The sequence below is a fragment of the Nicotiana tabacum genome, chromosome 1 (assembly GCF_000715075.1).
Source record: "Nicotiana tabacum cultivar K326 chromosome 1, ASM71507v2, whole genome shotgun sequence".
In the NCBI taxonomy this organism is placed as follows: Eukaryota; Viridiplantae; Streptophyta; class Magnoliopsida; order Solanales; family Solanaceae; genus Nicotiana; species Nicotiana tabacum.
In genome coordinates this window covers 116069318-116141406 of record NC_134080.1, presented here as the reverse complement: position 1 = coordinate 116141406, position 72089 = coordinate 116069318, and positions in this window count along the sequence as shown.

Here is a 72089-nt window from a genome sequence, read left to right as displayed (position 1 = left end):
GAAGCAGTTTTATTCCAGTATATTGAGAGTTACATGGAGATATTTATATGGAATTAAATCTCTATGTGTCTAGTTTCCAAAGCTGCAAACCGTTTGTAAATAGATATTTGAGTAGAGAGATACAACTATCCGAAGTGGCACCGCTCAAGCTGCCAAGCAGGCAGCTTACCCACCTACTTGGAGAATTGAGGTGGTGGGCTTATAAGTTGTCTTTATCCATTATATTTCGTCAATATCCAGAAATCAATTACTGTAAAACACTCTCAAATTCTCCAAGAACTTGTCCAAGATTCCAAGAACTAAAATCAAGAGAAATCAACTCAAATCCTCGTCAAAGGTGTTAAAGATTACAAGAGAATACTTCTACGATGTTGCGGTGTGATTGAGGGCTATTGTGAGATAAGTTGAGATGGGGTTTCTAGTTTTCGCTATTGTCCAAGGTATGTATGACATCTTCTTGATTGTGCCTAAGGTTAATCGTGTGTTGGTTATGTTGTTTGAGTGAAAAACCATAAGATGCACTTGAAGGAACATGGGATACAGTTGTCTTTTTGGTTGGACTGTTTTGTGGTTAAAATTATGGTTTGTGGTGGCAAAATATTGTGAGAAATAATTTAATAATGTTTTTGTCTTCTGTTGTTAAGCTTTCCTAGGTGTTAATTAAGTTGATTGAAGAAGAAAAGATGAAAAACAAGTGATTGACGATAAAAATTAAGGTGCTAGATGTATGGGGCTGTTTTGGAAAGCATTTTATGGAGGTTTTAAACTAGAAATAATATGGTACATATAAATATGATGCTCTAAATGTTGTAGACTTATTTATGGAATAAGATTTGGATTCAATTTATATCTTGTTATGAGTAAAAGAAACGAGCTTGCCGCTCAATATGATTGTTATGATAATCGGAGAAACTCATTGAATTATATTGTTGTTATTGCTAGTGTTGGTTATAGTTGTTGTTGTTGGGTTTTTGATGACCCTTAGTGGTCTTTAGGATGTATTAAAAATAGGGGAGTTGCTGCCCGATTTTCCTTAAGTCATGCGACCAACCAAATCTGATGGTACGATATTATATGTTAACGACAATATTATTTCACTTGTTGTAGATGTAAGAAGTTGTGTTGAGCTAGGTTGAGTAATAAGGAAGATGTCATACAGGTATGTTAAGGATATCTCTTCTTTCCTTTTGGCATGATCCATACGATACAAACAAAATGAATAAATGCACAACTTCCATAAATGACTATATTCATAGAAGTATTAGTGGTGCCTATATTCTTGAATCACCATATTTCTTATTATTCTATTGCCTGTTTATGGGTCTCAGAAAATACGTAAATTGATAAAGTTGTTTCATGATATTAATCAGAGGTATAATGGTCTTATGACGTTCCGAGAGATTTTGTTGACGTACTTCTCATGCATCGCATTCATTTATACATATACATTGACCCATGACCAGATGACGTTATATATGCGTATATATGTATATATATGTGTATGGGATATGGGAAAATGTTACGGAATTATATATGCACCGCCACTTCATCAGCTGGTATACGTTAATGATTTGCCAACAGTGGCCGAGATGATATGATGGGATGCCTTCAGAGGCTTGATGATGTTATGAACACATGTACCTATGCACGATATGACATTTATACGCATATTCATGAAACTATAAGTATTTCATTATTTACAGAGTTATCCAGACTTACAGGTCGAGTCATTTACTCTATATTTCTTCCATGTCTGTTATGTACTTATTTATGTGCCTTACATACTCGGTACATTATTCGTACTGATGTCCCTTTTTCCTGGAGACGTTGCGGTTCATGCCCGCAGGTCCTGATAGATAGGTCGAGAGCCCTCTAAGCAAGCTATCAACTTAGTAGAAAATGTTGGTGCGCTCCGTTTGCTTCAGAGTTTCTTGTTTGGTTAGTATGATTTAGACGTGTATTGTTAGGTATGGTGATACTCTATCCCGACCTTTATGAAAATTATGTATTCTTAGAGGCTTGTAGACAGATGTCATGTACGTAAAAGATTGTATGGCCTTGTCGGCCTATGTTCAGTACACGAGTGATTATTTTAGTCTTACAGGCCCGTACTTCATATGTATAAGTTTGTATTCCCTCATGCTTTACTCCGGTTCATTTACCTATGATAGAATAATATGAAAGATACGCTACATTAGTACTTAGTTGAGTAAGGTACGGGGTGCCCGTTGCGGCCCATCAGTTTGGGTCGTGGCAAAAGTGCTATCAGAGCAGTTCTGTCCTAGGGAGTCTCCAAGCCGTGTCTAGTAGAGTCTTGTTTATGGGTGTGTTGTGCACCATACTTATAAGACAGAGGCTACAGGGCATTTAGGACTGTCACTCTTTCTTCTCACTCTAGATCGTGTGGTAGAGCTCAGTTGTAAGAACTCAATTTCCTAAGCTCTATCTTATTCATAATACAACGATGCCTACATTTAGAAAGATAGTTGGTAAGGGATTGCACATAGTTGTGGAAGAGTTCAGTCGGAGGAACTTGAATATGCATGATGCTTATAATGAGTAAATGTAAGGTCTTCAGCAGATCATTCCGGTTTAGGGATGTATACGGTATATTGCGACGCTTTGAGCATTGGATTGGGGTGTGTATTGATGTAGGAGGGACGAGTTATTGCCTATGCTTCATGCCAGCTGAAGGTTCATGAGAAGAATTATCATGTGCATGATCTAGAGTTGGCCGCAATTGTTCAAGCTCTTAAGATATGAAGGCATTATCTGTATGGGGTGCCATGTGAGGTTTATACTGATCATTGCAGCTTACAGCATTTGTTCAAACAGAGGGATCTTAATTTGAGGCAGTGCAGGTGGCTTGAGTTACTGAAGGATTAGACATCACCATTCTTTATCATCCGGGCAAGGCAAATGTGGTTGTGGATGCCTTAAGCAGAAAGGTAGAGAGTATGGGTAGCTTGGCATTCATTCCAGCAGAGGAAAGACCACTAGCTTTGGACATTCAGTCCTTAGCTAACAGAATTGTGAGGTTAGATATTTCGGAGCCTAGCCGAGTTCTTGCGTGTGTTGTTACTTAGTCTTCATTATTGGGGCAGATCAAGGCCCGGCAGTTCGATGATCCACATTTGGCAGTTCTCAGAGATATGGTGATTCAGGGAGGTGCCAAGAAGGTTTCTATTGGCGAGGATGGTGTTTTGCGACTCCAGAGTCGTCTATGTGTTCCTCATGTTGATGGTCTGAGGTAGAGGATTCTAGAGAAGGCACACAGTTTGCGGTATTTCATTCATCCGGGAGCTACGAACGTGTATCGTGACTTGAGGCAGCATTATTGGTGGTTGAGGATGAAGAAAGACATAGTGGAGTATGTGGCTAGGTTTTTGAATTGCCAATAGGTCAAGTATGAACACTAGAGGTCGGGTGGCCTACTTCAGCAAATGCCTATACCAGATTGGAAGTGGGAGCGCATTACCATGGATTTCGTAGTTGGGTTGCCGCGGACTTTGCGGAAGTTTGATTCAGTGTGGGCCATTGTTGATAGATTGACCAAGTCGGCCCACTTTATTCCAGTAGCGACTACTTATACAGCAGAGAGGTATGCTTAGATCTACATTTGGGAGATAGTCTGATTGCACGGTGTGCCTGTTTCCATCATATCGGACAGAGGCCGTCAGTTCACTTGCCATTTTTGGAGAGCTGTTCAGAGTGAGTTGGGGACCCGTGTAGAGCTTAGCACAACATTCCATCCTCAGACCGACGGGCAGTCCGAGCGGACAGTTCAGATTTTGGAGGACATGAAAGGGCATGTGTTATTGACTTTGGAGGGCAGTGGAATCAGTTCATGCCCTTGGCGGAGTTTGCGTACAACAACAACTATCAGTCCAGGATAGAGATGGCTCCATACGAGGCTTTATATGGTCAATATTGTCGTTCTTCTATCGGGTGGTTTGAGCCTGGTGAGGCTAAGTTATACGGTACAGATTTGGTACAGGATGCCTTGGACAAGGTAAAGTTGATCTAGGAGAGACTTCGCACAGCTCAATGTAGATAGAAGAGTTACGTAGATCAGAAAGCGCGTAATGTATCATTTATGGTTGGCGAAAAGGTCCTCTTGAAAGTCTCACCAATGAAGGGTATAATGAGATTCGGGAAGAAGGGAAAACTGAGCCTAAGGTTTATTGGCCCATTTGTGGTGTTGAGGCGAGTTGGGAAGGTTGCTTACGAGCTTGCTTTGCCCCCCAATTTATCGGGAGTTCATCTGGTTTTTCATGTATCGATGCTTCGGAAGTATCATGCCGACCCGTCCCATATGTTAGACTTTAGTACTATTCAGCTGGCTGAGAGTTCGGGTTATAAGGAGGAGCCAGTTACCATTATTGATATACAGGATCGCCAGTTGAGGTCCAAGAGAATTTCTACGGTGAGGGTTCCGAAGAGGGGCCAACCAGTCGAGAACGCGACCTGGGAGTCCGAGGAGGACATGCGGAGAAGATATCCACATTTATTCAGCAGCTCAGGTACTTTTTTATGTCTGTTCAAGGACGAATGTTTGTTTAAGAGGTGGAGAATGTAACGATCAGGCTGGTCGTTTTGCCTTTTAGAACCCCGTTCCCTTAAATAAAACTTCCCGTGCTTGCTTTAACTAATTTACGACTTGCGGGGATGGTTGGTTCGGGATTTGGAAGAGTTTGGAGTGAAATATTCCCATTTGGTTCCCTAGGATTTTCTTAAAAGGATAAGTTTGACTTTGGTCAACATTTTAAGCAAACGGACCCGTATTCGTGATTTGATGGTCCTGGAGGGTCCGTAGGAAAAAATGGGACTTGGGAGTATGTCTGGAATCGAATTTCGAGGTCCCGAGCCCGAGTAATGAATTTTTATTAGAAATTGTTAATCTAAGGTTTTAAAGATTTAAAGAAACTAATTAATGATTGATTCCATAGGTATCGGGCTCACATGTTGGTTCCGGAGCCCGGTACAGGTTCGATATAACATTTAAAACATGCCCGCAAAATTTGGTGTCAATCCGAGTAGTTTAAAGGCGTTTCGGCTCGTTAGAGGAAAATTAAGAACTTGAAGTTCATAAGTTTGATTCAATTGGTTTTAAGAGGTGATTCTTAGATTTAGCGTTGTTTCAGGCATTCCGAAGGTTTGAGTAGGTCCGTTTCATGATTTCAGACTTGTCGGTATGTTCGGGCGGGGCCCGGGAGCCCCGAGCGTCAATCAGACGAGGCTCGAGTGAAGTTGGAATTTTTGAGAAGTGCTGAAGCATTTGCTTCTGTCATAATCGCACCTGCGGTTGGTTGACCGCAGGTGCAAGACCGCATAAGTTGTCCTCTTATCGCAGATGCGGCCAAGGCAGGCCTGGCCAGGAACCGCAAAAGCGGTTTCAAGACTACAGAAGTGGTCCCAGCCCGCTTGGCCCATTTTTGCAGAGGCGGTCTCTTCCTCGCAGAAGCGGGACCGCAGATTCGGTCCCCTAACCGCAGATGCGGAAATCGCTGAAGAAATGAGCTTCATTTAATACGGGTTCTAAGTCATTTTTACCACTTTTCACTCCTACATTGGCGATTTTGGGAGATTTTGAGAGAAGACTTCCACCTAGCATCTTGAGGTAAGTTTATCCCACTAATTCTTAGTTTAATACTTGTGTCTTAGGTAGATTAAACACTAGAATTTAGGTAAAATCAAGGGGTTCGAGCAAAACCTAGGGTTTTAATAAAAGTTAGATTTAACAACGAAATTTGTAATGAAATGAATTAGAAATCATATATTATTGATCCTTAGGTTATAGAGAACAACTTCCTTCGAAATATTTTGGAATTCGGGCACGTGGGCCCGGGGTCGGATTTTAGGAAACTCGTGTTGAGGATTGGGAAATTTCTTAAATAGCTAGAATACGATCTTGTGAGCTTATGTTGACTAGTTCCTACTTCATTTAACTAGTTTTGGATCGTTCGGCTCCAAATTGAGAGTTTGGGCTCGTTCTTGGCATTTGGAAGTATACTTGGAGCGAGGTGAGTCTCTTTTCTAACCTTGTAAGAGGGAATTGTCCCCATAGGTGAAATAATTGAATTAATTGCTACTATATGCGGGGGCTACGTATGCACTAGGTGACGCGAGTCCGTGCGTAGTTACTATTATGCTATGTCCGGGTAGTCTAGGAACCAAAAGCATGCTCTGTGTGATATTCTTATAACTTCATGATAAATTCGGGTTCGTATAAATCATGTTGATTAAGGTAAATGAAACCAGTAAGAGGAACCTTATCTTCCTTGGTGTTTTAGAAGAGAAATTTGAATATTCCTGTGAATAACTACTTTTTAGATATACATTATTGTCTGCTTGTTGATGAGTTTATTTATATTTGACCGCATCGCACTTGTGATTTGCGAGTGGGGTAATAGATGCATCTATGGTTCATGCCGTTCAACCCTCGGTAGTGCACAATTTACTTTTATGTTGGATCAGGCCGTACGTCCCTCGGTGTTACTTGTGCATGCTTTGCTTAGTACTTTTCTGTGGACTGAACTTCGTATATGCCTTGAAACGTAAATGGATACCCATGATATTATCTGGAAAAAGAACTGTTATTCCTTGCCATAAATTGTTAATTAATTGTGCTATCCATGCTTAGTATAAATTCTTTCTCATATTATTTGAGCCTAGTAAGTATTAAGTCGACCTCTCGTTTCTACTTCTTCGAGATTAGACGAGATACTTATTGGGTACATATTGTTTATGTACTCATACTACACTTCTGTACTTAATTGTACAGGATCTGAGGGAGGTGTCTCTGGCTATCAGTCTAATGTGCATCCCTGAGCGGATCTCGAGACTTCTACGTTGAGCTGCTTTCCTCCCCATGCCGTTCAGCAGCCTGAAGGAGTCTCTCTTATGTATTTTTGATGTCTATTCTATTTCGGACAGTAGGATAGTGTGATTCTTTTGTATATTCTACTAGTTGCCCACACCTTGTGACACCAGGTTTTGGCACACACATTAGTAGACTATTATTTTGGGATAGTATGATTATTTTTTTGTTTTACTGATCATTTCTGATTTTTATTTCAACCTAAGGAATCATTGCAACTATTTTGGGTAATAGAAAATGAGAACTTATTTAGTATTCTTCCGCGTTGGCTTTCCCAACAATGGTGTTGGGTGCCATCATGACCTATTATGGAAATGGGTCGTGACAGCATCCCCTCAATCTGGCCCGAGAAATATCGAATCAAATTGACGTCGCGTCAGAAAGATGGGTAGATTTGGCCAAGCGTCACTGATATTGGTGGCATAAATCAAGAATGATTGGATCTATGGGACCCAATGATAGATCTACGAGACCCAACGTGAAAGGGTAGGTATACACGCTTAAGTACCCTACCTTATGGGTGGTGATGTCCTTTTCGGGGGAAAAAATCACGGCATCCTTAAATCCCCAATTACAATCCTCTTTCACCTGCTCAAGTTCCTCTTCAGTTATCAGGTAGATGCATCGAGACATGGGCTCACATCGGCCTGGAACCGATGCATGCTTATCGATTTTGAAATCGGAAGATAGCTCGCATGGCCCGGGAATACATTCCTTAATATGAGGTGGCACCGTCGTTTTACCTCTGGTAGGTCGTGATGATGAGGAGGCTTTTTCTTTTCAAGGAACGGTTTTTGATATTTTAGCCATTGTTGTTGAGAAATTCAAAGGAAGAGAAGGAGTTGATGTTGTAGCAAGAACTAATTGAGGAAAGGGTGAACTCAGAGAAGATGAAGAAGCTAGTAAGATTTTGAGAATGATTTGAGAAGTAAAGATTGTAAAAATTGTGAAGTTGACCTATTTATAGAGGCCGCTTCAACGGTTTGGGGAAGCCATCGGCAGACCATCAGTCGCCTTCAATTAATGGCCTTAGGAACTATGCAGAAGCGACCTCTCAATCACTTCAGTCGCCGACGTCACTAGATTGACATCATGATTAAGGTATCGAAGGATCGAGGATCAAATCGTTTCTTATCATCCTACTCTAAGAAATGCGGGGACTAGCTGTATACGGTCGAAATCAGGTATGCCAGATTTTATGGTCTCGAAGAGTCACTTCAAGCCCGAAGTTCAGGATGAATGGAGTTCAAGATGGATCGAGTTACAGCCCGATGACAGAGTACAAGGCTCGAGGATCAAAGTATGCGACGAGCACCGAAGCCGAGTATGACCAACCCTGAGATGATGTCGTCATGGGTTTGTTACAGAAGAGCAAGATTCTCGCCACGTTCCCAAGATCATGGCGTAAACTCCGGAATAGATTTGTACGAGTTAGTACGAATCCGTATTAGGCGGTTAGACAGTTGTTCCAATAAAATTCCTTGCTGTAAATAGAAATGTGCCTTATTTAGGGTTCCCCTACTATATAAAGGGGACTCCAATCATTTGTAACCATCATCAATCATTGGCAAAAAATATACTCTCTTACTTTCTTCTTCATATTTCATCAAAATTGTCTCTTAAATTTACCATCTTTATTTTATTGTTCTTGTTGACCAACCTCGATGCCATCATAGCTCGAGGTCGAGACTTGTTTAAACACTGGTTTGATTCAACTTACTTCTTTCATTTATATGTTAGATTTCTTAGTTATTAATTAGTATTGAACCAAATCACATATCTTTAAAATCACAAACAAGTTTAATTGTTACTCGTATTTTCGAGGTAAACAATCTTTTAAATATTAAATTTTAAAAGCTTGATCTTTGTATTCAAACAAGTCATTATTTTTGATATACTACAACGTTTACATATTAGTTAAACATTCTTACCTACAAAATGGTGTAGTGATTTATAGTAAAGAAATGGTAGATAGTATTGCAAAAGAACAAGAAGAAGAAAAAAAAGTATTTTTTTTTTTTACTTTCTTCTTCTTTGAGAAATTATAAAAGTTACTCTACTGTTTCTTTTTTTTTTTTAAATACTGTAACTTTTTCTCGTAACACCAAAAGGCAAGATGGGTTACCTTTTCTCCTGCTCAGTTGTGTACTTTCGTTTTTTCCCGCTCAGTGTTTTACTTTAAGAAGTGACTAAACAAAAATTGATCTTAAAAAATTGTTTGTGTGTTATTTATTAATTTCCTTTTAAGTGAAGGAAGCCCCTCTTTCAAATACCAACATGGGTTACGAAGGAGTGGTAAGTACTCTTTTATCTTTAACTAGAGGCCTCGATTTTGAGTTCCTAGGTATAAACTTACCTTTGTTAGGGAGCACTTTACCCCTCAATGTGGGATTACCGCAAATCCGAATTTAATCGGGCCCGAATATGAGTACTTGACACCGGGTGGAAAACCCAAAAAAAAAAAACATTGATCGATCGAAGATGGGAAAAAGGAACTAATTTGCATTTGAGAGAGTAATAATTACAAGACATAATGTTGAAGACTTTTTTTATTTTTTAAAGTAAATTTTATATTGGTCAAAATTGTCATTTGATTATTTTTTTTATTTGTAAAACTTTAAAATGAATTAATATTTTACTTATTAAAACTTTTATTTGAAGTATGTAGGAAATTCTAATATTTTGGATTTGAAAATCAAAATTAAAAGTTTACAGTATATGAATCTTCTCAATTATTTTGATAATATGAAGTAGGTAAAGTAACTATTATTCTCTCCTTGTTACTTTTTCAAATGTTTCGCACCTGAAAAGCAATTAAAGTTTTGCTTAGAAATTTTTTATAAGTAAACTATGTCGTGAACCCTAATATATAAGACTTTAAATTTAATTAAAATTTATTTTATATAGGTCATTTTATTCTATGAACAAATTATTTATTCTGTTTTAAAACGTATCGTCAATTTCCTAACAACAAGATCGCTGGCGTTTGGGGCTTGAGGGTCAGCTTAGGAGGTGCAGCTGTGCCGGTCACTTTGTTTTCGTCCATGTTTCCCTTTGATAGTCCTAGTTCATTGATCGACAGGGGGAAAGGCAGAGCAGGCAGAATAACTCTTTAGGAGCTACTAATAATTATTATGAGTTTATGACCTACTCTTGTATCCTGATCTTTTTTTGAGCAAACAGAAAACATAAATATTAAAATTACGTAATATTTGTTACATCATGGCCTAGTTGTGTGCCGCTTATGACACATTGATTTCCTAAGCTTGCTAAACTGTTGTAAGAATTCATAGATAGGTAGTTAACAAAACAACGTTCATTGTCTTCTGTCATACTTAACAAAATTAAAAACAACATTGGGAGGGGATACAAAAACTTTTTTCTTCCTTCCTGGAGTCCTTCCAAGCTTGGGTGTGAGCGACAGTGTCGCTTTCCCTAAATGTGTGCTGGAGGAGGGTCACCTTCCCTTGGTGCATTAACGACCTGCAAACATTGACAACATTTTCAAAAAATTTATTACCACATTGTATCGTTTGTATTGCCTCCGCACAATCTGTCTCTATTTCTAGTGGGAATAAATCCCACTTATGGGCAGTTTTGAGTCCTTCCTTTATTGCATTTTGTTCTCCCTCCATAGAGCCCCTAGCTTTTATGGACTTTGTGAATCCAACAATCCAGTGACCATTTGCGTTGCAGAATACTCCCCCCAGTCCACTTTGGCAGTTGTTATTACTAACATCAATATTTAATTTGTACCATCCTTTTGGGGGCTTTTGCCACTTGATTTGTAATTGAATCCTTTCAATGGGCAGTGGGTTATTTTCCGTAAGAAGCTTGCATTCCACAACTTTTTGAATAATATTGTTTATGTTAATAGCGTGTCTCAAGTTGTTTCGATTATTAGCATTTTTTGTTAATCCAAGTTTCCCATAGGGAGAAAGGGAGGATATAATTCCATTTGAGTAGGTTATGTCTTATAGAGAAAATTTGATTTTTTAATTGAGCAAGTCAGTGCCCCTTATGCGATCATAAAAGTTTACCCCACCCAAATTATCCCAAAATATTTTGTTCACTTTGTAGTTGAGAAAACTATGAGTGATAGATTCTTCTTCCTTCATATCACATATAGGCAAAGAGGGTCAATATTGATTCCAATCCGGGCTAGGTATTTCCTACAAGATAGTCTGTTATGGAGACATTGCCATAAATTTTTTTATCTTGTCGCACCCCCTTTTTTTCTCTGCTGAGAAAGTGCGGGTTCGGATATTCATGGGGGTAATAACTCATTTCCTTTTTGAGAATTGGGTGTTTGAAGAGTCGCCACCTAATCGATTATGGTGCGGTAGGGCGCCCAGAGCGGTTAACTCTTGGATTGGTTTGCATTACTAGAGATTTAGGGTAAGGGCTCTAAATAACCTTGAGGGGAAGGTGTTAGGCACCCCTCTCGGTCCATAATGATGGGTCCCGACCGAAATTATACTTATGAATTAGTCCTTGAACAAATAAGTAGTTGAAACAAATAATTGCAAATAAAGCATGTTGGACATTGTATGACTCAGATAATAAGACAAAGGATTTGAACAAGTTGTGTACATATAAAAAATAAAGTTTTAAGCAAAAGAAATTTGAGAAAGGAGGGGGTCCTAGGTTGGTTAGCCTACAGGATCACCCCACGTAATGCCCGGTAAACACTCCTCAATAAGGGGCTACACGTGACGTTAGCGAATAGTCATCATATCCTTACTACCCAATTCCCTCCCCTTGGTCATAGCCTAAGGCGTTCTAATAACCTTGACAATGTCCTATGCGTGCACTACCCGTCCCTTCCTTGTGGCCCTGGAGGTATTTTAGGATCTCTAAATCTGGGTAGTTCTAGACGACCCTTAAGGTGTTTTAAAATGAGAAAATTCTAAGCGACAGGTAAGAACACATAGGACTTAACAGATAAATGCAGAAAGAAGCACTTAAGAGGCCCAGGTTTATCTCCACAAGTAATGCACATAAGTAGCACATATCAAACACAAACAAGATCCGTTTTTTTAGAGAAAGGACTTAAACAGGATATCTAAGTGGATGTCAATGCACAAAAATATGCAACTATGTTTTTTATAAACTTGATAGTAAGGTCCTGATCAGTTTGCCTACTGATTTTAAATCTGTTAAATTCTGAACAGCTTTAATTAGCAAAAATACAGTTTCAGAGTTGCAAAATTTAAAATCACCCTATAGGCTTGCCTAAACGCAGAACAATGATATCCAAAGAACATGATAACTACGTTGATATAGTAAAACAGTGAACAGTTTTCAAAACGGACTCTTGATTTCCTATAGGCATGCTTTCTAGCAGTAGTGAATGAAGGCAATGTTTGAAAGATCGATTAAAGAAGTGGACAATTGATTAAGCCAATTACAAATGAAATAACACAAATTAGACTGACTTGTGTAACTAAATTGATTTTAATTCTATAGGCAGAATTCCTGATTTTATTCCCTATAAGCATGATATCTAGTTGTTAAGAGCTGATGTTAGAAACTTATAGGCATGATTTCTAGTAGAAACAAATGTAAATGCCCATTGTAACAGAAACTGAACCTGATCGCATTCTAAGGCATGATATCTAATTATAAAGCCATTTAGGTCCTATATGCATGATTTCTATTATTGGAACCATTTAAACCCTATAGACATTGTGACGACTCCAACCCCGGTCGTGATTACGCCCAACACACTGCTAGGAAAGCCTGACCAATTAACAACCTCAACCCATTTCTTATATAGTTCATTATTAGCTAACATCTACCCGTATTACCCCACAAATATATAACTACCCACCCTTTTTCACTAATCACCCCAATATTCGTTTACAAATAACTATTACAGACCAGCTGAATAAATTACCTAAATAGATAAAAATAAAAGAAGAAGTTACACTATAGGGAGTCTGAAGCAGGCCCAAATGATTTTCTCAAGCCTCCAATAGCCTCAAATGCCAAATTCCATAGATAATATCATTGTCTAGGTGCATCAGAGTTCACTAAGGATCTCAAGGATCTCGGGCAGTTCTCACACCTAGACTTTATAACCAGAACTGAGTAAGTGCAATGTGGAAGAGCAAGCTCCAGTGCATTAGAGTTCAGAGGAATCTCATAGGGATCCCAAGGCAGTCACACACTAGAGGGGCAGAACTTAAGGACCTAAGAGTGGAGTGAGAGTGCTTGACATGGTTTTGAAAAGGTTTTAATAGGAAAGCAGTATTTGAAAAGACTCAGTAATTTTATAAATAGGAGAGTTGTTCAGTAAACAGTTTTAACAAGAGTTGTGTAATCACACAAACATATCAAACATAGAGCCAAAACAGGTTCAACAACACTCAAATACCAAACCACATGGGTAATTGGGACTGGGAACACACAATATAAGTAAACAGAATTCTTAGCAATTAAAAGGGGGTAGTTAATGGTGCAAACAATAAGACATGGATTCAGGGGTGCTAGTTAGAACATAGGGACATAATCAGATATGCTTTGGGGGTTCATGGGATTAGGGATATCAAATGATACAACACAATAGGAACTCCAGAACCAGCATAGAATCAAACAACTTAGAGTAACAAGATTGCTTTGAAAAGAACGGTTCATGCTAGAGACTAACTACCAAGTAAACCAGTATTCAAAGACAAGGTAGAGTCAAGTTTAAATAAACTACTAGTTCATAAGACATGCTGATTCTAGAAATCAGAAGACATAACTAGGTGAAGTAATAGGTCCATTACATGTTGAACAGCAAAACAAAAAGATAGAAACAGATTAAGAATATGATGAACTGAAGCAGTATGAAACACATTGGTTTGAGAACTTTAATTTAAAATCAGAACATACCAGTAAAGAGAATAAACGAAAGGTAAAGAACAGGAGATTACAATAATTAGCCTTGGTTTGCAGCCGGCTAATTTAGTAACAATAGTAAGCAACAAAGAAAGCAGAAGAACTTTTGAGTGTATGAGAGATGTGAATTAAATGTGTCTCTGCGTATGTAAGACTGTAGAAGAGAGCAATATATATAGTAGTTTGAAAGCTAGGTAAAATAAGGTAAGAATCACAAAACTCAATAATTATAGAACTCAGAATAAAATCAATTCGAGTCCTCCCTTAATTAAGGGAATTAATTCAAACGTTAAAGGGAAGATGACAAGTAAGGAAAGAAATTATACATAGCTGGAGCATAACAAATAAGGAAAGAATTTCGAACAGTTCAAGTAAAGAACAGGTAATTAGGGCTAGGTTCAAAAAATTCTAATTATGGAGATAGTTGGTAAGAATCAAGTAACAATGCAGACAAGGTAAGAGAAAGTTAGTTTAGGCAAATAAATCAATCACACTGAGTAGAAAGGTAAGAATCGAAGGTTTAAAGGAAAGTTTTCAAATCAAACCAAGAAACAGGGAATTCAGAATCAATCAAAGAGAAAGTCATGAAAGGAGTTAGCGTTTAGCATACAAATAAAGTAGGACATTGATAGTCAATAGTCGACATACAACTCTAGCAAACATGAAAGTTAAACAATACTGATTCAATGAGAAAGAGACAAGTCTTGAACAGTCTAGATGAATACAAGCACATAGAATTAGTGTAAGTTTAGGCCAAGAAACTCAGTAGAAACATATTAAGGAAAAATAATCACAAGAAATCACAGAAACTCAAAATGAGAACCAGTCAGTCATGCTAATACACAGAACAAAATGAAGAACCCTAAAAAATTAGGGCTTTCAGCATAGACGAGTTAAGATGTAGTAGACTCATAGAATCGGTCAAAATATGTAAGAAATAGAAGTTTAAACACAAAGAATCAGTTAGACAAGGTTTTTAAAAAAGAAGTTTCGAAAACCCTGGTTTTAGAAGAAGATGAAAAATACTTGAAATCACACGATTCTTGTAAAGAACCTCAAGGATAGTGTAAAACATTCAAGAACCAAACTCAAATCGTCCTAGATCTGTACAATCTAGGAGGTGTAGAAAAGAAATTAGGGTTTTGAAAGAAACCCTTATAGAGATGAAGAAACTTGTCTAGAAACTGAAGGATTGTAGAAAATATAGAATGATTTTTCTTGGAATCACACTGGAATAGCTAGGAATAGGTAGAAGATGAACCCTAGATGCATATCAGCATGACCCTGGGCCCTTGAGGACCTTAGAGAAGGCAAGAATGGCATGAGAGAAGCCATTGAAGGCTTAAGAAATGATGAGAGGTCATTTGAAGATTAGGGTTAGGTTGAGAGTGTTTTGAGAGCAGACAGGATCTTAGGGCGGCGGGTGCATAGAGATGATTAGGGTTGGGGGTCGTTTGGAATTAAAAAAGGTAAGTTTTAACGAGGGTCGTTGATCTTTTAGATCAACAGCCAAGATCTGATGGGGTCTTGGGTCTGGTTGGTGTATTAAGGGCCTGGGTCAGGTAATTTGATCAGAAATTGGGCTGGTGTATTGGGTTTAATTGAGGCTGAAATTGAAATACAATTTGGCTAAGTTTTAAATAGCCAATCCAACCCTATACAATTTATAATAAATAATAAATGATTTCTAAAAAAATAATTTCATGTACTAAAATGATTTAAAATAGCTATTTAACATTTTTAAAATATAGAAGATCATTTTATGCATAAAAATATAATTATGCATTAATAGGGCTAGTATCGCAAATATATGCAAATTAGCTTAAAAAATGCAATTGCAATTTTAAAAATGCACTAAAAATATTTTAACATAAATACAGAATTTATATGGCTAAATCACCACAAAAATAATTTGAATGATAATTATTGGAGATTTTATGAGTAAAAAGGGAGGCAATAACTCAATTTGAAGCCTTTAAAATTATGGAAAAAATTATAAAAAGTCTTATGCATACTTATACATGCATATATGCTATTTTGAAAGTATTTTTATGTATTAAAAATATATAGGGAAAAATTGGGTATAGAAATGATGCCCAATTTTGACCGGGCGGGATGCTTTAAAAAACAGAGGCTAGACTCCAGTCTTCGAGTTGACTACATATCCCTGGTTTTACAGGAACCAGGCCATGTGTAGTTCTGGATTCATCGGCGGAATATACCGATGAAATCATTGAAAGAACGGACATGAGAAGCGGAAGCGGCTATGGTGGGCGGTTAAGGTTCGGGACAGTTAAGGGAACTGGAGCGAGATCTCTCCTACTAGAATAGTGGTTGCTTACTGGTTACCTGTAGATAAAAAGATGCTACAAACATGAATTTGCGAAAATTTAAACATGATGCAGATTCCCTTTGGACTATGAAGGTTGTCTTTGGACGATTAAAGATGACCTCCTTGGACCATGACGTCCTGTGCCATGAATTGCTTAGTGAGAGATTTGCAGGCCATAAAATAATGTTCTCGGGCCATGAAGATGGTGTCTCCGAACCATGGGGCCTTTGAATAATGATATGCAAATTTGAGGGATCCTCAGGCCATGGCATGGTGTCTTCCGGCTATGAGGATGATGCCTTTTAGACTATGACGCCTTTGGATAGATTGGCGATATTTCAGCCCATGATATGCAATAATATGATGTTAACAAGACAAGGCTTAGTCTTGTGAAATGGAGGGCAGAGCTTAGCCCGATTGAAAAGCAAATAAATTGTACTAGAAATAGAGCAATATTCGTACAAAGAGGGACAATGCTTAGTTCCATGCGGATAGGGAGGCAAGGATTAGCCTCATGCAATTATGGAGGCAAGTATTAGCCTCATGCAAATATGGAGGCAAGGATTAGCCTCATGCAGGTAGGGAGGCAAGGATTAGCCTCAAGCAAGTAGGGAGGCAAGGGCTAGCCTCAAGCAAGTAGGGAGGCAAGGATTACACTCATACAAGTATGGAGGCAAGGATTAGCCTCATGGAAGTGTGGAGGAAAGGATTAGCCTCATGCAAGTATGGAGGAAGGGATTAGACCCATGCAAGTGTGGAGGCAGGCATTAGCCTCATGCAAATATGGAGGCAAGGATTAGCTTTATGCAATTATGGAGGCAAGGATTATCCTCATGCAAGTGTGGAGGTAGGGATTAGCCTCATGCAAGTGTGGAGGAAGGGATTAGACTCATGCAAGTGTGGAGGCAGGGATTAGCCTCATGCAAGTATGGAGGCAAGGATTAGCTTTATGCAATTATGGAGGCAAGGATTAGCCTCATGCAAATAGGGAGGCAAGGATTAGCCTCATATAGGTAGGGAGGCAAGGATTAGCCTCGTGCAAGTATGAAGGCAGGGATTAGCCTCATGAAAATAGGGAGGGAAGGATTAGGCTCGTGCAGGTAGGGAGGCAGGGATTAGCCTCATGCAAGTATGGAGGTAGGGATTAGCCTCATGAAAGTGTAGAGGCAAGGATTAGCCTCATGCAAGTGTGGAGGCAGTGATTAGCCTCATGTAGGTGTGGAGGCATGGATTAGCCTCATGCAGACGTGGAGGCAGGGATTAGCCTCATGCAAATATGGGGACAGGGATTAATCCCATGCAAAGAGCGAGTAGCAAAAAAGAGTAGTGTATGTCTTAGATGGAGATATATTCAGTGTCTGATGACCGGATGGATAGTGAAATTGCTTTGTGTATATATGTTTGCGAGTGCTATCGTTACGTCAAATGTGCCTGCGTTCAAAGAAAAATTGTAAGTTTGTGGGGGAGGTTGGTTCATGCTTCTATCCGCTGGCCTTGCTTTGCTCCATCCTAAAAGCCCCTCGAGTTCCCTAGGTGACACCTGAATGTTATGGAAATAGATTTTTTCGAAAAATATGCAATTGTTGATAAAAATAAAGTTATTTCAAAAATATATTGATACATTTAGATGAACTAGTGATTGTAAAACGTCTCAAAGGCATTGCAGCTCTCTTATGTCAGAATTTTGAGGGCCCTCCTCAAATTTCTGCCCCAGTTTAGTAGATGATCCTTCGACTGTTTACAGATAATGGATCTTGCTAAACCTTCTTCGGAATTTTGAGAATTCTTCTCAAAATTCTGCCCCAGTTTCTTAACTGATTATTGACCGTCTGACACATATTGGCGTTGGCTAGACTTGCTCCGGAATTTTGAGGGTCCTCCTCAAAATTCTGCCCCAGTTTCTGATCTTGGGGGAAATGGAAATTTTATTATGATATGACCGAACCCATAAGGCTACATACGTATCCCCTCTTAAATGGGAATCAGGTCAAGCGTAGTTCAATAACATCAGATGAGGAAACGTAAATAATCTAAGTATAGTATCTCTTGACTGCGTCTGAATTGATTGGTTTTGGCCAGATTTCTCCATCCATTTCTGCAAGTATGAGTGCTCCTCCTGTCAGCACCATGTGAACCATGTATGGACCTTGCCAATTGGGAGAGAATTTCCCTTCATCTTGATGCGGGAAGATCTTCTTCAGCACCAACTGACCTAGTGCAAACTGCCTCGGTTTGACCCTTTTGTTGAAAGCTCTGGACATTTTGTTCTGATAAAGTTGGTTGTGACACACTGCGTTCATCCTCTTTCCATAGATGAGGGCCAATTGTTCATCGCGACTCCTTATCCACTCTGTATCGCTGAGTTCAGCTTCCTATATGACTCTCAAAGAAGGAATCTCTACTTCGGCTGGGATGACAGCCTCGGTACCATAAACCAACATGTAGGGGTTTGCCCCGGTTGATGTGCGAACTGTAGTGCGGTATTCCAATAAAGCAAAAGGTAGCTTCTCATGCCATTATTTGTGGTTCTCTAACATTTCCCTTAGTATCTTCTTAATGTTTTGTTGGTGGCTTCTACAGCTCCATTCATTTGAGGTTTGTAGGCTGTGGAATTCTTGTGCTTAATTTTGAAAGTTTCGCACATAGCTTTCATTAGATCACTGTTGATATTGGCAGCATTATCAATAACAATGGATTTGGTAACACCGAATCGGCAAACAATTCGATCCTTGACGAAATCTGCTATGACTTTCTTGGTTACAGTTTTGTAGGACGCAACCTCTACCCATTTTGTGATGCAATCAATGGCTACTAGAATAAACCTGTGTCCGTTTGAAGCAGTGGGCTCAATCGGACCAATAACATCCATTCCCCAAGTGGCGACTGGCCAAGGTAAGCTTGTTGCATTGAGCTCGTTTGGCGGCACCTTTATCATGTTGGCATGCACCTGGCATTGAAAGCATATGCGGACATACTGGATGCAATCTGTCTCCATGGTCATCCAAAAGTAACTGGTCCTAAGTATCTTCTTAGCCAAGACAAAACCATTCATGTGCGGGCCACAAGTCCCGGTTGGTACATTCTCAAGTAGCTTAGAAGCTTCCTTTGCTTCGACACATCTTAGAAAACCCAAATCAGGAGTTCTCTTGTACAAGTTTCCTCCTCTGTGGAAGAAGTGATTGGACAATCTCCGGAGTATGTGCTTCTGAGTGTGGTTTGCATGCTCCAGATATTCTCCCTTTGATAAATATTCCCTGATGTCATGGAACTAAGGCTTTCCATCTGTTTCTTCTTCAACATGAGCACAATATGCTGGCTGATTATGGATCCTCACCAGATTGGGATCAATATAATTCTTATCAGGATGTTGTAACATAGATGACAAAGTGGCCAATGCATCGGCAAACTCATTCTGAATTCTGGGCACATGTCGGAATTCTATCTTCGTGAACCTCTTTCTCAATTCCTGCACATGGTGCAGATATGGCAATATCTTAGAATTCTTAGTGGCCCACTCTTCTTGTACCTGGTACACGAGCAAATCTGAATCACCAATCACTAGTAGCTCTTGGATGTTCATGTCGATTGTCATGTTGAGCCCTAGTATGCAAGCTTCATACTCCGCCATGTTGTTGGTGCAGGGAAATCTGAGTTTAGCAGATACCAGATAATGTTGGCCTATTTCTGATACCAAGACTACTCCAATACCCACTCCTTTGAAATTTGCAGCTCCATCAAAGAACATCCTCCAACCGTCGTATGTTTTGGTAAAGTCTTCTCCAATAAATGATACTTTTTCATCAGGAAAATACGTCTTCAAAGGTTCGCATGCTCCTCTCACCGGATTTTTAGCGAGGTGATCTGCCAATGCTTGCCCTTTGACCGCCTTTTGAGTTACGTAGATGATATCAAACTCACTTAACAGTATCTGCCACTTGGCCAACTTTCCTATCGGCATGGGTTTCCGGAATATGTACTTTAGAGGGTCCATCTTGGATATGAGGTATGTAGTGTAGGCACATAAGTAGTGCCTCAATTTCTGAGTTGTCCAGGTCAAAGTACAGCAAGTGCATTCAAGCAGAGAATACCGTGCTTCATAAGGTGTGAACTTCTTACTCAAGTAATATATGGCTTGCTCCTTTCTTCCTGTCTCGTCATGTTGTCCCAAAACACATCCGAAGGCTCCATCTAATACAGATAGATAGAGTAACAAATGTCTTCCTGGTTCTGGCGGGACCAGAACAGGTGGTGTGGACAGGTACTCCTTGATCTTGTCAAATGCTTTTTGACAATCCTCTATCCAGCTTGTTTCAGCATCATTCCTCAGCAACTTGAAGATGGGTTCACATATGACTGTGGACTATGCTATAAAGCGACTGATATAGTTGAGACGTCCTAGGAAACTCATCACGTCCTTTTTGCTCTTAAGTGGTGGTAACTCCTGAATAGCCTTGACTTTAGATGGATCCAGCTCGATCCCTCGACGACTGATGATGAATCCCAATAATTTTCCTACGGGAACCCCGAATCCACACTTGGCGGGATTCAGTTTCAAATTGTACCTCCTTAGCCTGTCAAAGAACTTTCTCAGGTCCGCTATGTGATTTGTGGCCCTCTTGGATTTGATAATGACGTCGTCCACATACACCTCTATTTCCTTGTGTATCATATTATGGAAGATGGTTGTCATGGTTCTCATGTAAGTGGCCCCAGCATTCTTCAGACCGAATGGCATTATCTTGTAACAGTATACACCCCAAGGCATAATAAAAGCTGTCTTCTCTGCATCTTCTTCATACATCCAAGTCTGGTGATAGCCCACGAAGCAATCCACAAAGGATTGAAGTTCATTCTTGGCGCAATTATCGATCAGAATGTGTATATTTGTCAGTGGGAAGTCATCCTTGGGACTTGCTCTTTTTAAATCCCGATAGTCAACACATACTCTGAGCTTCCCATCCTTCTTCGGAATAGGCACAAAATTTGCTAACCAGGTTGGGTACTCAACCACCCTGAGAACTTTGGCTTTGATCTGCTTGGTAACTTCCTCCTTGATTTTCAGGCTTATGTCTGGTTTGAACTTTCTGATTTTCTATTTTACTAGCGGACACATAGGATTGGTAGACTATCATGCCCCAAAACCGAGGAGTGCGACCGGCGCTCAACCGAGTAAACCCGACTGAGCATGCCTGTTAGATTTCATTCTACCCAAAGTCATCCTTGAATAAAGGGGAGATATACTCCATTATTCAAACTCTGAAAATATCTCATTAACAACTTTCACTTTGGTTCCATTAGCAGTTTCAACCACAATATCCAAAATATTACAAATCTATAGTTTCTTTAACAACACATGATTTCCAAATACCAACATTTCTACTTAAATACCCAACATCAAACACCACCCATAATCTGTGTACGGAGCCTCTAAGTAAAACTGAAGATTAATATGGAAATGTCGGCAACAAGGCTCCGGTTATACCTCAAAATACAATGTACATGATAAACAGATGAAACAGGACCCCGAAACGGAGTGGGGCTCACCAAGTCAGCTGAAAGGATGATGCAACACTAGCTGCGACCAACACTGCCTGCTATAGAAACACCTACATCCATTTAAAGACATAGCGCCCCCAGCAAAAGGGATGTTAGTGCCATCTATTAGCACTAGTATGTATAACTAAACACCATCTCGTTAGAAATAACTTTCATACAAGAATAAAGAGGAAATCATAAAGAAAACAAAGTTTCAAATAACCACCATGTCAACAATATAAGGTTGTTCACATGATTTTCACATAGTTTCTGAAATTTTAGATTGGAGCATCCCACACTGTTGCATCATTATTCACTTTGCCACCGCTTCTTTGAGCGGAGTCCGATCACAGCCCGATCAGCTAAGCCGTCTCCCGGAGACGTTACCATTATTTCATTCACACTTTCCAGTTTCAGTCATCAATACATTAGCACCATGTGTATATATCATGGCGTCCAATCACAACCCGATCGGCTAAGCCGCCTCCCCGAGACGTTACCATTTTCCGTTATTCATCTCATTTCACATATATCAGTTCATAGGCACTTGGGGCCACAATTATCACATCATACTTGGCACTAGGCCACATTTCATTGTTCAAACTATTTTCCTCCACATCTCACATCAATATCAATTTCAACATCAAGCTATTTAACCCAAGATGTCAAGTACACATGAGAGGAATCATTAATCATGGGCATATATAATATTTCAGAAATCATACACCTCAAGTTTATTAGCAATGGAACTTTAAACACAACGGATTCTTCCAAAAGGGAGGGGACACATCAAACCACAATAGAAACACACATCAAAGGCCTAAACAAGCAATTATACCAATTATTCTTAGAATTATTCTTTTCCAAACATGACAATATATAATTTCAACATCGAAGTATGTAACCACTTGGATCATATTGAATGTACTTATAAGGCAAAGCATTATCTCGAACAACCGCTTATGGGCATAAATTGTATACCAATCCTTTAGGGCAATTTATTATTGAAATCATTTATGGAAACCAGAGACAAGGCTCATTTCATAATATGTTTCATGTTTTCTCATGGCATAGGCATCACCAGGCACAATTATAACTCAAGCTCTTGGCACGTTGACCACACGCTATTTCCCAAATTCATTTGATTTATTTCAAATATCTTTATACATTAACAACAACTAGACACAATTAATCAAATATATTTAGTACACATAAGAACAATTAGGAGGATCAACCATAACGAGTTTTCTCATACAATTTAGCATAACAATCTAAGTTTAAACTTGACTTGAAGTCTAAGCATTTCAACACATGGTTCACATTCTTCTCACATCCTTAAATTTCCAAGGATAGCATAACGAACACATTAAGACACACCTTTCACGTATATATTTTGCAACACTAATTCACATGAAGTAAGAATAAATACATCAATCAAACTTCGATCTTAACAACATTTGCATGGACACCAAAAGAGCTCAATTTCTAAGAAGAGGGGTTTTTAGCCATACATACCTGAAATTTACCCCTTAATGATACTACAATGATCCAATACACTTAAGCAACTTCAATCTACAATACAACATTCAATAGAGCCAATATTAGTAATAAATGCCATAAGTTATGCCATTTAGACATATTATCAAACACCTTGTAGGTATAGATATTTACATCTCATAACTGTAGTATTAGTTCATCCAACTATCACCATTAACCAACAATTTATTCCACCATCATTCCTAACAAATTTTATAACTTCCAACAACATATGTATGACCACCCATTCACACCCAACCAATAAATCCTATCAAATAATAACCTTTTAATCACTGCAATAATTATGTATTTATATTGGGAACTTATGGCTTCCAATCACCACACAAGAGTTACAATACATAATTCATACTCATATTCCCATAATATATCCATATATGTAAGTCTAAGGGTAAAAGATTACCTCTTGTAGACCAAATCTTGAAAGACAATTTTGGGGTGTTCTTGAGATTTTCAAGAAATCCTATGAAATCCAATAAAAATCATGTTGTAACTAGTGATTGAGAAGTGAAATCACCATGAAAACACACTTAAAAACTCACCTTAGGTGTGCAATTGGATGCCTTGGTCGGATTGGGGATGGAGAGGATACCCTAGTCTTGAAAAATGACTTAAATCCTCTCATTTCCCGTCCTTAGGTGTATTTAGAGGTGTGCTACTAGAGCGCCCGCGCTAATGGCCGTGAGAGGCAGAATACTTCCCAATATGCGCGGCCTTGCTTCCGCCGCGCACCTGGGCGCGCATATGACACATGCCCAGTAAAATGGTCGTAACTTTCTGTATACACCTCCAAATGATGAACGGTTTGATGTGTCGGAAACTAGACTCAAAGAAATTTAATTTGATAGGTTGTGCATCACACAACACCTTATCTAACTGGAGATATGGTTGTCCAAAGTGAGGTCTTGTGCGTACTCATTTACAACTTTAGTCTATTATGAAAATTTTCCAACTTGGCTTAGACTTAGGCCTCTACTTAGACTCCAAATCACTTATAATATGACTTATACACTTTTTAACATATCCAATTGATATCCATTATATCATGAATCCTCACTTTCACATAAAATAAAATAATTAGCCTACTTTGGCACCACAAAATCTTAAATTACTTAGCAAAATTTTCTGGGGCTTTACATTCTCCCCCTCTTAGGATCATTCGTCCTCGAATGATAATTGGAGTCAATCTGCAAATACTTAGTATAACTTATCTCCTCTCTCACACATCTTTAACACCCAAATTTTGACTAACTCCCAAATTTTTCAGAAGTTTCGGCAGAGTTTCCCTTGTAACTGGGCCTATCCACCTGTTAGAGAATCTCAGAAACATACCTCAACAAGATATATGTGATCAAATGACGCAACAAAACATAAAACAACACCAATCGTAGTCCCATAATGAACATATAATTGGAAAGGAATGCTCTTACATTAGCTGAACAAGTGATAAAAATTTATGTGAAACAACGCCATAGAACTATTTCATTGCTATTCAAACAAACAGGGGTACTTCTTTTTCATTTCTTCCCGAGTGGCTTCCTCAATTTGTTGGTTTTGCCATAACACTTTCACAAAGGCAATTTCTTTATTTCTCAACTTTCGACTTGACTATCAAGGATGGAAACTGGAATTTCTTCGTACAATAATTCTTCATTAAGATCAATAGACTCAACTGGCACAATAGTGGATGGATCTCCCACTACCTTCTTCAACATAGACACATGGAAGACTGGGTGTACCATTGACATCTCGAATGCTAGTAACTCGAGCTTGTATGCCACCTGACCGATCCTTTGAATGATTCTATATGGACCCACATACCTCGGACTCAATTTTCCTTCCTTTCCAAACCGCATAAAACCTTTCATGGGGGAAACTTTTAGGAATACCCAATCATCTTCTTTGAACTCTAATCTTTGCGCGAACATCTGAATAAGACTTTTGGCGACTCTAATCAGTTTTCAACCGCTCCTTAATAACCTTAACCTTTTTCATAGCCTGATGCACATGGTCTGGCCCTATCAATTCAGCTTCTCCAACCTCGAACTACCTAATGGGAGATCTACATCTCCTACCATATAATGCTCAAAATAGTGCCATCTGAATACTAGTATGAAAGTTTTTGTTATAAGCAAACTCTGTGAGGGGTAAATGATCATCCCAGCTACCTTTGAAATCAAGAGTACAAGCATGTAACATGTCCTCAAGCGTCTGAATAGTCTGCTCTGCCTGCCCATTAGTTTGTGGATAAAAGGCTATACTAAGATTTACTTGAGTACCCAAACCTTGCTGAAATTTCATCCAAAAGTTTGTCGTGAATTGAGACCCTCGATCTGAAATGATTGAGACTGGAGTGCCCTGCAACTTGACTATTTCTCTGATATACAATTGAGCATACTGCTCCGCCATAATCGACGATTCATCCCTATTTTGCACAATTTCCATACCTTCACTAGACTTTGCAAGACAAACTTTCAAAGTAGCCACTGGTGAACCTCCATGGCTAACGACCTTTGACATATCTCCAAGTGAGCTAAACTGCCCTTCATACATATTCAATTCAGAAAGTGCCACTGGCCCGAACAATATGCTGGTACCATCTTTTCTTTCTAACTGGAATATTCATTCCCATTCTATTTTTCTCATAGTGCATAATTGATAGCCTTATCTTGCCACACACTTGTCTACCTCCCGTGAACTTGTAATATCATTGTGCCTTGTTTAATGAGTTTATTATACCACAACTTCACCACCAGTAGTCTCACTTTCCATTATATGTAGACATGAACTATCTCTAGATCTTTTAGTTACCATTTAGTGTCACCCAAGTCGGTAGCATTACGGTTAGTCCTTTATACCTTCTATTAACACTTGTGCTCCAGGCGAGTCCACCATTCTGATATGAACTATTTTGTGATAACCTTGGACATCTCAATTTATAGATTTTCTTCCCCTTTCTTCTCGCCTCATTATTCCTAGCTAATGAATAGCCACGTACTCTTCCACATGTTACGTGGTCTTTTTCCTTAATTTTTTTTCATCCCGCTCACCTCTTAACTCTTGTTAGGATATTCATGGAAAAGTGTATTCATCGTCATATCACTTAACACTTCTTTGCTTGTAAAATTCTTTAGAGGCTCTCCATCAAGCCCAAATACCCTCTTGGGTTATTATAGCATCACATTTATTTCTCCCACTCGTTCCACCTTTGTTAACGCCTTTGTACTTTGGTTAAATCATAGATCTATGATTAACCCATTCTAAAAACTCGCAACCTTCCACATTCGACCTATAGTTCTTCCTTAGGTTCCATTGTTCCTGACCCTCTAACAAGTAAAAAATCCTTTTACAAACATACTCTTAGTTTCTAGGATCGTTGACCCTACAATTCACATTGCCCTATATGAAGAATTTACCTTCTTTAACCTTCCACCCTTTGGGGGTTTGGGGGTACTAGTGGTCTATCATTAGCATATCCTTTCAGATAATCACGTTATCCATTATCACTTTTCTAGACTACGCATGTCTTCAACAAAATATTCAAACATCATAGCTATATGGTCTTACTCTTGTTTCGTTGTATTTAAGTGGCCTTACTATGGCCCTTCCTCCCCCACTTAGGGCGAATGTCCCAGATTTTGACACAATTTTTGAATTTAGCAACTTCATGGACATATGTTTCATTTCTCTATCTCTCACATATATGTTCGATTATTAGGGAGATTGAAGTCACAATGGTATTAACCTTATAAGTTCTCTGCTCTTATTCAGCCACACGGGCTTGGGATTTCAATTCCTCGTATCAATATCCTTTAGGAGTGTAACATAACTTCATACACTTATGGGATTCTTATAACATTCATAGCACAAGGGTCTTCTCAGTATGGGTTTAATTGACTCTCATTTTATGACTTCTTGTCTCCCATGAGAGACCTACATGTTTGTCATTACTCTCCTGGTCATGCCTTACATATATCACATGCTTATACAACAAATTTTCTTTTATACCTTAGGATCATTTACATACTTCTCACACTACCCATAGGTGTTATTCAATCTTACATATCACTTATCAATCCAATGTTTCTTTGGAGGTCACAATCATTTTTAACACTTTTCTCGAATAAATTATTCTCATGGTACAATGTAGTTATCCTATATACCCATACCATTCGTTCAACAAGATACATGTGCCATCTCCTTAATATTCACACCTTGGCCAATTGGTCATGTCATATGACAACATTACTTGAAATAGACGAAAGAGCGTTTAAAAATACCTTGAAGCTCAAAGCACGAGTTAGAAGACAATCTTATAGTCACGCTTTATCGCACGATCTGGAGTGTTGAAGAAGGGTAACATTCCTAAATGTCCATGTAGCCTCCAACTTATAGATGTGGTCGACAACACACCGATAAGAAGGACTCTACTAGACACGGCTCCGAGACATCCTAGGACACTTTAAAACCTTACGCTCTGATACCAAGTTTGTCAAGCCCCAAAACCGAGGAGCGCGAACGGTGCTCAACCGAGTAAACCAGACTGAGCAAGCCTGTTAGATTTCATTCTACCCTAAGTCATCCTTGAATAAAAAGGAGATATATTCCATTATTCAAACTCTGAAAATATCTCATTAACAACTTTCACTTTGGTTCCATTAGCAGTTTCAACCACAATATCCAAAATATTATAAATCTATAGTTTCTTTAACAACACATGATTTCCAAATACCAACATTTCTACTTAAATCCCCAACATCAAACACCACCCACAATCTGTCTACGGAGCCTCTAAGTAAAACTGAAGATTAATATGGAAATGCCGGTAACAAGGCTCCGGCTATACCTCAAAATACAATGTACATGATAAACAGATGAAACAGGACCCCGAAACGGTGTGGGGCACATCAAGTCAGCTGAAAGGATGATGCGGCACTAGCTGCGACCAACACTGCCTTGCTATAGAAACACCTACATCCATTTAAAGACATAGCGCCCCTCGCAAAAGAGACGTTAGTGGCATAGAATAGCACTAGTATGTATAACTATACACCATCTCGTTAGAAAGAACTTTCATACAAGAATAAAGAGGAAAGCATCAAGACAACAAAGGTTCAAATAAGCACCATGTCAAGAATATAAGGAGGTTCACATGATATTCACATAGTTTCTGAAATTTTAGATTGGAGCATCCCACAGTGTTGCATCATTATTCACATTGCCACCGCTTCTTTGAGCGCAGTTCGATCACGGCCCGATCGACTAAGCCGTCTCCCGGAGATGATACCATTATTTCATTAACACTTTCCAATTTCAATAATCAATACATTACCACCATGTGTATATATCATGGCGTCCAATCACGGCTCGATCGGCTAAGCTGCCTCCCCGAGACGTTACCATTTTCCGTTATTTATCTCATTTCACATATATCAGTTCATAGGCACTTGGGGCCACAATTATCACATCATACTTGGCACTACGCCACATTTCATAGTTCAAACTCTTATCCTCCACATCTCACATCAATATTAATTTCAACATCAAGCCATTCAACCCAAGATGTCAAGTACACATGAGAGGAATCAAGAATCATGGGCATATACTATATTTCGGAAATCATACACCTCAAATTTATTAGCAATGGAACTTTAAACACAACGGAGTCTTCCAAAAGGGAGGGGACACACCAAACCACAATAGAAACACACATCAAAGGCCTAAACAAGCAATTACACCAATTATTCTTGAATTATTCTTTTCCAACCATGACAATATATAATTTCAACATCAAAGTATGTAACCACTTGGATCATATTGAATGTACTTATACGGCAAAACGTTATCTCGAACAGCCGCTTATGGGCATAAATTGTGTACAAAGCCTTTAGGGCACTTTATCATTGAAGTCATTTATGGAAATCAGAATCAAGGCTCATTTCATAATTTGTTTCATGTTTTCTCATGGCATAGGCATCACCAGGCACAATTATAACTCATGCTCTTAGCACGTTGGCCACACGCTATTTCCCAAATTCATTTGATTTATTTCAAACATCTTTATACATTAACAACAACTAGACACAATTAATCAAATACATTTAACACATAAGAACAATTAGGAGGATCAACCATAACGACTTTTCTCACACAATTTGGCATAACGATCTAAGTTTAAACTTGACTTAAAGTCTAAGCATTTAAACACCATGGTTCGCATTCTTCTCACATCCTTAAATTTCCAAGGACAGCATATCGAACACATCGAGACACACCTTTCACATATATATTTTGCAACACTAATTCACATGAAGTAACAATCAATACATCAATCAAAGTTTGATATTAACAACATTTGCATGGACACCAAAAGAGCTCAATTTCTAAGTAGAGGGGGTTTTAGCCATACATACCTGAAATTTGCCCCTTAATAATACTAGAATGATCCAATACACTTAAGCAACTTCAATCTACAATACAACATTCAATAGGTCCAATATTAGTAATAAATTCCATAACTTATGTCATTTAGGCATATTATTAAATACCTTGTAGGCATAGATCTTTACATCTCATAACCGTAGTATTAGTTCATCCAACTATCACCATTAACCAACAATTTATTCCACCATCATTCCTAACCAATTTTATAAATTCCAACAATATATGTATGACCACCCATTAACACCGAACCAACAAATACTATCAAATAATCACCTTTTAATCTCTGCAATAACTATGTATTTATATTGGGAACTTATGGCTTCCAATCACCACACCAAGAGTTCCAATACATAATTCATACTCATATTCCCATAATATATCCATATATGTAAGTCTAAGGGTAAAAGGTTACCTCTTGTAGACCAAATCTTGAAAGATAACTTTGGGGTGTTCTTGAGATTTTGAATAAATCGTATGAAATCCAATCAAAATCATGTTTTAACTAGTGGTTGAGAAGTGAAATCACCATGAAAACACACTTAAAAACTCACCTTAGGTGTGCAATTGGATGCCTTGGTCGGATTGGGGATGGAGAGGATGCCCTAGTCTTGAAAAATGACTTAAATCCTCTCATTTCTCGTTCATAGGTGTATTTAGAGGTGTGCTACTAGCGCACCCGCGCTAATGTCCACGCTTAGAGGTAGAATACTTCCCAATATGCGTGGCCGCGCTTCCGTCGCGCACTTGGGCGCGCATATGACACATGCCCAGTATAATGGTCGTAACTTTCTGTATACACCTCCAAATGATGAACGGTTTGATGTGTCGGAAACTAGAATCAAAGATCTTTAATTTGATAGGTTGTTCATCACAAAACACAATATATAACTGGAGATATGATTTTTCAAAGTGAGGTTTTGTGCGTACTCATTTACAACTTTAGTCTATTATGAAAGTTTTCCAACTTGGCTTAGAAATAGGCCTCTACTTAGACCCCAAATCACTTATAATATGACTTATACGCTTATTAACATATCCAATTGATATCCATTATATCATGAATCCTTACTTGCACACAAAATAAAATAATTAGCCTACCTTGGCACCACGAAATCTTAAATTACTTAGCAAAATTTTCTGGGGCTTTACAGAGACGCACTTTCTAGTTTGAGTCATTGTCCTCGAATGATAATTGGAGTCAATCCGCAAATACTTAGTATAACTTATCTCCTCTCTCACACATCTTTAACTCCCAAATTTTGACTAACTCCCAAATTTTTCAGAAGTTTCGGCAGAGTTTCCTTTGTAACTGGGCCTATCCACCTGTTAGAGAATCCCAGAAACATACCTCAACAAGATATATGTGATCAAATGACGCAATAAAACATAAAATAACACCAATCATAGTCCCATAATGAACATATAATTAGAAAGGAATGCTCTTACATTGGCTAAACAAGCGATAAAAAGTTATGTGAAACAACGCCATAGAACTATTTCATTGCTATTCAAACAAACGGGGGTACTTCTTTTTCATTTCTTCCTCAGCTTCCCGAGTGGCTTCCTCAATTTGTTGGTTTTGCCATAACACTTTCACGGAGGCAATTTTTTTATTTCTCAACTTTCGGACTTGCCTATCAAGGATGAAAACTGGAATTTCTTCGTACAATAATTCTTCGTTAACCTCAAAAGACTCAACTGGCACAATAGTGGACGCATCTCCCACTACCTTCTTCAACATAGACACATGGAAGACTGGGTGTACCATTGACATCTCAAATGCTAGTAACTCGAGCTTGTATGCCACCTGACCGATCCTTTGAATGATTCTATATGGACCCACATACCTCAGACTCAATTTCCCTTCCTTTCCAAACCGCATAAAACCTTTCATGGGGGAAACTTTTAGGAATACCCAATCATCTTCTTTGAACTTTAATCTTTGCGACGAACATCTGAATAAGACTTTTGGCGACTCTAAGAAGTTTTAAACCGCTCCTTAATAACCTTAACCTTTTTCATAGCCTGATGCACATGGTCTGACCCTATCAATTCAGCTTCTCCAACCTCGAACTACCTAATGGGAGATCTACATCTCCTACCATATAATGCTCAAAATAGTGCTATCTGAATATTAGCATGAAAGTTGTTGTTATAAGCAAACTCTATGAGGGGTAAATGATCATCCCAGCTACCTTTGAAATCAAGAGTACAAGAACGTAACATGTCCTCAAGCGTCTAAATGGTCCGCTCTACCTGCCCATCAGTTTGTGGATAAAAGGCTATACTAAGATTTACTTGAATACCCAAACCTTGCTGAAATTTCATCAAAAAGTTTGTCATGAATTGAGCCCCTCGATCTGAAATGATTGAGACTGGAGTGCCATGCAACTTGACTATTTCTTTGATATACAGTTGAGCATACTGCTCCGCCACAATCAACGATTCATCCCTATTTTTCACAATTTCCATACCTTCACTAGACTTTGCAAGACAAACTTTCAAAGTAGCCACTGGTGAACCTCCATGGCTAACGACCTTTGACATATCTCCAAGTGAGCTAAACTGCCCTTCATACATATTCAATTCAGAAAGTGCCACTGGCCCGAACAATATGCTGGTACCATCTTTTCTTTCTAACTGGAATATTCATTCCCATTCTATTTTTCTCATAGTGCATAATTGATAGCCTTATTTTGCCACACACTTGTCTACCTCCCGTGAACTTGTAATATCATTGTGCCTGGTTTAATGAGTTTATCATACCACAACTTCACCACCAGTAGTCTCACTTTCCATTATATGTAGACATGAACTATCTCTAGATCCACCTTTCTATGTAGACAACTTCCACCTTTCTTAACGCCTTGGTACTTTGGTTAAATCACAGATCTATGATTAACCCATTCTAAAAACTCGCAACCTTCCACATTTGACCTATAGTTCTTCCTTAGGTTCCAATGTTCCTGACACTCTAACAAGTAAAAAATCCCTTTACAAACATACTCTTAGTTTCTAGGATCGTTGACCCTATAATTCACATTGCCCTGTATGAAGAATTTACCTTCTTTAACCTTCCACCCTTTGGGGGGGGGGGGGTACTAGTGGTTTATCATTAGCATATCTTAGATAATCATGTTATCCATTATCACTTTTCTGGACTACGCATGTCTTCAACAAAATATTCAAATATCATAGCTACATGGTCTTACTCTTGTTTCGTTGTATTTAAGTGGCCTTACTATGGCCCTTCCTCCCCCACTTAGGGCGAATGTCCCGAATATTGAACAAGTCTTGAATTTAGCAACTTCATGGACATATGTTTCATTTCTCTATCCCTCACATATATGTTCGACTATTAGGGAGATTGAAGTCACAATTGTATTAACCGTACAAGTTCTCTGCTCTTATTCAGCCACACGGGCTTGGGATTCCAATTCCTCATATCAATATCATTTAGGAGTGTAAAATAACTTCATACACTTATGGGATTCTTATAACATTCATAGCACAAGGGTCTTCTTAGTATGGGTTCAATTGACTCTCATTTTATGACTTCTTGTCTCCCGTGAGAGACCTACATGTTTGTCATTACTCTCCTGGTCACGCCTTACATATATCACATGCTTATACAACAAATTTTCTTTTACACCTTACATACCACTTATCAATCTAATGTTTCTTTGGAGGTCACAATCATTTTTAACACTTTTCTCGGATAAATTATGCTCATGGTACAATGTAGTTATCTTATATGCCCATACCATTCGTTCAACAAGATACATGTGCCATCTCCTTAATATTCATGCTTTTGCCAATTGGTCATGCCATATAACAACATTACTTGAAATAGACGAAAGAGCATTTAAACATACCTTGAATCTCAAAGCACGAGTTAGAAGACAATCTTATAGTCATGCTTTATCGCACGATCTGGAGTGTTGAAGAAGGGTAACATTCCTAAATGTCCATGTAGCCTCCAACTTATAGATGTGGTCGACAACACACCGATAAGAAGGACTCTACTAGACACGGCTCCGAGACATCCTAGGACACTTTAATACCTTAGGCTCTGATACCAAATTTGTCAAGCCCCAAAACCGAGGAGCGCGAACGGTGCTCAACCGAGTAAACCAGACTGAGCAAGCCTGTTAGATTTCATTCTACCCTAAGTCATCCTTGAATAAAAAGGAGATATATTCCATTATTCAAACTCTGAAAATATCTCATTAACAACTTTCACTTTGGTTCCATTAGCAGTTTCAACCACAATATCCAAAATATTACAAATCTATAGTTTCTTTAACAACACATGATTTCCAAATACCAACATTTCTACTTAAATCCCCAAAATCAAACACCACCCACAATCTGTCTACGGAGACTCTAAGTAAAACTAAAGATTAATATGGAAATGCCGGCAACAAGGCTGCGGCTATACCTCAAAATACAATGTACATGATAAACAGATGAAACAGGACCCCGAAACGGAGTGGGGCTCACCAAGTCAGCTGAAAAGTGGGGCTCACCAAGTCAGCTGAAAGGATGATGCGGCACTAGTTGCGACCAACACTTCCTGCTATAGAAACACCTACATCCATTTAATGACGTTAGTGCCATCGAATAGCACTAGTATGTAAAACTAAACACCATCTAGTTAGAAAGAACTTTCATACAAGAATAAAGAGTAAATCATAAAGACAACAAAGTTTCAAATAAGCACCATGTCAACAATATAAGGAGGTTCACATGATATTCACATAGTTTCTGAAATTTTAGATTGGAGCATCCCACACTGTTGCATCATTATTCACATTGGCACCGCTTCTTTGAGCGGAGTCCGATCACGGCCCGATCGGCTAAGCCGTCTCCCAGAGACGTTACCATTATTTCATTCACACTTTCCAGTTTCAGTCATCAATACATTAGCACCATGTGTATATATCATGGCGTCCAATCACAACCCGATCGGCTAAGCCGCCTCCCCGAGACGTTACCATTTTCCGTTATTTATCTAATTTCACACATATCAGTTCATAGGAACTTGGTGCCACAATTATCACATCATACTTGGCACTAAGACACATTTCATAGTTCAATCTCTTTTCCTCCACATCTCACATCAATATCAATTTCAACATCAAGCCATTCAACCCAAGATGTCAAGTACACATTAGAGGAATCAAGAATCATGAGCATATACAATATTTCGGAAATCATACGCCTCAAGTTTATTAGCAATGGAACTATAAACACAACAGATTCTTCCAAAAGGGAGGGGACACACCAAACCACAATAGAAACACACATCAAGGGCCTAAACAAGCAATTACACCAATTATTCTTGAATTATTCTTTTCCAATCATGACAATATATAATTTCAACATTTAAGTATGTAACCACTTGTATCATATTGAATGTACTTATAAGGCAAAACATTATCTCGAACAGCCGCTTATGGGCATAAATTGTGTACAAAGCCTTTAGGGCACTTTATCATTGAAGTCATTTATGGAAATCAGAGTCAAGGCTCATTTCATAATCTGCTTCATGTTTTCTCATGTCATAGGCATCACCAGGTACAGTTATAACTCATGCTCTTGACACGTTGGCCACACACTATTTCCCAAATTCATTTGATTTATTTCAAACACCTTTATACATTACCAAAAACTAGACACAATTAATCAAATACATTTAGTAAACATAAGAACAATTAGAAGGATCAACCATAACGAGTTTTCTCACACAATTTGGCATAACGATCTAAGTTTAAACTTGACTTGAAGTCTAAGCATTTCAACACATGGTTCTCATTCTTCTCACATCCTTAAATTTCCAAGGACAACATATTGAACACATTGAGACACACCTTTCACATATATATTTTGCAACACTAATTCACATGAAGTATCAATCAATACATCAATCAAAGTTTGATCTTAACAACATTAGCATGGACACCAAAAGAGCTCAATTTCTAAGAAGAGGGGGTTTTAGCATGGATAATACAATGATCCAATACACTCAATCTACAATACAACATTCAATAGGGCCAATATTAGTATAAATTCCATAACTTATGCCATTTAGGCATATTATCAAACACCTTATAGGTATAGATTTTTACATCTCATAACCGTAGTATTAGTTCAGCCAACTATCACCATTAACCAACAATTTATTCCACCATCATTCCTAACCAATTTTATAACTTCCAACAATATATGTATGACCACCCATTAACACCCAACCAACAAATCCTATCAAATAATCACCTTCTAATATCTACAATAATTATGTATTTATATTGGGAACTTATGGCTTCCAATCACCACACCAAGAGTTCCAATACATAATTCATACTCATATTCCCATAATATATCCATATATGTAATTCTAAGGGTAAAAGATTACCTCTTGTAGACTAAATCTTGAAAGACAACTTTGGGGTGTTCTTGAGACTTTGAAGAAATCCTATGAAATCATATTAAAATCATGTTGTAACTAGTGATTGAGAAGTGAAATCACCATGAAAACACGCTTAAAAACTCACCTTAGGTGTGCAATTGGATGCCTTGGTCGGATTGGGGATGGAGAGGATGCCCTAGTCTTGAAAAATGACTTAAATCCTCTCATTTCCCGTCCTTAGGTGTATTAAGAGGTCTGCCACTAGCACGCCCGCGCTAAGGCCGCGCTATGGCCGCGCACCTCGGCGCGCATATGACACATGCCCAGTAAAATGGTCGTAACCTTCTGTATATACCTCCACATGACGAACGGTTTGATACGTCAAAAACTAGACTCAAAGAGCTTTAATTTAATAGGTTGTGTGTAGCCCAACATCTTATCTTACTGGAGATATGATTGTCCAAAGTGAGGTCTTGTGCATACTCATTTACAACTTTAGTCTATTATGAAATTTTTCCAACTTGGCTTAGACTTAGGCCTCTACTTAGACTTCAAATCATTTATAATATGACTTATACACTTTTTAACATATCCAATTGATATTCATTATATCATGAATCCTCACTTGCACACATAATAAAATAATTAGCCTACCTTGGCACCACGAAATCTTAAATTACTTAGCAAAATTTTCTGGGGCTTTACATAGACAGCTTGTGAGCCACTATGGATGTGCTCAAACCGGTAATGTCATCATACGACCATGAGAAAATATCCTCATACTATTTTAGGAAGCAAATGTACTCTTCCTTCTCTGTTGGTGATGAGTGAATACTGATGCGAGTCTCCTTGACGGTCTCGACATCTCCCAAATTTACTGCTTCGATCTCGTCCAGAATGGACTTAGGCTTATTCTCAATGTTTTCAACCTCCCTGACAATTTCCTCATGTATCTTATCTTCTTCGTCTGAATCACTATCCTGATGTTGTGTTGCCTCATTACATGTCAACAATCACAGATTCGGTCACGACCCAAACCGATGAGTCGCGACGGGCACCCAGTGCCTTACTCAACCGAGTACCAACGTAACGTATCTTTCTTATTACATCATCATATGCATGTGACATACGGGCCTAATAGGCCAACATAATCATTTATAAACTCAAATATAGGCCGACAAGGCCGTACAATCTTCATGTACACGACATATGTCTACAAGCCTCTAAGAAATCATAAATATCATAAAGGTCGAGCAGAGTCCCGCCATACCAAACAATATATGTCTAACTCATACTAACCAAACAAGCAACTCCGAAGCAAATGGAGCGCACCAACACCTTCCGCTGAGCTGATAGCCTACATGGAGGGCTCTCGACCTGTCTATCGAGACCTGCAGGCATGAAGCACAGTGTCCCTAGGCAAAAGGGACGTTAGTACGAATAATATACCGAGTATGTGACGCACATAAATAATTACATAAAAGGCATGGAAGAAATATAGTTTACATGACTCAACCTGTATGTCTGAATAACTCTGTAAATTATAAATTACTTTTAGCATCATGCATATGCGTATGAATGTCATGTCGTGTATAGGTACATGTTTTATGACATCATCAGCCTCTGAGGACATCCCATCATATCATATCGGCCACTGTGGGCAAAATCATCAACGTATACTAGCTGATCAGGTGGTAGTGCGTATATAACGACGTAACCTTATACATACATACATACATACATATATATATATATATATATATATATATATATATATATATATATATATATATATATATATATATATATATATATATATATATATATATATATACACACACACACACACACACACACCATGGCACTGTGGGCAACATCATCATCATATACCAGCTGATCAAGTGGTGGTGCGGCCACTATGGGCAAAATCATTATCGTATACCAGCTGATCAAGTGGTGGTATGTATATAACGCCATAACCTTTCTCATATCCCATATACATATATATATACATACATATATACGCGTATATAACACCGTTTGAATCATATTTCAGCCACTGTGGGCAACATCATCATCATATACCAGCTGATCAGCTGGTGGTGCATATATAATGCCGTAACCTTTTCTCATATACCATGTACTTATATTTACATATATACGCGTATATAACGCCATCTGGTCATGGGTGCACATGTATAAATGAGTGAAATGCATGAAAAATACATAATAATCTCAATATTCCTTCCGGATAAACTTTTCCAACTGCGTATTCTTCTGAAACCCATGAACAGAAGATAATAATAATTCTCATGGGGAATCGAGAATATAGGCGCCCCTACTATTTCTATGAATAGAGTAATTTATAGAAACTGTGTATTTGCTTGTTTCTTCAGTATAATTTTGACCATGCCAAAAGAAAGAAGGGAGGGCCTTAACATACCTGAACCGATTCTCTTCTACAACAATACGTAACGGAGGATCGAAATAGGGAAGAAGCCGTATACGTAACATCATCTTGCGCATATACGAGAGACTAGTAAGGTTCAATCCACGCTACAGCAGGGGCACGTGCCCAACATTGAAGAATTTGGAACGGCTATAATTCCTTTTATGGTGGTCTGGAGCAGCTATTTGGTGATATTAATAGAACAATAAGTAATAACTATGAGTGATTGAGTTATGAGGATTTGAATATCATTTGACATGTTGAATAGCCAAGGAGCCTCTTAGAGGCAAATAAGAGCAGCGACATTTCAGAAGCTCATATTCATACCACTTTGTTTGGGAGAGCTCCAAACCCTTAAATCTTGTATAATATCTCTATGTTGCTGTATTAGTATTCCAGTATTTTATAAATCTATACCTTTCAAATATTTTCTCAAATGAGAATATAACCTTTCCAAGTGGCCCCATAAATTTGATGACTAGTCCATAAGATTCTTCCAAATGTGACACCTTATAGTCATGACTAGTGAGTCATTAATTACAATAGGGGGGCTTCCACGTTGATGTTTTTATAAGGCTAATCCAAAAAAAATATCCACTTATTAGTTAACTGGGTAATGCCATCTTACCCGATAATCAATCAATTACCCGCAAAATTTAGAATTATTCCCACTTACTTGAAATATTACTCACTTTTCACATACCTTATATGCCTTACTATTATGGTTGCGGTACCTTGTATGGTACTAGTCCATAAATAACGAATATTTTAGCTTAAGACGTATTTTCTTCTAAAATACCAAATTTCAACGAAATTCATTTTCTTCGACTTGATTTCCCTCTCACCTTCACGAATTTATTCATCACTTACAATCCTTATAATCTCCAAATAATCTTTTCCTTAGACAAATGTCAATTACCTTACGACAAATTCAATGTAAAATACTGCAGGGTTCAATATCGTCGTAACTTATTACTGCAAAGCGTAACATCACCGTAATGTAATACTGCTGGGTACAACACTGTCGTAACTTATTACTGCGAGACGTAATATTGACATAATAGGTGTAACATCATTCCCCCTTTGGAACATTCATCCTCGAATGTTGACTAATCTTTTTATCATTTTCTTAATTTATATCTTCCAAATACTTTAGAACATCCCTTGCCATCTAGGCGACTGTTCTATGAATAAGTCCAAAGTCTAGGGTATTCTCCCTTTTTTATCTTTTTGCTCATATCATGACCTGTGGTCGAAATCTTCCTAATCTTGCAACTTCTGTTACCTCTTGTCATGTAGCCTGTATGACCCTGGCTTTGTAGGTGCACTTATGCGATTCATCTTTCCTTTTTCCTTTTATCTTTTAGTCAATCTGTAGGCCTTACTTTGTATATACAAGGCTTAATAGGATGCCTCTCTAGGCCTCTATAGGTATACCGAAGTCCTTTGCTCAATACTTTGTAGAACTTGCGAATTTGGCCATATCTTATTTCATAGATCTGGTTACCCATCCACATGACTTTACTACATTTACATGGGTTATACTATACCATCATTTTTGCTTCAATCTACTTTTGTTGAGGTATGCTTACCAAGTTCCCAGTTACTTTTGTTGCCTACTCTTTAGGTATAAATCTTAGTCCTTTAATGCCCCTTTATTACCGTTCGTCTTAAGAATCATGGTCTAATCTCATGTCATACTTTGTAACTTATATTTGACCATTGTTGATTCGCCTCAATGTTGATCTATAATCCTTTACTTGAATACTTGAAACTTCTTACGTAATACTTTGCCCCTAGGGCTTACGTTACATCAAGGAATATTCGAAGTGATTCCCACAATCGTATCTCAATGTGATTCACCATATGTGGTATCTTGATTTTGTGCCGCCAGCGAAATTTTTTTTTCTCCTTCTCTTATTCTATTTTCTATTCTTTTTTTCCAACTTATTATTCAAACGAAAGCCCAAACGTCATCCTTTATATATTACAATTACACCCTTATTCTACTATTAGGGCATCATTCCATCTCTTCTAAATGCTAATTATGAAGAGTAACTCCTTTGAGTCCATTCAGGCTATATTGAGCTTACTATAACATAGAGAAGACATTAGCTCCCTTGTTTTCATGGGCCTAATCCTGAGGACTAATCCATTCCCGTCACCTTCTCACTTGCCTTTTCTTGTTCTTACATCCTGTCATAAAAATTTGTCGCTTTACTATACTTTAGCTTGCGACCTATACATATCTATTTACACTACTCTTAATCTTCCTTCAACTTGCTTGAATTTTCTTGTGTTATTTTAGAACATCAAGCGAGACATCACATCGTCTCTAACTATTCTTTACTTTCTTAAATAGACCTCTCGATACCTAGAAATCATTGACTAGAAGATATTCCACTGACGATGCCGCTATCATTCTTGGATATTGAATCCTCGTTCTTCTGGCCCTTTTATCCAAAGTATGGACTATTTATGATCTTCTGCCTTTGAGTATCTCGTACGTTGTTCACCTTTAATTTACTTTCCTTAAAGCCTCACATCACTTCTTTTATCTCTTTCGTACCTCTGATTTTAAGGGAGATCCTGCAATGTTCTCGATCACGATGTTTCTATTTTTCTAGATCCAATAATCAAAATCCTGATTTACTTGGGTGATGTAACTCTTTAGTTTCCTCCTTCTTCTGATCGGCCTTTACGTCGGCTTAAGCTATCTTCCGTTCTATGGTTCATGGTATTATTTATTCTATTTAGACTTTTATGGGCGCTAAGGAATATGCATGATACAATCCTTTAACAATTTAATCCTTCATTTATGACCTGGGCTTTTCTTTCTTTTAACGTGTACCAGAATCTTCTACGGTTGTATATGTTGCATATATAAAACTACAAACCCTAAAGTGAGTTCTTAACGCAACCAACTTTGGATCATTGATAGACTAATTCCCTTTTTTCCATCTTAGCTTTCTTTAAACGTAAGCTATTACTTTTCCTGATCCTTCTGCCCCCTTGTTATGTGCATACTTAGCTTATCCTAGTTCCCACGCATGCTAGAATTTTCGTGCAACTCATAGGACCTTCGAATATTACTTTTAATTTTTTTCTTCCCGTTCATTATCCACGGTAGGGTCCACTTTCCTTTGGAGTGCTTACAATGTTGTTATGAGACTATTGTTACACGACCCTTTCCTCTTTAGTTCGTTGTGTTTAGGTTGAAGCCTTCTTCCTTATTTCGTCAGCTAGTCTTTCGTTATAGTACTTAGGGAGAACCCTTGATTCCTGTAAAGTTTTGAGCTTATTATGGACCTTTTGATGTCCTTTCTTGCCTATAATTATTTGTAGTTGCTTAATTCCATGCCCTTGTACTTGTAGGGTTGCTTCTGAACTGATATTTGACTGTCTTCTCAGTGGCGCTCTCTTTTATTCCCGTAACATTCATAAGGTACCTTTAAGTACCCCGACTCCTTATTTGAACATATCTCACGTATTATAATGACATTACAATGAGGCTGAATTCTCCATGTTGGACTTTACTACATTTATATTGCATGATCTGCTGATTTGTCTGTAACTTCTTGTCTAGTCATGACTAGGCTCTTCCTGAATCAACTACTAATTACTCGTCAGCCCATTCTCATATCCATATTCTGCTTAATCTTTCTTGGGTTATTTCCTTGTCTTAACTTACCTTATGTACTGTCTCATTATTTATCAACAACATCCCGTTTAGGAACCCTTACTTCCTTTTGGATAAGTGCAACCTCATCCATTTCTCATTTTTATCACATTCTTCCTTTATCATTCCATATCCCCCCTTGAGGGGAGTACTAAGATTTGGAGCTACGACGACCTGCCTATAGATGTTTCATATTTTCATCTTTGGCGTCCTTTTACATCATCGCTGGCCCTTACCCGCCTTGCAGTAATCTTTATGTACCAAGGATACAAAATTCCTTACTCACAATGGTGACACTTAATGTAACTGGAACATACATTCCCTTAAGCTTAACTTTGCTCCCCTTGCTTGCTTTAGGGAAACGTCTTCCTGAATGACCATTCCCTGAATTTTCCATGAGTCTTCTTTTATTGTTCATTCTATTATCGTCGGAACGTGATCTGAAATTCTCATGATGCCGACCATTATCAAATCACTCAGTCCCTAATTCATATTTAGTTTATCTTGTTCACCTGCCCATACTGATTTCTATTATTCTGGGGTTTAATTCTCCCTTCTGGTAATCACATTAGAGTCACGAACTTATTCTCCGAAATAAGGATGTGACTGTATGGCATATACTCTTTTGTTGTCTTAAGGCCCATCACCTTTTGTCTCTTTCTTCATTTGATTGTAGGTTCTGTAACACTCTACCATTGTTATCCATGTGTCATGCCTTATTCATAATGTTTCCTTATCTCTCTTCTCATTACTCTGCTACTATTTCTGCATATCCCTTTTCTTGTGAAAACTTCAACACGACATTCTTTCACTTTTAGCTGTCCTTGCTTCATTCATCGGCTTTTCGGATTGCTCAACATCCTCGCTCTACTAGGGATGAGAGTCACTTTAAGGTAATTTTTATTCCTTACAGGCTTTCAGTGCCTATCATATGAATTTTTTTTATCATGCTAGTATTCACATCTAATTGTAATATTCTAGAGTACACCATCAGGGTGTCTCACAAGGGGATCTATTAGCACATTTGCAATATCCTTCGGCAATGTCAACTAACACAAGCAATCCATTTACCAATTTGAGTTACCTTAACCCCAGCCAGATCTTGATATCTTATCCATATCTTAACTATACCTGTTAGCCCCCACATGGAATAACTGAAATGGGTGTGACCAATTATACATACCTCTGTTACTACTATTGAAGTTAATTCAAAATGCTTATATCTCTCTTCTTGAGTTAAAAATACCGATAATCTTCATTAACTGGGTACCTCATACCCTTTTTCACCTTGCTCCTTTTACTTGCTGAAACTTATACTTAACTTTTTAATCTCTCATTGTCTTTCACCATAAAGATGGATATGCATTCTTGCCTTAAGGTTTCTTATCAGGAACTTACACCTTTCAGTACACCCATGATCTGCTAAAGACCTCATATTTACTTATCATAGGCACCATATAAAATTGAGTTCCTTTTACTCAATTCTTCCATAGCCGCATTTAATCTCTAACCAATTGGAGGTATCGTCATATAACGAATAAAATAGAAGCTAGGAGTTTGAATTCTTATAAGTGAGCTCTACCACACGATCTAGAGTAAGAAGAAAGAGTGACAATCCTAAATGCCCTGTAGCCTCCTGCTTATAAGTGTGGTGCACGACACACCCATAAACAAGACTCTGCTAGACACGGCTTGAAGACTCCCTAGGACAGAACTGCTCTGATACCACTTTTGTCACGACTCAAATCGATGAGCCGCGACGGGCACCCGGTACCTTACTCAACCGAGTACCAAAGTAACGTATCTTTCTTATTACATCATCATAGGTAAGTGGGCTAGAAGGGGCGTCATGAGATAACCAAAGTAAACATATAAACTCAAACATAGGCCAACAAGGCCGTACAATCTTTCACGTACACGACATATGTCTACAAGCCTCTAAGAAATCATAAATATCATAAAGGTCGAGCAGAGTCCCGCCATACCAAACAATATACGTCTAACTCATACTAACCAGACAAGCAACTCCGAAGCAAATGGAGCGCACCAACATCTTCCGCTAAGCTGATAGCCTAAATGGAGGGCTCTCGACCTGTCTATCGGGACCTGTGGGCATGAAACTAGCGTCCCCAGGCAAAAGGACGTCAATACGAATAATGTACTGAGTATGTAAGGCACATAAATAATTACATAAGAGGCATGAAAGAAATATAGAGTACATGACTCAACCTGTATGTCTGAATAACTCTCTAAATTATAAATTACTTTTAGCGTCATGCATATGCGTATGAATGTCATGTCGTGCATAGGTACATGTTTTATAACATCATCAGCCTCTGAGGGCATCCCATCATATCATATCGGTCACTGTGGGCAAAATCATCAACGTATACCAGCTAATCAGGTGGTGGTGCATATATAATGCCATAACCTCTTCCCATATCCCATATACATATACATAAATATATACGCGTATATAACTCCGTTTGAATCATATTTCAGCCACTGTGGGAAACATCATCATCATATACCAGCTGATCAGTCATATTTCAACCACTGTGGGCAACATTATCATCATATACCAGCTGATCAGGTGGTGGTGCGTATATAACACCATAACCTTTTCCCATATCCCATATACATATATTTACATATATACGCGTATATAATGCCGTTTGAATCACATTTCAGCCACTGTGGGCAACATCATCATCGTATACCAGATGATCAGGTGGTGGTGTGTATATAACGCCGTAGCCTTTTCCTATATCCCATATACATATATTTACATATATACACGTACATAACGCCATCTGATCATGGGTCAATGCACATGTATAAATGAGTGAAATGCATGAAAAATACATAATAATCTGAATATTCCTTCCGGATAAACTTTTCCAACTGTGTATTGTTCTAAGACTCATGAACAGAAGATAATAATAATTCTCATGGGGAATCAAGAATATAGACACCCCTACTATTTCTATGAATAGAGTAATTTATAGAAACTATGTATTTGCTTGTTTCTTCAGTATAATTTTGACCATGCCAAAAGAAAGGAGGGCCTTAACATACCTGAACCGATTCTCTTCTGCAACAATACGTAACAGAGGATCGAAATAGGGAAGAACCCATATACTTAACATCATCTTGCGCATATACAAGAGACTAGTAAGGTTCAATCCACACTACAGCACGGGCACGTGCCCAACATTGAAGAATTTGGAACAGCTATAATTCCTTTTATGGTGGTCTGGAGCAACTATTTGGTGATATTAATATACCAATAAGTCATAACTATGAGTGATTGAGTTATGAGGATTTGAATATCATTTGACATGTTGAATAGCCAAGGAGCCTCTAAAAGGCAAATAAGAGCAGCGACATTTCAGACGCTCATATTCATACCACTTTGTTTGGGAGAGCTCCAAACCCTTAAATCTTGTATAATATCTCTATGTTGCTGTATTAGCATTCCAGTATTTTATAAATCTACACCTTTCAAACATTTTCTCAAATAAGAATATAACCTTTTCAAGTGGCCCCACTAATTTGATGACTAGTCCATAAGATTCTTCCAAATGTGACACCTTATAGTCATGACTAGTGAGTCATTAATTACAATAGGGGGGCTTCCACGTTGATGTTTTTATAAGGCTTATCCAAAAAAAATATCCACTTATTAGTTAACTGGGTAATGCCATCTTACCCGATAATCAATCAATTACCCGCAAAATTTAGAATTATTCCCACTTACTTGAAATATTACTCACTTTTCACATACATTATATGCCTTACTATTATGGTTGCGGTACCTTGTATGGTACTAGTCCATAAATACTGAGTATTTTAGCTTGAGGCGTATTTTATCCCAAAATACCAAATTTCAACGAAATTCATTTTCTTCGACTTGCTTTTCCTATCACCTTCACGAATTTATTCATCACTTACAATCCTTATAATCTCCAAATAATCTTTTCCTTAAACTGATGTCAATTAACTTACGACAAATTCAATATAAAATGCTGCAGGGTGCAACATCGTCGTAACTTATTTCTGCGAAGCATAATATCACCGTAATGTAATACTGCTGGGTACAACACTGTCGTAACTTATTACAGCGAGACGTAATATTGACGTAATATTGCAGGCTGTAACAAGTTCATCAGGAAAAGTAATAATAACACTGTAGAAAGGAAAAGTGTAAAGATAGTAGTGAATAATAAAGAGCAAATGCATTTGATTAAAACTGAAAAATTATCTGCACAAAGTATTGCTCGATGAACCGAGCATTTATTTTGAACATGTAAATCTTAAAACAAAATTATGGAAAATCTTATATGCCTAGAATGGCTATAGAAGTAAAATCTGCTCAGCTACCCAGGGACTCGGCAGGCTCGGGATGGCATAACTGTCCAGTTCCTGAGAACGGCTCCCTTCTTTACGGTCTGAATGGTGAGGCCTTCTTCCTCCTCCTCCTCCTCCATTATGACATTGCAGTCCATGTCCTCATCCTCCAAGAACAAATTCTTCAACCCCGCGAGTGCTTCCTCTTCTGTAGTCCCCCATATCGTATCAGCTTGGTAAAAAGCTTGTTCCAAACGTGGCACTGGCTGCTCAGGAGGGTAGTATGGTCCACGCAATGGAGGCGACCGATTTCTATACTCTTTCCATGTGTACTGGTATCCGAGCCCAAAGTTAGTACCATGATTTTTCAGTTGTATTGGTATGGTAATATCTTGGAGGTTCTTTCCCAATCCTTTGCTGAGTTCATATCCAGACCAAGCCAACATGCTTTCTATTTTACTGCTCCACCATTTATCCTTCTCGATGGCATTGACCCGTTCAATGTAATGATAGGTTTCCCCTCCTAGCCTTATTCTATGTCCGATATCCGGGATGGTTTGACTAGTGTAAATGGGGTTACTCCCATCTCCATGAATGATCACCTCCTGATGATTCCATTCGAGCTTTACGGCTTGATGTAGTGTGGAAGGCACGACTCCAGTGGCATGGATCCATGGCTGGCCCAACAGAGGATTATATGAGGCTGGTATGTCAAGCACCTGAAACTCGAAGTCGAACCAAGTTGACCACATCTGCAAGCTAAGGTTGATTTCCCCGATTGTGGCCCTTTGGGACCCATCGAAACCTTTCACCTTCATGCTTCCTACTCGTATTTCAAGAAAACCTTTGTCCAACCTTTTCAGAGTGTCCAATGGACAAATATTTAGGCTTGAACCTCCGTCAACCAAGACCCTGGCAATGAATTTTTCTTCAAATTGCACTATGATATGCAATGCTCAATTGTGATTCAACTACTGAGGCGATAGCTCATCTTCATAGAAGATAATCTTATGACTTTCCAGTACTTGCCCCACCATATTGGCCATTCTTCACCAGTGATGTTATTGGGTACATAAGCTTCGCTCAGTACCTTCATTAAAGCATTCATATGCTCCTCTAAATTTTGCAACAATGATAGGATAGATATCTAAGCTGGGGTTTTGTTCAGATGGTCAACGACGGAATACTCCTTTTCCTGTACATTCCTCCACAGGTCATCTGGCCCTGTCTCAATGACGGGTTTCTTAGTAGTGGTATCCTTGCTTTATCCTCCCAAGTGTTTAGGCTTATAGACTCTTCTAGTCCTAGTCATTCCTTACGCAGCGTCAGATTCTTCTACCTTGGCCTTCCCTTTTCACCGAGCCTCGGCAACATAATCTCAGGGTATTGCTTTTGAGTTGAATGGAGGTGTGGTTGATACCATCACAGTGAAAGGTATGACCACTTCTTCTTCAAATTGAGCGGGGGTGGCCAAGGTAGAAGAATCTGACGTCTTGGTCTTTGAAAGTTTTAGCGAGTTGGAGGTGATTGCAAATGGGATGGTTGGTAGCTATAGGTGTGGTGGACAGTGACTGGTTGGGAATATCTGGGAGATGAGGGTTGATATATGGGTAGTGGTGCTTGGTATGTGGGTGGAGGTGTTTAATATATGGGTGGAGGTGTTTGATATGTGGGTGGAGGTGTTTGGTATGTGGCTGGAGGTGTTTGGTATGGCTGGAGGTGTTTGATATGTAAGTGGAGATTTCGGGCCTTGGGCCACCATTACTGCCCCAACATCTCTCTTCTTTGATATGCTGCCTAATTGTAATGCCTTATTTGTGGCCTGTAGTGCCTCAAAATTTGTTACTATCCCACTCTTGATCCATTCTTCGATTCTTTCTCCGAGTTTGATGATATCAAAGAATATATGATTTTCGATAACCATCAAACTTTCATAATATTGCGGATCCTATGCTCTAACGAAGAATTTGTTCATCTGTTCCTCGTCCAAAGATGGGCTGACCTTGGCCGCTTCTAACCTCCAACGAGTAGCATACTCACAGAAGGTCTCAGTAGGTTTCTTCTTAAGATTCTGAATGTAGAAAATATCTGGTGCGTTCTTTGTATTGAACCTAAACCGGTCCATAAAATCCGACGCCATACTTACCCAATTGGACCATTTCTTAGGATCTTGGCTGATGTACCAGGACAAAGCATCCTAGTAATACTCCTCATAAAGAGTTTCATTCGTATCTTTTTTTCTTTCCCGACTCCGACAAGTTTGTCGTAATAGGTCCTCAGATGTACTCTAGGATCACCCATGCCATCAAACATCTCAAACTTGGGAGGTTTGTATCCCTCTGGCAGTTCTACGTCTAGTTGTATGCATAGGTCTTCATAGTTCAACCCTTCTTTTCCTTTGCCGCCTTCGACACCTTGAACTCGGCTTGTCAACTTCTTGAGTTCTTCAGCCATGTTTTTAATTAGCATGACCTTTTCGGAGGATTCTGGTGTATAGGAGATGGGTTGGATGGAGTGAGGTATAGTTTCTATGTATATATGGTTGCTTTGATGGGTTCCAAGGAGTTGGGTGTAATGATGGTCATTGGTGGAGTTTTGGGGATCGGGAATGGGTTGTGGTATATTTTGGAGAGTGTGGTAAGTGGTAGTTGGTTGGTACACAGTTGGCTGGTGGTGATGTTGTGGCGGAGTCGGTATTGGCAATGGATTGAGATTTTGGGGTGGAGTTACATATTGATTTGGTGCGGGAGGATTTTGTGTATGTTGGTTTTGTGCATTCTGGGGAGGTGATGGGTTCTTTATGTTTTGTTGGTGGATGTCGGGGACTTTTAGGGTGAGTGAAAAGTTTGCCAAGTTGCGAACCTACTCAAGTTCTCCTTGCAATTCCAATATCTTTTGCTCCAATCTCAGGACTAGATCATTTGGGCTCGGAGTACTACAGCCATCTGAGGTTTTTGCGTTCTCAACATTCTCCTTTTAGATACCACTTAAGTCGTCCATTTTTTGCTTTTCCTTTTTTTTTGTGTTGCTTGGAGGAGGAGGAGATTGAGGGCCTCTAGATCTGGTGTGGTACGCTGACGAGGCTAGTATGAGTGAACCAACCTAAGGGGGTGGGAATAATAAAAAAATAAGCAAAAACAAAAAGGTAACAAGTCAGTGAGGGTCCTGAAATGTTTGCAGTATTTAAACACATATTATGGAGATGTAAATTCGTGTCTTACTTTGGGAACCTCGTTATGCCCGAGGTAGGCCTAGCGACAAATAAATTTGGGGAACTTTAAATGCTAATAAATGCTTTATTTCATAATATAAAAATAGACAAATCCCAAAACGACACTAAGATAATAAAAATAAGTCACTATTGGCACTTGGCCTTATTACATTTGGAAAGAGAGTAAACCTAATCTATTTGGTCTCAGAAGGACCTTCCTCAGGTTGAATGTTCTCGTTGATCAAATCCTCCAGTTCACGTAGGTTCACCAGTAAGAATGCCTTTGCCAAATGTCCTCATTCGTTTCCCTCAACGTTCTGGCAGTCGGTGACTCTCTTCCTCACTTTTCCTTCCAATTCCAACAGTCTGTATCCTAGATATTCCAACTTTTTGCTAGATTTGACGGCCCTCTCTTTCCATTCATTGATCTAGTCACTTGATGGAAGATTCCTCCACCGATCTAGAAAGAGTGAGGGTGTACTAACTATACCAAAGCTGGGGACCTCGTGCCTCATTTTCTACAAAATAAAAGGGTTAGGACTTTTTCCCCCGCTAGACTCGACTATTTATACATTCATGATTAACATATTGGCATTTAGTTCTCCAAATTAATGCACAGAACGTGGTTGTGTCCGTTGGGATTATGGAAACCTTGATGGACTTTGGATAAGTCTTATCTTAAAAGATCATTATGTGGACAACATAACTGATCTGACTAGGTTTGACCATGATGCATGCACTATTTTGATCAGAGTAAGGTTACTATGGGGTTTTAGACTGGTACTCTCAAGCGGACAACTTGATGTGGAAAGGCACGGAACCGTCGACTGCACTGTTGATCAACTGGTTTTACCGCAAATAAGCCTTTCCAAATTTAAGGCTAATAAATAGGAAGAGCGCAACCACTCATTAAGCGTTGCTATAGGATTTGATACGCAAGAGTGGAATATGATGTGGAGCATGATTTATGCAGTAAATAATAGCATGTAGTCAGGTATTTGCGCGTAGGAAAAATAAATACAGTATTTAAATAATTTAAAAGACAGTTATAGAAAAAGAAAATAAAGAGACAAGTTAGTTTCAGGAATAAAGAATCATAAAGGCTTAAAAGAAAATAGGCAATTAAATTCAAATAAGTGGAAAAGGTATGGGGTAAAACATACTTGAACTGATTCACAAAAGACAAGTTCGTTATGGTTAGAGCCTAATGGTATCCCCAGTAGAGTCACCATGCTGTCGCGCCCCCTTTTTTCCTTTTCACGAAAGTCCGGGTTCCGACATTCATGGGGGTAATAGCTCATTTCCTTTTTGGGAATTGGGTGTTTGACGAGTCGCCACCTAATGAATTATGGTGAGTTAGGGCACCCAGAGCGGTTAACTCTTGGATTGGTTTGCATTACCAGAGAATTAGGTTAAGGGCTCGAAATAACCTTGAGGGGAAGGTGTTAGGCACCCCTCTCGGTCCACAACGGTGGGTCCCGGCCAAACTTATACTTATGAATTAGTCCTTTAACAAATAAGTAGTTGAAACAAATAATTGCAAATAATACATGTTGGATATTGTATGACTCAGATAATAAGACAAAGAATTTGAGCAAGTTGTGTACATATAAAAAATAAAGTTTTAAGCAAAAAGAAGTTGGGAAAGGAGGGGGTCCTAGGTTGGTTATCCTACAGGATCACCCCACGCAATGTCCGGTAAACACTCCTCAATGAGGGGCTACACGTGACGTTAGCACGTAGTCATCATATCCTTACTACCAAATTCCCTCCCCTTGGTCATAGTCTAAAGCGTTCTAGTAACCTTGACAATGTCCTATGTGTGCACTACCCATCTCTTACTCCCTTCCTTGTGGCCTTGGAGGTATTTTATGACCTCTAAATTTGGGCAGTTCTAGACGACCCATAAGGTGTTTCAAAAGGAGAATATTCTAAGCGACAACAAGAACACGTAGGACTTAACAGATAAATGCAGAAAGAAGCACTTAAGAGGCCTAGGTTTACCTCCACAAGTAATGCACATAAGCAGCACGTCTCAAACACAAACAAGATCAGTTTTTATTAGAGAAAAGGCTTTAACAGGATATCTAAGTGGATGTCAATGCACAGAAATATGCAACTTTGTTTTTTTATAAACTTGACAGTAAGGTCCTGATTATTTTGCCTACTGATTTTAAACCTGTTAAATCTGAACAGCTTTAAGTAGCAAAAATATAGTTTCAGAGTTGCAAAATTTAAAATCTCTCTATAGGCTTGCCTAAACGTGGAATAGTGATGTCCTAAGAGCATGATAACTACATTGATATAGTAAAACAGTGAACAGTTTTCAAAACGGGCTCTTGAGTTCCTATAGGCATGCTTTCTAGCAGTAGTGAATGAAGACAATGTTTAAAAGATCGATTAAAGAAGCGGATAATTGATCAGTCCAATTTCAAATAAAATAACACGAATTAGACTGACTTGTGTAACTAAATTGATTTTAATTCTATAGGCAGAATTCCTGATTTTATTCCCTATAAGCATGATACCTAATTGTTAAGAGCCGATGTTAGAAGCTTATAGGCATGATCTCTAGTGGAAACAAATGTAAATGCCCGTTGTAACAGAAATTGAACCTAATCACATTCTAAGGAATTATATCTAATTATAAAGCCATTTAGGTCCTATAGGCATGATTTCTATTATTGGAACCATTTAAACCCTATAGACATGGTCACTAGTATGGTAAAGCAAACATAGCAAGTATATTAACAAGATCCTATAGGTAGGCTTTCTAGTATGGTAAAGCAGACATAGCAAGTATATTAACAAAATCTTATAGGCATGGTTTCTACCCGTATTATCCCATAAATGTATAACTACCCACCCCTTTTCACTAATCACCCCAATATTCGTTTACAAATAATTATTACAAACTAGCTGAATAAATTACAGAAATAGGTAAAAATAAAAGAAAACGTTACACTATAGGGGCCCAAATGATTTTCCCAAGCTTCTAATAGCCTCAAATGCCAAATTTCATAGACAATATCATTGTCTAGGTGCGTTAGAGTTCCCTAAGGATCTCAAGGATCCCGGGCAGTGCTCACACCTAGACTTTATAACCAGAACTGAGTAAGTGCAGTGTGGAAGAGCCAACTCCAGTGCATCAGAGTTCAGAGGAATCTCATAGGGATCCCAAGGCAGTCACACACTGGAGGGGCAGAACTTAAGGACCTAAGAGTGGAGTGAGAGTGCTTGACATGGTTTTGAAAAGGTTTTAATAGGAAAGCAGTATTTGAAAAGACTCAGTAGTTTTATAAATTGGAGAGTCGTTCAGTAAAACAATTTTAACAAGAGTTGTGTAATCACACATACAGATCAAATATAGAGCCAAAACAAGTTCAGCAACACTCAAATACTAACCTTCACACACGGGTAATTGTGGCTGGGAACATACAATACAAGTAAAAAAAATTCTTAGCAATTAAAAGGGGGTAGTTAATGGTGCAAACAATAAGACGTGGATTCAGGGGTGCTAGTTAGAACATAGGGATGAAAATCCATGAACAAACCGGTGATAATAGCTTGCCAGACCAAGAAAGCTGCTAATCTCTGTGGATGAGGACAGTCTGGGCCAACTCTGAACCGCCTCTATCTTCTTTGGATCAACCTTAATACCCTTACTGGACACCACGTGTCCCAAGAAAGCCACTGAACTGAGCCAAAACTCACACTTGGAGAATTTTGCATAAAGCTTTTCCTCTCTCAACCTCTGCAACACAACTCTCAAATGCTCCACGTGCTCCTTCTGACTACGCGAATACACCAAAATATCATCAATGAAGACTATGAAAAACGAGTCGAGATAAGGCCGAAACACACTGTTTATCAAATGCATGAACGCTGATGGGGCATTGGTCAGCCCAAAAGACATCACCAAGAACTCATAATGACCATCTCAGGTCTTGAAAGCCGTCTTAAGAATGTCCGAGTCACTGATCTTTAACTGGTGATAACTCGAACATAGGTCAATCTTGGAGAGCATTCTCGCTCCCTGAAGCTGGTCGAATAAATCATTAATGTGAGGCAAAGTATACTTGTTCTTAACTGTTACTTTGTTCAATTGACTATAATCAATGCACATCCTCATAGTGCCATCCTTCTTCTTCACAAATAGAACCGGCGCACCCCAAGGTGACGCACTAGGCCGAATGAACCCATTATCAAGGAGTTCCTGAAGGTGCTCCTTTAACTCCTTCAACTCCGCTAGTGCCATACGATACGGTAGGATAGAAATTGGCTGAGTGCCCGGCACCAGGTCAATACCAAAATCAATATCCCTATCCGGTGGCATGCCCGACAGGTCTATAGGAAACACATCAGGAAAATCCCTCACAACTGGAACAAAATCAATACTGGGAGTCTCAGTATCGACATCCCTCACAAAGGCTAGATACGAAAGACAACCTTTCCCAACCATACGCTGGGCCTTCAAGAAGGAGATTACCCTACTGGGAACATAATCAGTCACACCTCGCCACTTAATCCGTGGCACACCCGGTATAGCCAATGTGACTATCTTGGCATGATAGTCCAGAATAGCACGACACGGAGATAGCCAATACATGCCCAAAATGACATCGAAATCCATTATACACAACAATAAAAGATCCACACGGGTCTCTAGACCCCCAATAGTCATCACACACGACCGGTACACACAGTTTACAACAACAATATCGCGCACCAGGGTAGATACATGATCAGGTGAAATAAGAGACTCACGGGGCGTACCCAAATAATGAGCAAAGTATGATGACACATAGGAAAAGGTGGAACCGGGATCAAATAATACAAAAGCATCTCTGTGGAAGACTGAAACAATACTTGTAATAATAGCATCAAATAGCGGCATCTGGTCTACTTGGGAGGGCATAGAAACGAGCCTGACCGCTACCTGATCGACCTCCCTCTCTAAGGGCGACCCCTAGCTAATTGACGTCCACCCCTAGCTGGCTGGGCGGGTGGTGGTGAAGTAACTAGCGCTGAAGCCGATGACTGACCCCTATGTTGAGATGAACCTGCAAGACGACGAGGGCACTGCCTCCATATATGACCCATCTCTCCACACTCATAACAACTCCCAGGTGCTGGAGAAGGGAACTGAAGGGAACCCCTCACACCGGAGTGACTAGCAGATGTACCTGCATGGAAGAGCCCTGAACTGATGGAGCACGGGACAAACTTTGAGCTAGAAGGGCACTAAGTGACGACTGCCCTGATGAGAATTGTGAGAACCATGACCCGATGACACCCCATGATAACCTGGGAAGCTGGCTGAGCATGCCTGAATGGACAACCTCTAGCGTATTGAAACTGACCTCTCGAAGGAGCACCACTATAACTACCAGATCCTCGAGGCTACACGGCCTCCCTCTCCTCTCGTTCCTGGCAACGAATTGACTCAATCTCACGGGTAATATCCACAACTTCCTCGAAAGTATCACAATTCACCCTCTCTCTGGTCATGAGAATACGAAGCGGATAAGTGAGACCATCAACAAACCTATTAATCCTCTCTCTATCTGTCGGAACCAACCAAATATCATGACGAGCTAACTCGGAGAACCTCATCTCATACTGCGTCACAGTCATCTCTCCCTAACGCAACCACTCAAACTACCTGCGCAACTCCTCTCTGCGAGACTACAACATATACTTCTCCAGAAAGAGAATGGAGAACTGTTGTCAGGTAAGGGGTGCTGCACCAACAGGCCTACGCCTCTCAAAAGCCTCCCACCAAGTGAAGGCAGCTCCAGAAAACTGATAAGTAGTGAAAGCGACCCCGCTGGTCTCTAAAATACCCGATGTACAAAGTATCCTCTAACACTTTTACCAGAAACCCTGGGCATCCTCGCCCTCTACACTATTGAAGGTCGGAGGCTGAAGTCTACCAAACCTCTCCAACCTATGCTACTCATCCTCTGGCATGGCAGGAACTACATAGTCCTAAGCAGTTGCAACCGGCTGGGCTGGATGTGCCTCCGGTGTCTCAAGTCCCTGCACGACCTGCTCAGGTGTGCAAGCGATGGAAGTTTGATTGCCTCCCTTGGCCTAAGAAGTAGTTGTGGCTGTAATAGTTGAGACTGCCTGAGCTTGGCCAGTGCAAACTGATAGAATCTAAGCCAAGGCCTTCTGAAGACCCAGAATCACAATGGGCACAGCTCGTGCCTGAGGAGGTGCTGGTGGAGCATCCATAACTGGGACCTGATCGTGAATTGGGGAGGCTGGTGGATCTGCAGGTGCTGCCCTAGCTGATGTGCCGGCCACACCCCTGACCCTACCGCGACCACGACCGTGTCCTCGGCCTCTAGTGGCCACAGCTGGTAGTACTGGTAGTCGTCCATCCTAACTGGTAGCGTGTGTCCTCGCCATATGTGAGAGAATAGAATGACAGAAGTTTAGTACTCGGATCAACAAATTCGCACAACAAGAATTTCAAGAATATGAAGTTTTTCCTAAAGGTTCTACAGCCTCTCGAGGATAAATACAAACTTCTCTGTAGCGATCCGCGAGACTCTACTAAACCTGCTCATGACTCGTGAGACCTATATAACCTAGGATCTGATACCAACTTGTCACGACCCTAAACCCGGACCCAGTCGTGATGGTGCCTCTCGTGAAGACAAGGCCAGCCGACACTTACCCATTTTAGTTTAAGCAATTAAACAATAAGAATTAAGTCTAAAATGCGATAAACTAATCCAAAAGTAAGCAGTAAACATTACAGTTTGTGGAACATAAATCCAACATAGTCCGATACCGGGGTGTCACTAGTCATGAGCATCTATCGATACACTATAAGTCTGAAATGCCTACCAAGCTATTACAGAATAACTAAAAAAGAGATAGAAATGAGATAAAGGGGGAGAAACACGGGACTACAGATGCCAAACAGCTACCTCGTGAACTCCGAAGTCTGTCGGGAGATCTCAACTCGCGCTAGTAGGATCAGCAATGGCTGAATCTGCACACGGGGTGCAGGGAGTAAAGTGAATACTCCAACTCAGTGAGCAATAATCATAAATAAAGGTTGAAAGCACGAAATCACGTAAAGCACATTGGAGGCCATAATGAAGCAGTAAAAACCAGTAAAACAGTGAATCAATAAAGATATGTAAAAATTATTTATATATAGTTTAAACTTCATAAAATCCCTTTTTAACATTCAAGCAGGTAAATGATAGGCAGTAAGAAAGATAAACACATAAAGGTTCGCCCCTCGGGCACAATGTCAACAAATCCACCCTCGGGCTATATCTCACATCACAATGGGTACCCGCGCTCACTGGGGGTGTGCAGACTCCTGGAGGGGCCCCTTACGTCCCAATCGCAATATCAAGCCATCTCGTAGCATCATCACTAGGCCCTCGGCCTCATATCAACAAGCCACCTCGTGGCGTACATATCTCAAACGGCCTCATAATCATAATTAGTGTTTCCTCACAACATAGGCCCTCGACCTTACTTAGTCAAAATCCTCACAAGCCATTCGGGCAATAGTGAAACATGATTCTCAGCCGAAAATATCATTTAAAATATTATTTAAGTGCTAAAATAGAGTAAACATGGCTGAGTTATGAAAAATAGTGGAATATAGCATGACTGAGTTCAAGTATAAATTAAAAATAGTAAGAAAATATCAATAAAAATCCCTTAAGGGTTCAAAAAGTTGACATGAGGCCCAAATATGGCATTCAGCCCAAAACATGATAATAGCAAATAGATTTTGGTCAAATACGCGGTAAAATAGTCATTCGGGACGGACTAAGTCACAATCCCCAATAGTGCATGACCCCACGCTCGTAATCAAGCATGTGCGTCACCTCAATATAGCATAATGATGTGCAATCTGGGGTTTCATACCCTCAGGACATCATTTACAATCATTACTCATCTCAATCCGGTCCAAACTCTAGCCTGTGACGCCTTCGCCCCTCGAATCAGCCTCCACTCGCGTCAAATCTATCCAAAATCAGAATCACGACATCAAAATATGCTAAGGGAACGAAGCCTAAGCAAAAATATTCAATTTACAACATAAATCCCGAAATTACCAAAACCCAACCCCCGGACCCACATCTCAGATTTTGGTAAAAATTACATCAATGGATTCTTTATCACTCCCCGAGTTTATTCATACCAAAATCATCAAAATCCATCCACAAACGACCCCTCAAATCCCAAATTCTAGGTCTCCAATTTCATGCCCTAGTTCTTCAGTTTTAGGCTTAAATTCCATGATTAATTAGGTAGATTTTACATTAGAATCGAGTTTTAAGTCCATGAATCTTACCTCCAAGTGATTCCCCTTGAATCCCTTTTCAATCCTCTTCAAAAAGCTCCAAAAACGCTCATCGCGGACAGGGGACCGCGTTCGCGATGAACAAACTCCAGGTCAATCCCCTGGTCCACTTAACTCTACGCGAACGCGACCTTCTCCACGCGTTCGCGATTAATAACCTCACCACTTTATGCGATCGTGTCTCCAACTTCACGAATGCGAAGAACAACCTGGGCTGCCCTCACAAAATCTCTACGCGATCGCGAAGAAGAATACCCTGCAACAGCTGCAGCTCAAAATCTGCAACTTTTCCAAAGCATAAAATGGTCCGATTTGACCACCCGAAACTCACCTGAGGCCCCCGGACCTCAACCAAACATACCAACATATCCCATAATCTCATTCAAACTTGGTCCAACCTTCGGAATGCTCAAAACAACATCCAAACACCAAATTCTCATCGGATTCAAGCCTAAAAATTCCAAAATCTTCTAAATTATGCTTTTGATCAAACACCCAACCAAACCACGCCCGAATGACCTGATATTTTGCACACAAATCCCAAATGACACCACAGAACTACTGCAACTCTCAGAATTCCATTCCGACCATCATATCAAAATCTCAACTATCAACCGAAAATCGCCAAAAATCCAATTTCGCCAATTCAAGTTTAAATCTACTCCGGACCTCCAAAAATCTTTCCGATCATGCTTCGAAGTCCCAAATCACCTCCTGAAGCTATCTGAACCATCAGAACTCACATCCGAGCCCTATGACACATAAGTCAACATCCGGTTGAATTTTCCAACTTAAGATTCCTCAAAAGAGACTAAGTGTCTCAAACCTTACCAAATCCTCTCTGAACCCGAGCAAACCAACCCGATCACATATAGAACCGATATACAAAGCAATAAGAAGTAAAAATGGGGGAAACAGAGCGGTAACTCATGAGACGACTGGCCGGGTTGTCACACTGACACTTGGAACATTTTTCCACAATGTTCTCCACATCCCTTTTTAGGTTGTTCCACCAATAAACTTGCTTGAGATCATGATACATTTTCGTAGAACCTGGGTACATAGAATAGATGGATGTGTGAGCCTCGACCATAATCCTTTCTCGAAGACCGTTAATATCTGGAACACATAGGTGCCCTTGGTACCGTAGCGTACCATCTTCCATGCCAAAAGAAAAAGTTATGGTCTTGTATTTATGAATCCCCTCTTCAGCTGTGCCAACAATGGATCGTTGAATTTCTTCTCTATCACCTCCGCCACAAGCGATGATTCAACCCTATTCTGCACAATTACTCCTCCTTCATTAGAGTCCGCAAGGTGAACTCCCAAACTAGCCAACTGGTGAACCTCTCGGGCCAACGACCTTTGATATGCCTTCAAATGAGCAAAACTTCCCATAGATTTTTGGCTAAGAGCATCTGCCACAACATTGGCCTTTCCCGGAATATCAATATTATAGTCCTTGAGTAACTCTAGCCATCTTCTCTGTCTCAGATTCAACTCCTTTTGTTTGAAAATATATTGAAGGCTCTTGTGGTCTGTAAATACATCCACATGGATCCTATACAAATAATGTCGCCAAATCTTTAGTGCAAACATCACTGCCACAAGCTCTATGTCGTGGGTTGGATAGTTCTTTTCATGATTCTTGAGTTGCCTAAAAGCGTAAGCTATAACCTTGCCATATTGCGTTAACACACACCCAAGCCTGATCCTCGAAGCATCGCAATACACCACAAATCTCTCTGTACCCACCCCTGGCAGGGTCAATACAGGCATTGTAGTCAATTTTGATTTCAATTCCTGGAAGATTCTTTCACAAGCATCGGACCACTGGAACATAACTACTTTCTGCGTCAATATAGTCAATGGAGAGGCAAGAGTAGAAAATCCCTCCACAATTCTTCTGTATTACCCGGCCAAACCCAAGAAACTATGAATCTCTATTGGAGAGGTAGGTCTAGGCTAATTCTTTACTGCTGCAATCTTTTGAGGATGAACCATAATTCCTTCCCTGGAGACGACATGACCCAATAATGTGACAGATTCAAGCCAAAATTCGCATTTTAAAAATTTTGCATACAGTTGGTGCTGCTGAAGAGTTTGCAGAACTGCCCTGCGATGGTCGGCATGGTCCTCCTGACTTCGGGAATACACCAGAATATCGTCAATGAATACTATCACAAAAGAGTCTAGAAAAGTCTGGAAGACTCGATTCATAAGATCCATGAAGGCTGCCGGGGCATTGGTTGGCCCGAATGACATCACCAGAAATTCAAAGTGCTCATACCGTGTCCTGAAAGCTGTTTTTGAAATATCCTGCTCCCTTATCTTCAATTGATGATACCCGGACCGTAAGTCAATTTTTGAGAAACACTTAGCAACTTGCAATTGATCAAACAAATCATCTATTCTTGGTAGAGGGTATTTATTTTGATTGTGACTTTGTTGAGATGCCGGTAGTCAATACACATCTGTAGCGACCCATCTTTCTTCCTTACAAACAAAACTGGTGCGCCCCACAGTGACACACTCGGCCGGATGAAACCCTTTTCTAACAAATCCTTCAATTGTTCCTTTAGTTCCTTTAATTCTGCTGGTGCCATTCTGTAAGGTGGAATTGATATAGGTTGCGTGCCTGGCATCACGTCGATCCCAAAATCAATCTCTCTGCCTGGTAGGATCCATGTGAGCTCATCTGGAAAGAGATCCGGAAATTCATTCACAACTGGCACGGACTCAAGGCTAGGCGCCTCAGCATCGGTATTCGTAATACGGACTAAATGATAGATATACCTCTTCTTGATCATCTTTGTGGCCTTAAGGTAAGAAATAAACTGACTGTTTGGCACTACATTGTTACACCCCGTAAGTTTTGTAACATCAATATTATTTTTTTATAATACCTCTTGTTACATTTTATGATACTCCATAATACTTATTAGTTTAGTTGATTGAACTAGATGTTTAAGAAATATTGTGCATGTATCAAAAGTATTACTCCACTTAAAATTTATAATTTTAAACGTGTCAAAATATCTTTATGATTTTAAATATATTTAATATAATGGTGAAATAAAATTTTTTCAAGTTAAATATCTTTCACATATATGATAGTACCATTGTTTTGAAGACTAGAAAGAATAAAAGCATCATATAAAAATGAAATATTGGGAGTTTTTTTTGTTTCTCCATTTGATATTAATTTGTGAAATTTACGTACCATTCTAACGTGATTTTTATTTATGAGATTTTCTTTATTATAATGATAGAAATTATTTTCTCACATGAAAAGAAGATTATCTTTTTACCATTTCAAAAATTAAGCGTACGAAAATTTATACTCTTTATATGAGATTAGGAAAATTATAAGTTAAGAAAATATGTATTTTTTTTTAACATGGACGTTTTCATGAAATAATAGTGTATATATTTATTTTATATGGTACTGTATGACCATAATAGTAAATTATATAATGTATATTGAAATTGAATAGTATTTTAAGTAAGTTGAGATCATTTTTAATTATGCGGGTAATTGATAATTACCCAAAATATTTTGGATAAAGACAAAACTTGGCGAATTTTGCCTTAAAGCAATTATGACTCACGATTTTGTGAGGAGATGCGTGTCTCAATAGAAGACTTGTCTTTCCAACAGTTTAAAATTTTTAGGATATGCTTTTCACACAATTCAATTCCTTTGTAGCACATTTACTGTCCCCTATACACATTGCATTGTTACTACAAATGACACCCCACATTATCTTCTCCATGACTCATCGTTACTGCTCCCTCCTTTTCAATTTTCAATTTATGTGAATCTATTTCTTTTTTAGTCCGTATCAAAAAGAATTATCTCTTTTCTTATTTGGAAATAATTTACCTTTACAGAATGATTTATAGTCACACAAAATATATATGACTCATTTTACACCATAGGATCAAAATTCTTCTCTCTTTTCTTAAATTTCGTGTCCCGTCAAATGAATTCATATAAATTGAAACGGAGGGAGTATATTATTTCTTTATTATGTTCTAATAACAATTTCTTTATTATATATACTCCAACATGGGCTATAATGGGTTCTGATTGTTCTTCTTTTTTATGTACCAAAGGCGAGTTTTTTTCAAATGGGTTGAATTTATTCAAACACTTGTCTTTTCTTGAAAAGGGTATGAAGGAAAAATCAAATATCAATCTTATTTTGTCAGTTTTGTGAATATCTGTACTTCAAGTATGAAAGCTTTTGGTTTCTTTATTCTGTTCTTGGTGATGGGAATAACTTTTATGTCCTTTATTTGCTTCAGCACTGGAGATACCTCTTCAGTTCCTGGTAAAAAAAAATTATTTGGCCTTGGATTATGCTATTTTTTCTTGTGACATTTTTTTTTTTTCGTATTTGAACTTAAGTTCTTATAATATGTTGTAGTTTGTTACTTACGCTTGTTCAAATCCTTTTCTATTGTGTAATTGTAAAAAAAAAATAGAAACATGAAAGGGCTAGTTTTACTAAGAGAACGCCCCTTAAAGAGAAACTATTGAGTATTTGAAAGAATGGTTCCCTATAGAGCTGAACTTATATAGAAGTTTCGTATAATCGACCCTAATTAGTTTGAGACCGAGGAATAATTGATTGATTGACTTGTCGGAGATTTTTATTATATATAATGAAGGTTTTTTTTTTTCTCAAATGGATGGATTTTAAAAGTATTTTTTACTGGTAGTTTATACTTTGACTTAGTTTTCCCTACCTTTGGGATATAAGAAGACTTTCTCTCATTTGGAGTTTGTATCACCTGGGAATGATACCTTATATAGCTTATGATTGTTCATCTTATTACCACTACTCGTCGGGCAAATTAACCTTCTTGGTTGCTCTCCATAAAAGACTATTTCACTCGCCAACGATGATAAGATGTCCTAACATGATAAAACTTAAGGATCTCTTTGTTAGGATATACCATAAACCATGCATATTGTTATAGTATTCTTTATGGAATAATTATTTATTTATTTATTCAATTCAATAAAGTTTTATTTTAAATAGATCATGTATTTGTTTGTGTATCCGTTGCTTATATAGTAGATGATTTAGTGTATAGAGTTTAGCTTATACACGGAAGATTAAATCATCGGTTCTTATAAGTCATAAAGTTTATGTTCACAACCTAATGATGAAATTGGACAAGCCATCAGAATGGTTGTAGCACAAGATTAAATATAATTTATCTTGATTATGGGTATGGTCTAATTCCAACTTGTTGTGCCAGTACATTTTGTATGTATTGAACGTATCAAGTAGAGATATGTATTTTATACTGACTTAATAAAATAATTTCTCCAGTCCATTCAATGTACTTATACTCTTAATATTAATATAATTATTATTAGTTGTGTATATCATTTATTGTTTTGATTTATTAAAAGGCGAGATTCTTTCGTGGGTCAATAAGCCTGGTAAGTTGGACAATAATAATATACATTGGCGAAGTAATAACTAGTTGATAGAATCCATGTCTCCGTTTTTTGATATTGATGATACTCCTTTATGAAAGTTTATAAGTTTTCATGTGTAAAACCCGGCCGGTGGATTTTGTATCCGACACATGAAATAAGTTAAGTGAAAGTCTAAAGGAAGTAATCAATAAATTAAATTGTCAGTAATTTAATTTGATTTGTTAGGATCTGAATCTTAGCATGGGGAGTTAAATAAAGTTTTATGAAAGAATTTCGAAATTGAATTAAGGAGTGCAATTACAAATTTTTGGTAGAATAATTTGTAATTTATTATGGTAGAAATTAATTTCAAAATTTCGAAATCAATTCCATAATGGGAAGCATTGTTAATTAAATTTTGTGGTCTCTACCGTGCCTGAATAATAAGAAATAAAGAAAACCTTTCCTTAGTGGAAGAAGAAACCTAACAGGTTTTGGACAAGTATTTTGACCTAAAAAAACGTAGCTATATATACATGGTATATAGCTGGCCAATTTTTGCACTGAAAAACAACACATTTTTTCCTCGAATTTCACCCACCCGAAGTTCTCTATTTCCGGTTTTTTATTTGGGTAACACAGTAGAAGACTGTGGAAGGTTGCTGAGGTCTTGCAATTCTGGAACTGGAGAAGGATATCGATTTGCTTTGTTCACGCTTCAAGAGGTAACTCGTATAATCTCCGTGTGTGCTAATTGTTTAATTTACACGTGAATAAGATATTGTGATTGCTTCTGCTGCGATATATATTCCATCAATTGGTATCAGAGCCTACTCACGTTTAAGTAAATGATTAGGATGAACATTAAAATAAGTATCATGTTAATATGCAAGTTTTGAATTACCTGCAAAGATTGATTTTGAATTCCGTAAACCTGCATTGTTCTTAACATGAATATTTATTCTGAGTATTATGATTATTCTGAAAATCATGTAATATCTGCTTATAGTCTATGATATTTGATTAAAATAATCTGAAAATTACATTGTTCTATGAAAAACGCAAAAATCACTATTTGGCCGAATTAGGCCAGAAAATCTGAGGTCAACATGTTAACGGACTCCGGTTGACCTGAAACTTGGCAGGTCCATGCGAAACAGCCTAGTGAGCAATAGTCATGGGCTACAACCGATGAGATACTTCGTTTTTTGGTCATTCGGGGTCGTTTAGATGGGGTTTGGACGTTTTTAAAATATTTTCTGAAAATTTTCAAAACTTTTTTGAGTTGTTTTTAATCCTAGTGGTAGTAGGCATCGTTTCCTATGGACTACATGGTTAAAATACTAGTGATATAATATTTTTACATATTGACAGAGGTCTTCTTCCATATTGGATAAACTTATTATGGATAATCACTAGGTTATACTAGTTGTTGATTACTTGTATTCACTCTCCATCTGAGTATGTATGTTGGTTCAATGGAGCTAGTATATATATTGAATGTTGATATTCACTTGACTTAAATTAACAGTTTACTCTCCATCTGAGTATGGCCTGTCTAAATTTGTGGAGTGAATAATCTGTCATTATATATGTATATTGCAAGTATAGCCCTTTTCCCATCGAAATGTTTTGTTCAAAGTGCATAGATTATATAAATGTAGTGTGTTTTGAGTTTCAATATTCAAATAAACATGACTGACTTTGATCTATTTAATGAAATTGTTTCCCAGATTAACAATGACTGCTTTCAATCCCCTTACTACTATTCTTACTCAAAACAAACTCAAGGGTCTATGTTGAATGAAAATGAAACTTAGACATTGTCCTAATTGCTGAAGAGTACAAATTTGTGCTCGATGAGGTGTGTCCAGAAAAACCTGGAGATGATGCTACAGATGATGAACAAAAGGATTACCAGAAATAGGTCAAGGCTGATGAGATGACACGGTGTTACATTCTAGAATCTATGTCAAATGTTCTGCAACATCATCATCAGTTAATGGAGTCTGCTTATGACATTATGGAAAATCTCAAAGAAATGTTTGGAGATCGGAATCGTACGGCTAAGCAAATTGCCATGAAAGCTCTTCTGAATACCAAAATGGTTGAAGGTTCATCAGTTAGGGACCATGTTCTGAAGATGATGAGTCTCCTCAATGAACTGGAGGTCCTTGGAGCTAACATTGATAAGGATAAGCAGGTTGAAATGATCTTGCAGACTCTGCTTGATAGTTTTCAGCAGTTTCACCTAAATTATAACATGAACAAAATGGATTTGTCAATGGCAAAATTTCTGAATGAGCTATAGTCGGCAAAGACTATTATCAATGAACAAGCTCCTCCTGTGACATTGAATTTTGAGACAGGTTCTCCTTCTAAGCCGAGAGGTGGTCAGAAGAAGAAAAAGAATCAAAAACCCTCTATTGGTGGTGCAACTGCTGGTGTGAAAAAAGCTAAGGGCAAGTGCTATCACTGCAAGCAGCCTGGGCATCATAAGAAGCAATGTCCGACTTATCTGGCCAAGCTTAAAAATAAACCAGGTGTGATTACCCAAAAGGTCATCACTTGTTTTAGAAATAAATTATGCGTTCCGAGGCTTTAAAAACCTCTTTTAGTATCACCTCGATTTACTGCGCAGTCCGATCGCGTAGCCGGAAAGTCATTATGTGAAAATCTGTGAAAAAATGATGAATTTTGACTTTAAAATAAATTTAAGTTGATTTCAATCAATATTTTGGATAAAAGGACTCAGATGGGACTTGGGCGTATGCCCGAAATCGAATTCCGAGGTCTGAAGCCCGAGAAATAAATTTTTAAAGAAAATTATTTTCTGGATTATCTATGAGTTTTGGAAATAAAATCTGTTTGAAATTTGATGGTATCGGGCCCGTATTTTGGTTTCGGAGCCCTGTATAGGTCTTATATGTGATTTAAGATGAGTCTATGAAATTTGGTAAAAAACGGACTTGAAATGACGTGAATCGGACCTTATTTGGGAAAATTGAAAATTTTGATATTGTGAAGTGATTTCATAATTTTGATGCTAAATTCATAGTTGTTGATATTATTATGGTGATTTGAATGCACGAGTAAGTCCGTATATTGTTTTTAGGTTGGTGTGTATGTTTGGTTTGGAGCCTCGAGGGCTCGGGTGAGTTTTGGATAGATCACGGAGTGGAATTTGGACTTAGGTTGTTGCAGATTTGAACTGGTATATTGTAGGCGAGCTCGCAAATGCGAAAGAGCCCAGGCCAGCATTACCTTGCAAATGCGAGGCACTCATCGCAAATGCGATGCCCCAGTGTTAGCCAATCGTCGCGATACCGACAATTGATCGCTTAAGATACTTCGCAAATGCGAGAATAGATTTCAGCCATTTTTCATTTCTTCTCAAAACATAAACTCTCTTGGGAGATTTTTCAAAGAAAATTTTTTCTCCAAATCAATTGTAAGTCATTTCTAACTAGTTTTCTTCAATCTTTAACATTTTTTCTCATGATTTCAACTCAAAATCAATGATTTTCATGGGAGGAATTGGGCGTTTTGGGTAGATACTAGGTTTTTCAAATTTTGGAGATTTGGACGTCGACTTGAGGTCCGATTTCAAAACAAATTATATATTTGGGTTCGTGGGGGAATGGATAAATGGGATTTGGTTCAAACCTCGGGTTTTGAGCATGTGGGCCCGGGGGCAATTTTTGACTTTTTGTGAAAAACTTTGGAAAACTTATTATCATAGATTAGAATTGATTCATTTAGCATTTATTGATGTAATTAAGTAACTTTTGGCTAGATACGAGCGAATTGGTGGTGGAATCAAGAGGTAAAGCGATAGTTGAGACTTGAATTGAGTTCGTGGCATCGAGATAAGTGTTTGGTCTAACCTTAGCTTGAGGGATTAGAAGTTCTATGTGTTACTTTTTGAGTATGACATATAGGTATGGTGACGAGTATCTATACATTGGTGTCAAGCATGATCGTGAGTCTTAAATTGAAATCGTTGTGTTCTTAATAAGTATTACGAATGCCTAAGTTGTTGATTTTCTGTGTTGGGCAAGAATTATGGTTATTCTCATGGAAGTTGCTTATGGTTGAGGATTGGTGCTTGTATGCAGTGAAATCAGGAGGGTTTATTTCCCGCCGTTAAGGTACATTTGGGAAGTCATGTCAGCATCTTGAGGCTGCAGGATTACGATCGAGCTCCCTCTCTCGAGGATCGTCCGCGACCCAGCAGAGATTCCGAGGATAAGGAATTTGTCCGCGACCCAACGAAGGTTCCGAGGACAGGGGATTCCCGAGGCAAGAGGCTAGAATCAATAAACACTAGTACAATGCCTACCTATCCGATCCCCATATCTTTACATTCAATACACTCTGTACTATATGGTATTCTCTCTCCTATATAAGGGGAATCTATGCCACTTTGTAAGGGGCTGATGTTGCTCCATTTTCTCCACAAGTTCAATAATATCTTTCTCTCTCTCTCTCTCTCTCTCTCTCTCTCTCTTCTTTCTAAACTCACTCGTTCTCACCAGCTCGAGGCCACTTTAATATCTATTGCTCTCTTACTTGTTCTTCATCTTATCGCTTGGTATTGGCCATAAAGAGCCTTATTTAATTATATCTTAACTGTTATCCCACTCCCGACTATCCCTAGTAGCTCGAGCTCGACCTTGACATCGACCCTGAGGTCCCCCATTGACCAGTCTTATACCCAGGCAGCGTGCCCCTCAGTTTGATTACTATCTCGTTTTAGCTCGCATTTCATCATTAAACTTCACATTCTTAGCATCAGATTCTCTAACAACTAGCTCAAGAATAGATTACGTATTTTAAGAATCCCATTTACAAATTTAATTGTTGTTACCATTTTCATGGTAAACAGTTTGGTGCCTACCATGGGGCTAAAAATAATAGTGATTATTTTCTTGCTGGCTTCATTGCACAAACGCACATTATCTCTCACACTTTTTCTTGTCCAAGATCCTTTGATTTTAGGTTGAAATGTCTGTTTCGATAAACAGAGTCGAGAACGACAACCTCGAAAACCACAGGGAAGGTGGCGTGGCTGTCCCGGCCGGTGGAGCACCACCATAGAATCCCCATAACGCGCTCTGACTGATTCTAGCGGATGCAGATTTGCAGGACGCACAACAAGTCGACGAAACCTCTCACACCGACAGGAGCATACGACACAACGACCGATGGGAAGTTCAAAAAACCTCGGCCTGGGAAGAATAGGAATTTAGTCTTCATGTCATTTTTGAAATGTTGCAGGCACAACAATTGGCCATTGCTCAGTTGAAAAGCCACCCGAAGACTCCTAGCACAGCAACACCAGAGACAGCTCCCCCCACCGAGCAGGTACTCGAAAGGTCAAGCAATAACGGGTCAGTGGCCAAACCTGCCATAGTGAAGATGCTCGAGGACCTCACCAAAAGGATCGAATCGGGCGAGAAAATGATTGCAGGAAACGATAAAAAGGTCGAGACCTGCAACTCTAGGGTGGATCAGATCTCGGGAGCACCCCCGATTCTGAAAGGTTTGGATTCGACGAAGTTCATACAGAGGTCGTTCCTTGAGGAAGCGGCCCCAAAGCCCATTCCTAAAAAGTTCAGAATGGCGGAACTCCCTAAATACAATGGCACCACCAACCCCAACGAACATGTTACTGCCTACACCTGCGCAGTAAAAGGCAACGACATAAAGATGACAAGATCGAGTTCTTATTGCTGAAAATATTTGGAGAAACGCTCTCGAAGGGGGCCATGAAGTGGTACCACAACCTGGCTCCCAATTCCGTAGATTCATTCGCCATGCTGGTGGACTCTTTCGTAAGAGAGCACGCTAGCGCCATCAAGGTAGCAACAAGGCAGTACAACGTATTCAAGATTAAGCAAAGGGAGAACAAAATGTTGCGAGAATTCGTGTCTCGTTTTCTGACAGAACGAATAGAGATCCCCTGGTCTCTGACGGGCTGTGCGGGCCTTTACTCAAGACCTGAATGAATGAAGCTCGATGGCATCGAGGCAGCTGAAAGAGAACTTGATCGAGTATCCCTCCGTAACTTGGTCCGACGTCCACAACCGATACCAGTAAAGATCAAGGTCGAGGACGACCAGGTGGGAGCCCTTTCGGGCTTAGTATACCCAAGCAGGCTTTTGGCGAATGAGTCAAGATCGAATAAAGAAAGGTACCAGCCATACCCCGATGATAGGAGAAATGCTCCAAAGTGTAATCCACCCCACAACAGCCGACCGGTGAACTAAGGACAGAACCCTTGGGGACCCCTCAATCGGGGTGGCTTCGACGGATATGCAGGGCCAACAGGGGCACCCTGCCTATCAGAGTATAGCTTCAACGTCGATGTGTCAGATATTGTGTTTGCCATTAGTAGGATCAGAGACGCCGGATGGCCCAGATCGTTACGTTCGGATCCTTCCCATATGAACTGCAATTTGATTTGCGAGTTTCACAACTCCCATGGGCACCGAACAGAATATTGTAGGCAGCTCCGAGAGGAAGTGGCCTGATTGCTCGACAACGGGAACCTTCGGGAACTTCTCAGCAGTCGGGCTAAAAATCAATCGCGAGAAGGAGAAATAGCAAAAGGAAACAAAACAGACCAGCCTCAACACATCGTCCACACGATTTTTTGACGATCGCCCCGAACGCGTTCAAATAAAGGACAACTTAGCAACCGCCAAATAAGCGCCAGAACTCGAGAAGCGTCGTCGCCACCAAGGTACAATCGCCCATCCCTCTTCCCATCTTCTACTTCACGGTTTCTCTGGTGCAGGACAATAACCAAGGTAATCAGGATGATACCCCGGCTCGAAGATTCTGAAGGCTTCAGAGCGTCTGTTGCATTCTTTTCCTTTGATCAAATATTTTATCCCGAAACGGGTTTTTACCGGCAGAGGTTTTTAACGAGGCAACATCGAAGCACTTCCCAAGAAGGATTTAGCAAGCCTACGGGACTTTCTTTACAACCGGCCCTACGCCGAAAAATGACGAAGGAAGCCCCAATAGGGAATAATGCACCGGACCAAACGGTCCAAGGAGTCGCGCCCGCGCAGGCCAAGCTCGCAACAATGAAATGGCATGTATTTATAGTATATATATACGCCAAGCAATAAAGAATATCTTTCGGCATCTCGTACTCCAGAAAGGGGGATTTCAACATGATCACGACGAAGGCCTCTCCACCAAACGCATCCCGAGATACTTGGAGACTTAGCATCAACAATTTAGCACTCGCACGACCCTAGGGTCGGAACTCCGGGCTCATAAAGCCCCTACAAGGCAACTCTGAGCTCACAAAAAGCGGCCTTTAAGCTTAAACAAACTCGATGACTCGGAGACTATCATTAATCGCCATGCGCTGGAAAACCCAAAATTGTAAGACCCCTAGCGGGCAGACTCGGCGTAACCAGATCTATTCTACATTACAACAAAAACTGTAAGACCTCAACAAGCATGAAAAACTGTAAGACCTCAACAGGCATGAAAATCCCGAAGTTTAGGTTATACGTCACATTTGTAAGAATCCCAAAATGGCATACCCTCAGTGTAGATGCCTAAACTATCACTCAGAATCAAAAATGGCTCCGGCCAAACACATATGACTACGGTCATACTAGCTGATAAAGCCAAATTAATGTGACTTGGGGACGCCCGACCGTCGCTAAACAAAATCGCAGGACACTACATTGAATATACTTCAGAAAGAACCAGTTAAAATAGGCTTCCCTCAATAGGCAAAAAAAACGAGCTCTGACCATGTCGGCTCCAAATCGCAAGGCATCGATCTACTCGACCTACGAGCTAAAAACCTTCCGAGGTGCTCAAACATTGCCGATAATGACTTGAAATCGAGGTTCTTCTGGAACCGACGACGGGTCAGGCAAAATTATTTCAAAAGACCTTAACGAGCGGAAAACAAAGCCTACATAAAACCCACGGGCAAAACAACGTAAGAGCCATTATCGCTAGCAAAACGAGCCTACAGGCCGCACACTAAAAGGTCTCTACGACCAAAAAGCGTAAGAGCCATTGTCGCCAGCTTGAAAATTGACAACATGAGGATTAAAATGAGCTCGAGTCGTAATCCGATTCGGAGACTGGATCGAAAATAGTTAACTATACAAGCCTTAGGGCCACATATCAAAAGGTCTCAAGGTCTCAACGACCAAATAGTATAAGGGCCACTATCGCAAGTTTGAAGATCGAAAAAACTTGAGGGTCAATTGAAGCTCGAGTTGCAACGCAACTCGGAGACTGGACCCAAAAAAGTCCAAACAACAAATGCCCAAGGGCAAGAAATAAAATCCATCATCGCTAACCCATACAAACGCAAAACTCGAGGGTAAATTAAGCTTTTGTCGGATCCCAACTCGGAGACTGAACCCGAAGACGGTTTAAGCACGCAAGCCTAAGGGCAAATCCGGGGTCGAATCGACCCAATTAAAACTCCAACAAGCAGAAATATAGAAGATACAAATTGTAGGGTTCCCCCTCTTATTTCTACATATTGACGATGGAGTGCAATCTCAGCCTACGTCATAT